This window comes from Chenopodium quinoa, unplaced genomic scaffold (genome assembly GCF_001683475.1).
Source record: "Chenopodium quinoa cultivar QQ74 unplaced genomic scaffold, ASM168347v1, whole genome shotgun sequence".
Taxonomy (NCBI): Eukaryota; Viridiplantae; Streptophyta; class Magnoliopsida; order Caryophyllales; family Amaranthaceae; genus Chenopodium; species Chenopodium quinoa.
Window position 1 is genome coordinate 1,694,491 of NW_018743066.1, and position 72,089 is coordinate 1,766,579.

Genomic DNA, 72,089 nt, shown 5'->3' on the forward strand with positions numbered 1-72,089 from the left:
ATAAGACACCACAATCGGCGTTGAAGATCTCTTGATCTCGGAGTTGCTCTTGGACTCGTCGCTAGTTTTGGCTTGGCTTGCTGATGCTTCTTCACAAGCAACTTGGTGTGTGGAAGTTGGGAAGCAACTAAACAACCTAGAAAATGAAGGCATTTTCAATAATATTTTTGTTGCAATTAAGTAGTGTTTTAATATGATATAGCTTAACAAAGTAATTAGTAAGAAAAGGAGGATATGTTGTTGCAAATGATACCTATGTTTCAATTTTCAAGTTTATATATATAGAGATGTTGAGAAAAGGTAATTTAGGAATACGTGGTGACCAAGTATAAAAGTTTGTGGCATGATGCATGTATATATGTTGAATTGTTGAATTGCGTAGAAATTTCTTGGAAAATATACAATAAACGAATATTTCAAAAATAGTAACATGAAAAGTGTGATGTTATACAACCAATCATATGATTCCACTCGGTCAAGATGACTAGTCTTGATACTCTTGAAGTTGACCTGGATAAGTCAAATTTCAACCTCAAACAAAGTTGGTGAATCATGAAATAGAAGGGCCGGCTGAAATAAAAGTCGTCCAACAATTATCATATGAAATTTTGTTACGAGTATATTTTTTTTGTTTTGGGAGTTATTAGGGATACATTTGGTGTAAAAAAAAGGTTTTTTTTTAGTTATGCCCCTAAATTTGCTCGGTTTCTAAGTTGTGCTCATACTTTTTCTAATGTCTAAGTTGTGCCTTCAACCTAACTAATTTTTTTATTAACAATAACCTTTGACGTTAACAATAATAACTTTTTTTAAATTTATTTTCTGATTTTTTAATTTTTTTTAAAGCGTTAAACCAATTCGAACGGGACACATGTCAAATTAATAACGTCACGACACCATTGTTGATAAAATGACTTAAATTTCGTTAACGAAAATTGTTGTCAAAGGGTATTGTTGATAAAATATCGTGAGGTGGATGACACATCTTATAACTTTGAAAAAGCATGGGTACAACTTAGAAAATCAATAATTGGGGACATAGCTTAGAAAAACCCAAAAAAAATTATACACCAATCTTTTTAGTGGTAGAAAAGGAATCTTATTTTGAACTAGGTCATCCTTCTTTTCCTTTCCCTTGTACACCAAATGTATCCCTACCCTTTCCCATATTATCATGTATCAGATGTATGTTATAGATTGCACAATCGTATCAATCGAGTAATAAAACAATTAATGTATTTTAAGTATAATATACAAAAAAATCAAAATTTGGACGTTCTATCCCATATTTTTGAAAATAGCTACTTGTATTAAGTTTCAGCCGTTTTAATTTTATAATTCAATATTAGAAAAAAGGTTAGTACTCAAAAAGAACGGAAGGTGCACTAATGCAATATATTTTATTTCAAACTATATATTGACATGGATCTAGCTAATATAATCGAAGTGATTATGTTTGTGTAGCATGTAATGGTTCAACTATCAGCAATCCAGTGGGCTACAAATGCCTACAATGCACACATCAGTTAGTACTAGTAATGGGTTGAGCAATGATAGAGTATAAAACATATTCCTGGGCCTCAACCATTAGTCTAAGCTTTTGGTTGAGATGATCCATTAACATGGTATCGGAGCCAGCGTGACACAAAAGTCACGGGTTCGAATCTCATCCGCCCCTCCTTCAAAGTGGAATTGATTCGCACCAGGTATGGGTCGGCCTGTGTTGCATTCATTCAACAAGTATTAAAAAGTATAAAACATATTCCTGCACCTCAACCATTAGTTTAAGCTTTTGGTTGAGTTGGTCCTCTAACAACCCAATACATATTAGGTTTTCTTACAGCCCAGCCCAGCCCAAACTAGCCCATTACTATTTCAACGTATCGCCATGTAGGAGAGCGTTATATTATACTTCGTATTATTATGTAGGCACACATGTGCGCTTAATGTAAAAGCTTTATAATCGATAATGTTGCAACAATTAAAGATGGCACATTATATATAAGAACACGCGATATGGTGTCTATACACTTAATTTGCATGAAAGATATATATCTCTAAACGACTAAACACCTTGAAATTGTCGGAACATCACTCATCATCATAAGCAAGATAATCTTGCTTCCACGGAAAAATTAAGGCACCACAATTGGCACCGAAGATCTCTTGATCTCAGAGTTGCTCTTGGACTCACTAGTTTTCTTTTGGCTTGCTGATGCTTCTTCACAAGCAACTTGATGGGTGGAAGTTGAGAAGCAACTAAACAAGCTAGAAAATGAAGGCATTTTCAAATATATTTTGTACGTTGCAAGTAGTGTTTATATAAACTAGCTTTACAAATTAGCAAGAAAAGAAAAATGATAAGTAAATTGTTGCAAATATGCTTTGATTATCAAGTTTATAAATAGACGTTGAGTAAAGGTAAATTTAGGCATACCAATGATGACAAGTAAAAAAGTTTATGTCATATTGCATGCATGTATGTTAGTTCAAGTATTTGAATTAGGTGGAAATTTTTAGGAGCATTACTCCAAAAATAGTAATATGAAAGTGTGATGCAAAATAACCAATCATGTAATTCCACTCGGTTAAATGTAGTAAAACACTAAAACAATAAGGAAATTTTGAGATAAAATTTCATATTTTGGACGTCTTATTGCATGTTATCTATATTATACTCGGGATTCTTTGACCAACTACTCGTATATTAATCGGGTATAATTTGTGGATTTAACAGTATTTTGTAAAATAAATACATACGATTAAAAACAGTTGTCATATGAATTTTTTTTATATTTCTTCAAAAAGTTAAATATGTGTGTTGAAGACTACACACATGCGAGTCACATTTTTTTTTTATAGAGTATCTATTTAGGACGTTTATCCCAAAATAATTACTTCCTTCGTTTTTTAATACTCCGTACGGACCGTACTACGTATGTGCATTGTGGAAAAAAAACATTATTATACGTAGTATATGAAGTATAAATAATGGTTTTCTTAAAGCCCAGCCCATTACATATTTGTTATTAGGCCCACCATTATAAGTCCAAATAGGGCCAGCCATTTCAAAAGTAGAGTCACATTTTTTTTTTTTGGACATACATTTTGAGTTAACTTCAACACAGATGTTTGACTTGATTTTACCTTTAATCTCATACTCGTACTAATGTAAATCATGAAATTTTCATATCCACATACTAATTGCTAAAACAATCTATAAGATTTACTAACATTAAATTTTTTTATTTTGTATATAAGTACATACCAATAGACGAGTAATTTTTCATATTATTTTTGATTTCATGCCTTTGTAATTGTTTTATACCTAAAATAAGTAGTACTTCATAGTTCATACCATTTGAAGAAAAGAAGGATATAACTACCTTTGAGGCTTTGATATATACACAATATAAAGTAGATACATACTAAATAATTTAAAATTTTGCATCATATATTGGTTAATATTTAAAAAATCAATGCTAATATGCAAACTTCTATGGGATAAGTTTCAACATAAAGAGTACATATATTTACAAACTATATCAAACCTTAGGGTATTGAAGTTATACATTAACAGACATGAAAATTAAAATGATACGTGTAGAGAGACACGATACACGCGTGTTGTTATTTTGTGAAATTGTATATTGTAAGAGTAAGCAATTGAAAGAGTGAAATAAGGAGAATGGGTTTTATAGTGTAAGCATAGTAGGGAGTGAAATTGGTAATAGGGGAGAAATGGTCTAGGTGATCACAGACAAATAATCCTGTTTTAAACTTTGGCTCTTTTTGGCTTTGGTTACCATTCCACCTGACAAAACCCTTCTTCCTCCTCACCTTTCCTTTTCCTTTTCTTTTCAAAGGTTTTGGCCTCTTTCTCTTGCTCCCTCCTTTCAATTATTTTTCTACACTCGTTTTAAACAAACTTTTTTTTGGGAATTTTGATAGAGTATAAAACATATTCCTGGGCCTCAACCATCAGCTTAAGCTTTTGGTTGAGTTGGTCCTTTAACATGGTATCCGAGCCAGCGTGACATAAAGGTCACGGGTTCGAATCTCATCCACCCCTCCTTCAAAGTGGAATTAATTCGCGTCAGGTATGGGTGAGCCTTTGTTGCATCCACATTTCAAGCCCAAAGGGTCTTTCATGTGAGGGGGAGTGATAGAGTATAAAACATATTCCTGAGCCTCAACCATCAGCTTAAACTTTACTCATATATAAATATAATGTTACGTGAAAACAAAATAACAAATCTAATAATATCTCACATGATCATATATATATATTTTTTATATAGATTAATGTAAATTTTTAGAACAATGAAAAATATAACAAACTCTTTAACTGAAATGGAGTGTTATTTATTAGAACATATCTCCTTTGATTTTATTTGAGACCTGTTTTTTTAGAGGACAATTTACAGGTTATTTTGCACGAGTTAGACCTGATGAGATTATTTTGCTTTAGGTTACCTCAATTCTTTGGTGAAACTTTACATAATTGAAAAGTTCACATCAAGTGATTTTGTACGTACGTTTTTTAAAGAGGGTAAATTAAGACACAATAGAACAATGTTTTAATTAATATAAAAAGAGTAAAAATTATAAATATTGTTGGTTAAATAAATCATCTGGAGGAAATTTTAATAAAGTGCAATTATTTTAAATATTTTGATGTGTAACAAATATTAAGAGTACATATTCTACAAGAGAAATTATTTATGTTCTTCAATCTTTCAAAGTTTGAAATAATTGCACTTTATTAAAATTCTTTCAACTAATTTGGTTGATGAAAATTGTATTAAATGATAAAGAAGTGTAAACAATTAAAGTACAATGGAAAATTAACATATATAATTATGTTTTCATCATAATCTAATTATTAACCTCGTTGAATAGTTTTGTTCTTAATTAATACTAACCTAAGCTTGATAAACACATAGAGGCAAAGGCGTACCGCACACATACAAGTTGTTAATGTATCGAAGGGTACCCTTCTTCTAATCGTTATTATTAATGAACAAATAGGCTAAGACGTACACTCACAAGCAACTTGTTAGGTGTATCGAAGGGTATCCATTATCTAATCGTTATTAATGAACAATATAAATTTCCACAAAACATAAAAGCTCAAATTATTAATCGTTATTAATGAACAATATAAATTTCCACAAAACATAAAAGCTCAAATTAGTGTGTAATTAATTGTACAGTTATATATTCATATTCGCTTATAATATTCTCAATAAATTAGATCTCGTTTTGATTAGACTTTAAACCTTTTATTAGTTTAGTTGAGACTCCAAAAATATCTATATAAATTTCCAATTCATTTATTATTATTTTTTTTGGAATTATTGTTTCACATTTCTTTTTGAGGCCAATTGTTTCACATTTCAATATAAATAGTTAAATGTTACTCCTATTTGATAAACTATTATCGGAATTTTTTTTTTTGTTTATGATTTTTTATTTTCAATAAATTAAAAAATTGAAATAAAAAAGCGATGTCAAACAAGCTCTTAGTAGTTAACTCTATCTTTCCATAATTGAATTTAAAAGTCTACATCTATCAAAATAAAAAATAATTAAAAAATATATATATATATAAAAGTCCATATGAAACTAAAAAATATGCTAACCTTAAAAACGGCAAACAAATCACTTTTTCCTTATTCCTCTAGACTCTAGTTTACAAAATCTCTAAAAAAATATGCATAACTAAAAAAATAACATAAAAAATAAAATAAAAAAAAGAAAAAGAAAAGTGAAAAAGACATAATAGAAGGAAATCCAAAAAGAAAAATAAAAAGAGACAAATAAAATCCAAGACGTCCGTATTTGATATTCTCACATCCTCAACAAAAGACGCTCTCTCTCTCTCTCTCCCTCTCTTCTTCTTCTTCCATTCTGTCCTTGCGTGTTGTCCACTTCTCTCTCTACACTCTCTTCCCCTTTCTCTCTCCTCTTGAAATTACCAAACTACCCTCATCTCCCCTTTATCACCTCCTTCTTCCCCCCCTTCTCCACCCCCTAACCATTCTCACTCACTCCTCTCCAATGTCGAAACCACCACCTCATCCTTCATCAGCCCAGGCCCAGGCCCAGCCCATTAACCCAGCTTCCTACTCCCACAGCCCAGCCCACTACGCCGTCGCACTCCACGACCACCCCACTCTAACCCGCCTCCTCTCAACCCTCCCGAAACTCGCCGACCCGACCCGAGTCACCTCGGAATCCGAATCACTCCTCCAAGAAAAACTCTCCGATCAGATCTCTTCCCTCCTCGACCGCCGCGACGATATCCCCTTCCGTGACACTCCCCTCCACCTCGCTGTCCGCTTAAACGACGCCGTCTCCGCTCAACTCCTCGCCTCCGCCGGCGCTGACGTGTCACTTCAAAACTCCTCCGGGTGGAACCCTCTTCAGGATGCCGTGTGTCGCCGGAAACTTGAAATTGCCAGGATTCTTGTTCAGCATCATCATCTTGCTGCTTGGGCTAAGTGGCGCCGTCGTCTCCCGAGGTTACTTGCTGTTCTTAGGAGAATGAGGGATTTTTATTTGGAGATTCAATTTCATTTTGAATCCTCTTTTGTTCCTTTTATTGGCAAAATTGCCCCCTCTGATACTTACCGGTAATTCCATCACTATTCCTCGATTCTACATTTTAGTTGCACCAACTGGGGCGTTATTGCGGGTCGTAAAATTACACACTCTCACATTCTTCCCGTACAGAGTATAATGTATTCCATGTTAAATTTAAATGGTACTCGTATCGACCAAAAATGTCATGAATTGTGTAGTGGAAAGTAATTGGAGTCAATCTACATTTTTACCATGTTATATTTTTTAATCTAATTTAATCGACATTTCTATAAACAATGCAATTATGCAAGACTTAATGAAGTTTGGTGGAAAATAATTTTGAATTTTTGAAAATTTAAGGTTCAATTTCATCTCGTTACAAAAAATGTACTGAATATAAAGTTCAATTTTTTTAATTTTTAATTTTATATAATCAATCAAATTTAGCTTAAGTTTCGTCCTAATTACAGGTTTGCAACATTTAAGTTTTTTAATTACTCAACGTTCAACTGAACCAGCATTAAGTTCCAATTAATTAACTAATTAATTAGATAATTGATTGCATTAATCTTTAAAATTTCATAAAGATTGTACTAATAACGCTAAATTAATGTTGATAATGACAGAATATGGAAGCGCGACGGAAACTTACGCGCCGACACAACACTCGCCGGATTCGACGGAATGAAAATCCAACGAGCTGATCAAAGCTTCCTCTTCCTCGGCGATGGCGACCCTGAAAAGGACATTCCAGAAGGTTCTCTTATCGTTCTCAACCGCGACGACGGCAAAGTTTTCGACGCTTTTGAAAACGCCGGATCACCGATGACGGATGATGACGTGGCGGCGTTTTGTTCTCAAACAAGCGTTTACCGACCGGGAATGGACGTCACTAAGGCGGAGCTAATTCCCCGCACAAATTGGCGTCGGCAAGAGAAGATTGAAAGCGTCGGAGAACGGAAGGCGAAGGTTTTCGACGTACAGAATGTAGTGTTTAGTTTTAGGTCGAGGAAAGTAAGTTCTAGAGATGAACAAGTTCTGCCATTAGAGCTTGATGAAGAAGATGATTTTCTTGTGGCAGAGAATTTTGAGTTGAATTTTGATGATAAGAGGAGGCATAGTAGTTTTGTTAAGGAGGAGAGAGAGTGGGTGTCGGTTGGGAGGAAAAGCGTCGATATCAATTTTGCGCCGTCGTCTAAGGTGGCGGAGAGGCGGCGAGGTTCCAGTGTCAATGAGGCGTCGAGGATACCGGTATTGGAGAGGGGGCGAGGTTCGAGTGTTAATGAAGCGTCGAGGATACCGGTAATGGAGAGGGGGCGAGGTTCGAGTGTAAATGAGGCGTCGAGGATTCCGGTGGTGCCGGAGAGGCGGCGAGCTTCATCAGTGAATGAGGGGTCGAGGATACCGGTAGTGGCGGCATCCTCGGCTGAGGTGAAGACAAAGGAGAAAGAGTATGTGAAGAGTTTGCGGCCGACGGTGTGGCTGACGGATGATTTTCCGTTGAAGACGGAGGAGGTGTTGCCGTTGCTTGATATATTGGCTAATAAGGTTAAGGCTGTGAGGAGGTTGCGGGAGTTGCTCACTACCAAGTTTCCACCAGGGTCATTTCCTGTTAAGGTAAGGGCATTTTTGGCATTTTACAATAATTTTACCTAATTTTTAAACTTTTGTTAGTTTTTATTGTTGGTATTTCTTGCTTGCTTTATCAATTTTCATAAATTAAATTAATTAATGTGGATTTGATTTATTGATGATTGGGAAATATTGGGGTTGTCAAGTTTTGTCAGTGTCATGTCATGTGTTACTGGGAAATGGTATTTTTATTGATTCTACACTTCAATTGCTCAATTGTGACAATTGATTTCAATTTATTTTGCTAGGTTTTCTTGCTTTAACCTTTCTTAAAACCTAAAAGAAATGATAAATCATCTCTGAAATTTGCATTGTTTGATATTTGGGTATATCAAGTGGTGTGTATGATGTGTCGTGTTTTCGAACTAAATAGAGGTGCAAGTTTGTAGCAACCTAACAAACAAGCTCGAGATTGAAGCAAATGTAACTACCTCGGATTGTGATCAATTGGTTTATAGTCTAGTTAAAAATTGTGGGTTTTCACTTTCCAAGTTTCCTCCAGGATTGGGATTCCCTTGTTCGACGGATGGTTGGTAATGCGTGAAGGGAAAATTAAGGTTGTTTTTGTAGGTTATTATTCTTCTACCTTAGGTGTTATAATTTGAAGATACGATTTATAGATAGATAGAACTCTACAGGGAACTTTTAAGTATTTACTGTAATTCTTAACCTAAATTTTCTTAGTTTCATTGCTTACTAGTTTTCCTTGTTTTGTTCATAAAGAGCTTACTAGTATAGATTTATTGATACTTGGGAAATGTCAAATGTGGGGTTGCAAGGTTTCCTCCTTGTTCTGTTACAGTAAAGATGAAGGGCAGTGGGGGTATTTTACCCTGTTCATAGTACCTGATGGCTGATATAGTGATATTGAACTTTGTTCTTTTTTTTGCTACTAGTCTTACTTTGCTTTATTCACCAGATATTTTAATTTTTATTGAAAAATGGGAAGAGTGGGGTGCCAAAATCTTTCCTTTAAAACAAAAGGGCATTTTTGGCATTTCACTTAATTATTATCCAATATACAAGTATATACAGTATACTTTTTAACTTCATTCAATTATCACTGCTAGTCTTGTTTGCTTTGGGAGTATAAGTATCAATGTCCATAATACTTTTATTTTTTTTGTAATCCAAATGAGGTTACAAGGAATCAATGAGTCCATAATACTTCGTATAATACAACCGATTATATAATAGATATTATGACTTTATTAGTATTAAATGATATTTTTCATAAAATGTGAAATTTGGAGGGTATTTTGGACATGTTACATAATTCCTACTTGATAATTTGACTATACTCTTTATTTGCTAGTGTTGGTTTGCTTTATCTATAGAAATAGTATATAGATTTATTGATAATTGGGAAATGTGGGATAGTTTTGAGGCTTTTTAGGGTAAAATTGAAGTTTGGAACTTTTTACAATATTTGGAGTGTTGAGATTAGGGAGAATGAATATTGGTGGGGGTGTGTGTGTGGATGAATTGATATAGAAGGATCAAAACAATGCTTTGTTTGGGCTTTATGTAATCCAAATGGGTCCACTTGATCCGATGTTTTTGTCTTGGAAATGTGACCGTTTGATTTTGAATTTTACCTAAACAAAATAAAAAAATAAAAAATATTAAAGTATAATTAAGGAATTTATTTTGTAGGACCATTGTTTTTTTAATGTCGGACTTGGGTCACCCTTAAGCATGTGGGTCACCCCTTAAGTATGTGGGGCCATCCATTGTTAATTGTACTTAGTGTGTTGTGATTATTGAGATGGAGTGAAATAGTCTACCAAAATTAAGGAATGATGTGGGCATGTGGCATTCTCTATAGTAATTATTTGTACAACCAATGTAGATTATGTCTTTTTATGAGAGATTGGTTTTCAAGGTATTCCAGGTTGTTGGTGTATTGGGGGGTTTGTATGACTTGTGAGAGGAGTTGTCTTCATCATCAAGCTGGATCTAGGGGAATTGAGTGCATCAGACTTTAATGATTTGTGTGATGCTTTTGAAACATTTAAAATAGTACTCTGTATTTTTTAATAATATGCTACTCAGACTCTTCATTTTACTAAAATCTTGCAAACATTGTTAAGAAGCAAAATTTGGCGTTTAGACTCTAGAGACCATAGTTTTCTTTTGTCCCGGTGTTGATGAAGCCTGCCCATCTTGATTTTGGGCAGTGAAATACTATCTTTTAGGGTGTGGCCTGGCCGGAATGCATTTTTGTCTTAGGCGGTTTGGCCTGCTATTGCTAGATTTGGGAGGTAGATTTCCAGCCTTGTACAAATGACTAGAACAGGTTGGCATCTGGGCCATTTTGGGTGTGGCTCGGCCAACTCTTAGCTATAACTATTGTGGATCCAGACCAGTTATTATGGAATCTATCATAACTGGAATTAATCATAAATTCATAACTATATGTCAAAGTGAAAACCCGGTTGTGAACAGCTTATTAATATGAACTGCAATGGTTTCTGACAGTTTAGTTGATCTGATTCAAAACTTGGCTGTGAACAGCTTGAGATGCTATGAATATTGAATAATGGAAATGAATCTAGTTTGTTTCAGTATGTCATTTGTGTATGTAAAGCGATCAAACTACATTCTGCTGTCAATCCTGTCATACTGCAACAAGTGACTCATTTTCGGAAGGATGGGAGTTTTTAGTTTTTAGGTCACGAATCGTGATCATGTACCTAATTTCTCTTTTATTTGCTTTAAATTAAAGACTCGGAACTTTATAGCTCACGGATGTTACGAATCTTAATGTGATGAATTTCTTCTTTTGGTTTCTTTCTTGGTGGTACCAATCTCAACAACCAAGTATGCATCTTTGCTGTATAAATCTAGTGGTCCTGTATTGTTTCTGCCATCTGTATAATTATTGCTACCACTCTGAATTAATGCATGCAATGTTGTCTTGATGATGCAGATTGCAATCCCTGTGGTTCCAACTGTGAGAGTAGTGATTACATTTTCTAAATTCGTCGAGTTGCAACCAACCGAGTCTTTCTACACTCCGTTGTCAAGTCCCAGATTCTTGAGCAACGGAAATAGTGCTTCCGAAGAGGGAGAAAATCGCACCACACCTGCATCTTCAACTTCTTCGTGGCTAAGACGAAGTAACAGCAGTCGATCATCTAACAAGACGCAGCAGTGTCCTGAGGCATTGATTTCAGACCCATTTGCAATTCCCAGCGGATACAGCTGGGAAAGTATTGATAGTAAAAACCGTAAAATGAAAAAATCTAAATCAGTTAGGAAAGCAAAGTAGATAGGCAAGTACAGAATTGTAGTGTAGTTGCTAATTTTGCTTTCCAATTCTTCCTCTTTGTTGTCCAAGTTGCATTACTTGCATACGTTGTAGATATAACAAATATTTATCAGCCATAGGCTGCAGAGAATGAGAGCAATGAAAGAAACACGAATTCTACGGCCCAAGCACGTCTCTTGAATTTACATCCATTTCATCCTTGGACGTTAAAATGTAAGCAATTGCTCACTCTGCTCTTCGGGTGTGCTGAACATCGAAGGCTCAAAGCTACTCTTTCGTTAGATGCTAATCTTAGTTGGCGCAATCAACCATGAAGTACTTTAACCAGAGTAGGTTTTGTATAAATTCCTCTAGCACATCCATGATAAAGACGAGCAGTCTATTATTTGTGAGATTGTCTCATGTAAGACTTTGCACTAAATAAAAATTGTCATATGTTAAACTTCGTACTGAACAGGGTATCCAGCTATCTAAAAGCGTTCAAAGGTTGAAAATTTGTTCCAAAATATTGTACTTTGGGAGTAAAATGCAATATCTTTCCAAAAAAAAAAAAAAAAATACTGCTGAATTTAGCTTTGAATATCTGGAGCTCTAGATTTCCCTTTCAATGAAGTGATTCTCTCTTTGTATCTTTTTCTTTTTGCTATTTCTTTGCAGGATTCATGTTAAATTCTGTTTTTAACATTCTTATTACCTTGGAATATAAAAAAATAAAAATAAAAATATTGGAATATGAATATTAAATCTGATTCTTAAATAGAAATACCAAACCTTAACTACATCCAGGATGTCATATTAATTCAGCAAGCTAAGGAAAGGGTAACTGTTTTAACAGGTGAATAATCAGTCTCAAGGAAAGAGACCTTGTATCCTATGAACTTGTGGTTGCCATATACCAAGTATGATTTAATTATAACTTTAATGATAAATTTAATGCTAATTTTCTTTCGGTCACTATCTTATATCACTTCACATGTTACAACATTGACGATTAAAATTGTAAGTCAGTTTGTTACGTGTATTTAAAAACAAAATAAGTATATAACAGTGCAGATTCAATATTACAAGAAACGACTTATATGAATTAGTTTTGGGTGGCTAATGAGTTGGTTCTTTCCTTTAGTGGGCATTAAGCTATGAAGGATAGTTGCATGCAATAACATACATGTACTTCTAGTATTGTATTGAAATTTCAAAGCAAAAAACTCTATCAATTGTTATTCTAAAGTGAAAGGTAATGTAGCAGTAAGCATTGATATTTGATTTGTTGAAAGGATTACTTTAAAGGGTCGAGTATTTAGTTAGTATTATAATACACTTACCTTCTAAGCTTGAGCTCAATAGCTCACTAGTAGTCCTAGGAGTGTTCATAACCTCAAAAGGGCAGGGCCTTAGGGGCAATTGGGTCGAACGGATCGACCGGAACACATGGTTGAACACTATGATAGCTAGACAGCCCATTTTAAGGCCTATAATGGCCATCTCTACCTCATAAGCACAAAAAGTAGTTAAAATGGATTTATCTTTTTAAAGATGTTAACTAAATTAGCTATTTAAGATCAAGAAGAAAATAGGAATTATCTATAAAACTAGCCAATAATTGTAACAACTTCCAAATGAGGAAGAATGATTGGACAACAAATAAGAAAGAAAGATTAATAAAGGTGTTGTCATACAATAACACTTTGCTTAACAAGAAGGAAAAGGTACATGTAAGAAAAGTAAGTTGGCTTGTCTAATGTCCACTGAAAGCAGCATAAAACAGCCAAACCACATGCATAATCAAACCATTTTTCTAAGAGACATTTTACCATATTTTTGCTTCTTAGTTTCTTGTTGCTAGAGCAAGCACTACTACACCTCAAATCTCTCCTCATAGGTTGGTATGGCATCGAAGGCGCCTACGTGGGCTGATCAATGGGGTGAAGGAGGCTTTGGTGCTATGGACGACGTAAATCCAACTGATAAGATGGAGAACAAGAAGAAGAAGAAGAGTTTCCTAGGAGGATTCGGGGCCAAGGTCGCGGCATTGGTAGGAATCAAGCGGGCAAAGCAACAACTTGATAAGAAGGATTCTATTCCTAAATGACAAAATTGCTTCCTTTTTTTTCATTTCTCAATGTTTTGCTTGTTAATCTCTTTTCCTTTTGTGAGAAATCAGCTTAATTATGAATGAAATTTTTGATGTGTAAAAACTTGGTGTACATAAGATAGTTAGGAGAACAATCTGCATCTCAAAGGTTACTGGAAAACTGCAGGGCTCAAAATACATGAAAATCCATATATGATTACCAACCTTAACGCGAATTGTTCTTAGAATTGCAAATTAGTGTGACTAATATTGATCATTTTTCATAATACAACCCCAAACCCAGCATAAATGGTCAATCACTCAAATACGACCCAAACTAATCCGAACAATGTCCTAATACAGTTACACTTGTACTATGTTATATTTTCAAAACCATTCCCGCTTCTATACTTCTATATACTACCTCCGGATCGTAAATTTCAAAGTTGCATATAATACGATCCGGAGGTAGTATAACATACAAAGTATTAAAGAATGTTGTGATTCCTATTAAATTAGATATCGGAGATGATTCTACTTCTTAAATTAAGGTTATAAACATTTGCAAACTAACTTAACATTCATCCACAGAACACAACTTCGAATAATCAATAAGATTAGTACCACAATAATGGCAAACTTAAAGGCAGTATAAATTCTTTATACTTGAATATCATTAGGTAGGGATTGTTGGACTGATACTATAATTTATGGCAAGTACAAGCAAGGTTAGCTTATGGTTCTTTCCGATCGATTGGGTGAGCCAAACAATTCACAGGTTTACTAAAATGGTTCAAAGGGAAAAACATAAACAAAATTCAAATATGAACCCATCTCTTTTGCAATATAGACTCAAGAAGCATAGCCATGCGCGATGCGCCCATGCTATGGCATTAAAAGAACAGACTTGTAAGTTGTAGCAAAAAGATGAACAGCAGTGACCGTGAAGTAGCGACAAAGCATCAAACTAAAACAACATATAAACCAGCAAGCTGTTCAATCTAAAGAATCTCTAAAATACGTAGTTAATAATATCAACAGTCAAGCCTGACAGTCAGGAACACAAATTGTGCTTCTAAGAAAACAGCAGTATGATAAGCAACCGAGGATTTACATTTCTAGTTTATGTCAAGTTTGATTATTTACGAGCACATCAGTCAGAGCTGTCGCCAATGCACCTCAATCCAAACACATTCTCCCCGCTGTAAGTCATGTAAAGAAACCCATCTTCATCCTTATTGTCCTCATAAATTGTTGACATCAAAGCAGCTGTAGCACAACCAAACAACCAAGTTACAAACCATAAAATGAAAAGGCATGTAAGATTGCTAAAATTGTACGGTATCAATCAACCTTAACCGATTGTTCCAACTTACCAGTGGGAGGTAAAATGTTTTTGACAAATACGAATATGGCTTTCTCAGGACTTAGATTCACTCTCTTCCTCACCACATACACAAACTGTCCGACAGTCAAATCAGCTGGAACGAGGTACCTGCAAGAGATTACAACAGGTATCCCAAACATAAATCACTAGATCAATGATATGATAAGAACATTATTCAGATGTGTTAATCTACGAATAGTTAGACGTAGTTGCAATTTAGCAGACTTTTATAAACTGATAATTACAAGTCAATGTAAAACGAATGAGAGAAGTTTCATTAATATCAAACTGTAAATCGAGACAACAGTGCGCATGTGCCATGAAACCAGTTCAACAGGTGCAATATCACCATAATATCATGCTACTTAGCCTCAAAATTGGAAATTGAAGACAGATAACAAGAAATGGGACTAACTTTTTCTTATCAATGTCAGGGATATCAGTCCTCTCAGCCTTCTCCACAATCACCTGCATAAATTGGAAAAATAGGCGAGGTTAACCAATTGATAAAAAAATCAAAGACGCAATCTGTCATCATCAGAATTAATTAACAAATACAAGTGTCTTACAGGAATTCTATCAGGATATTTCTCCCTGATACGAGAAGCTTCGGCTTGCCTCTTCTCTGAACAAAAAAAGAAACAGCTTCAATGCTTTTGCATCCAACAACTTTAGCAATCAAATAAACATTATTCAGGGAGGAAAAAAAAAAGAAAAGAAAAAAACAGATACATGATGGAAAACAAAGCTATAAGTCAATACACCAAACATGGGAATAATTAGACCTACAACACTAAATCACATTTTTGTAACATGGTTTAAAAGAAGCAACAACCTTCAATACACATTAGAAAAACTTTTTTCTAAAAAATTTCCAAGCAAGGCATCTAACCATGACATATTTCACATTTAGAACAGCATCTTACAAACACATTGCACAAACCAGGAAAAAACAGAGAAATCATTTTATCAAACAAGCAAGATGCTTAATTTGATGAAATTTACCGAAAATCTATCTTCTTTTTGCGACTAGGCTTAGCAATGTAACTTCATCAATACCAATTGAAATATTCAATGTCTTTTAGTTTCCTTCACAATGAATTAAGGATATTCCTTCAAGAAAAGAGCAAAACTTCAATTGCTTAACTTATGCAATACTTATTGTTGATCATATCCAATACTTTAGAAAGCCAATGGTCCAAATTAAACTGAAGCAGGACTACAAGAATTATCACTCCAGTAAGTTACCTGGGTTTCGATGTGAAAATATACAAGGAAGGAGTCTTATTCAATAACACGTTTACTAAAGAAATAATACGTAGTACAAGAATCAGGACATGATCAACCAAAATTCCCCTTTTCCTTATTTCATCAACCAAATCAATATCCTTCACTATATTTTATTATTATGAACACAAGACTTTAAACTTTGCAAGCAAAACCTTTATCAAATTACAAATTATAAGATACAAATTACTGCAATAATTAACTTAATCAAGCATAATTGGTTCGACATTCATATATAGAAACTACCCAGATGCAAAATTCACTTTATTTGATCACCAAAATATTTAGAAACAACCAAAATTGCTTCCAAGATTCATATTTAGAAACAACCCAGATAAATATTTCACAAAATTTGATCATCAAACATACAAATAACATCAAACAAAACCAAAATTTAAGGGGGCAAATATTTAAAACCCCAAATCAAGAAATTGTAACAAACCAAAAGGGTGCTCGAATTTGAATGAACTTTTAGCCATCTCTTCACTCAATAAGCTAGAATTGATATCTGCAAAAAACGATCAAACAATATTAAGGAAAATCAACTATAAAAATAAAATTCCATAAAATCATAAATTGGCAATTGAAATTACCCGGAACAAGAAAAGGGAAGATTTTTGGATTGAAAAACCTCTTTCACCAAGAACTCTTAATAGCACGTCGCAATCTTAAAAGCAATCAAGAAGAAAAAACAAGAGAGAAAAAAGGGTTTTGTGGATATTTATATAGTGTTCTGATTTTTATTTATTTATTTATTTATATGGAGATAATTTTATATTTTAGGGAAAAGGGTTACGGAATTGCGGGGTGATCAAAAGGATTGTTTGTTGGATTGTCGTAGTAATCAAGGTATTCTTAATTCTATTTCTCTCCCTTTGGTTTGGTGTTTGGTAAACATTTGGATTTTAAATCTTTTGTGTTGCCTTGCTGTTATGTATAACCGAGATAAGATTATGTGTCAATCGATATAATCCCTATTAACTCGTATTTAAATTTGAGTCGTTTATATTTAGCTAAAACTAAATGTTTTATTTTTATTATTACAAAATAATTATTAATAAATGAAAAAAATAACACATTATAATTGTTAACAAATGGTTGAACTAACATGATGAAAAAATATGACACATTATTATTTTTTTTTAAAAAAAAAAGAGTTTTCAAAGCAACAAGTTAATACATATGTCTCAGTGTTTGTGTTTTATGTCTAGGTGCTCCGTACACGTTAAATTTGTGTTACATTTTAAACTATGCATGAGATTGCTTAGATATATTAGATCCATCACTACTTGACATGAGGTTTGGGTCATGTTTGAATTGCTATTTGATATTTTTGTTCTTTAATAAATTGTACTCTAATGCTCAATTTTGTGATTAAAATCAATGATTGATTTCAAATTTTGCATAATCTAAATTTAGGATTACCTATCATGAACATTATTTTCATGACCTTCCACAGACCTTGAACTTGAGGTGGTCAAATAATTTTAAAAATAAGTTGAAAGTGTGTTATTGATTCTAGTGTATACCAAAGACAATAAGACATGAAATATTGTTAATTATATAAGATATTGATAACATTCAAGAATTATGTGACTTCCATTCTTATTATGTTATGAACTTTTATATTCACTGATATCCATATGATAAAGGATTTAAACAACGACATACATTTGAGAATTGAGACAACTAGTCACTCACTAGCAAATAGCAATATAACTAAATTGTGCATACTTAGCTTGTTATATATGGCTTGGACGTTGGAGATCTCTAATTACATTGAACAACTTTTTCGATCATTGGAGTGTGTAACAATTACCAAAACAAGCAAGATAAATGACCTCTTGGAGCAGTGATCCGGAGTTTGCCTCGCATCCTTGAGGTACGAGGTTCTCTTCTCATCAGACATAAATCTCATCCCTTTACTCTTCTAGGGTATTGCCAGCTAAACTTCCTGTGATAAAAGCCTTCGATTGGGGCCCAAGTGATCTTATCAATTTAAAGATAAATTGTTATGTTAATTGATGTGGAGGTTAAATCATTCAAAATGCAAGTGTTGTACCTCTTATTAGAGAACTTTGGATGGTTGATATAAATTACTAAGTAGTTCACATTATGACGTATCTAATTATAAAAAAAATTGATAAGTTTACGTGGCAAGTCAAACTACTAGTGGATTGGTATTGCTTAACTATTGAAATAACAAAGATTAAATCTGCTTACGACTAAAGTGCTTGTTATTTGCTTGACGGGCTGACACGTAAGTAGTACTCGTTGGTGTTAGTATAGCAATATGATGAAATATTATTAACACAAACATTTAAAAAAATCAGGTGTGCAATAATTATTGTAAATCCATTATAAATATAGCTTAAAGTGATTAAAAATTACCTCTGAAATGAATAAAAGTTACCCAATATGCGTAAAAGTAACCCAATTCAAATAAAAATTATCTACACTTTATTAGTAAAGAATCACATTTTAAATGACTAAAAATCAATTATTATGATTGAATGTAATTAAATTACCTTTATAAAACTTTTCTTGCTGTTTATTTATATAAAAATTGTATTATGTTTAAAGTTGTCCAAAAACAGGCAAAAAGTTATCCTAAAATTAGCTAAAATTTACCCTTATACTGCTCGATGTACACTAATATTAGTGTAAACCGGATGTATACAAAAGTTTTTGTATTATTAATGAATAAGTGAATCCCTCCGTGTTTTAATAAGTGTTACAATTTAACCAAATATACATGTCGAGATATGATTTTGACCATTAATTTATCTAGTTATGTGTTAGTAATAGGTTTTTTTTGTCAGAAATGAAACTACCTTATAAAAGGTAAAATGTTGTAAGGTACTAATTTTGGCCGAATTTCCACCGTTAATTTAATTTTAAGGCGTTAACCTTCCTCAAAACACCACCGAAACCACCACAGAGGTTGCTTTTCAAGATGGTAAGGTTATTTTTGGGGGTGGTTAGAAGATATTCCAAGTTGGTGAGGGTGGTTTAATTTCGTGATCCAGGATGTTGATTTTTGGGGTTAGAGGTGGTGGTTTTGGGATTGGACGGTGATTTCGGCATGGTGAAGGCAATTCAAGTAGATTGTGTTGGTTTAAGGGTGAAAGCGGTGGTTTTGAGGCTGCTTTGAGGTGGGTCAATGGTGGATTTTCGACGGAGGTAGTATTTTACAACAATTAACATTTTGTTAGGTAGTTTCTTACAACATTTTACCTTTTTATTAGGTAGCATTTTACAACATTTTTTATTAAGTAATTTCTCACAAAATTTGGGCTTTATTAGGCAGTTTTGACAAAAAAAATCCTTAGTAATATTATAAGAAAATTAATATTATAAAATTATACATTATAACGAATTAAAAAATGTATTATTGTATGATAAAATTTGTTTTTTTTTTATATATATATATATATTTGTAAATTAATCAATTCAAAACCATTATGTAAATAGTGAAAAAAGTCAAACGAACTGTAACACTTATTAAAATACGGAGAGACTAATGTGAATGATGAATAGTTTAGTTTAAATCTTGGGATGTGATAATTAACATTAGGGATCAAATCAAATGTCAATTTTACCACTTCCTTTTATTTAGCATCAAAGACATACAAACACTTGATTTTCTAACAATTGCCTCTTACATGAGAATGAGGAATAGCTCAAGTGGTTCGAACTTCCCTCCCGATTTTAGGAAATCCTGAGATCGATTCTCACCCCGCCATTATGGCTCTCTAAACACACAAAAAAAAAAAACAATTGCCTCTTACATTGGATTTAGCTGTTTGTGCACATTATCTTGATCCTGGTTTTAACAAAAAGTTTGACATGCTTAAAAAAACAAAAAATGCAACGAAAGAATATGTGTTAGTTTGTCAGGACAACGAGTAAATGAAATTGAATAGCAACAATTATAGAATAACAACTTAAAATGTTTTTTTTTTTTTTTTTTACGACACGTTATATCCAAAACATAAGTCATATCGATAAGTTATTACTTCAGTCATCCCATAATATAATGTCCATCGAAATTTAGTTTCATCTTAAGTTTGATCTCAATGATACGTCTTGAAGATAGCGTAAACTGAAATAGGCACTACTTCGTACATAATTATAAGATGAAATACATATATGTTGATCTACGATACCAATAGACCTCACTCATAATAAATCAACGTTACAATATACTTTGTATTTTTATTGAATAGTATCAATACAATATTACACGTTACTTCGATATACCAAATACATTAAATATATAGCATGCATTCAATTTCTTAGTAAATGCAAAATTACAAAAATAACATAAATTTGAAAAAAAAATTATAGAGTAATTTTTTTCAAAGATAAAATACACTAGTCAGTACAAACATGGTATACATAAATCTATCTAAACATTGTAATGATTAAGTATAAATCAAATGTTATTATTTATATTACTAACAAAACTAATGCACTCCCAAATTGGCATAAAACAAGTTGTAAAAAAAATGGTGTTGAACAATTTATGCGCATCTAATTTAATTATATGATTTATAGAATTAATTTATAATCAAAGAGGGATCTTCTATAATATAATGCTTTAGTAATTCTTGTAGTTACACTATAATTTAAATGATTAATTCATTATGATGTAATGTCAAATTTAACATTATTGTATACCTATTTTCACAAATCACATACAAGTAGTATACAACTAAATTATTACCAATACTTATAGTTTGGAGTATTTATTAAATATGAAATTATATTACTATTTTTTTCTTTAATAATGATTAATTAACACTTAAGAAATACAAGTTTATCAACCAAACAAACCTAAAAGTTTGTAACCAACTTTCATTACCCTATCTCTTTATTTGTTAAGCCTATTATAATAACATGTGAATGTGAATAATGTGTGTTTAGTTGCTTACTCTGGCATACTATTCTTTTAAAGTAGTTTTATTATTACTTTTTTACTAGACATAGTTTGGTTTTGAAGGAAAAAGAAACGGAGGAAGTATTTTCTTAATTAAAAAACGGTGCAACAATTAAATTAAAAACAGTGCAACAATTATAAAACATAAAAAAGTTAAGATTTATCTTTCATTTTATAAGAATGCTACAACATCACTAATTAATTTGAATTCTATAAGTTATAAATTTATTTTGAATTATTTAAAATTCAATCCAAGGTTTTTTTTTTTACACACAAATACACTCTGTAGACAAATTTAACGATCTATCACATAGTTATGGTTTATGAAACTGATTTTGGCACACCAATATTAAGTTGACACACCCGATATATATATATGTAGAATGTGAAAATGAAGAGGAATATTAGAATTGTATCTCACATTTTTATAAAAAAGTAAAGAAATTGCATTCAATTTATAAGGTTAAGGGGTTGCTTCCCTCATTGCCATATGGTTTATTTTGAGGTGAAACACTTGGACTTATATAGTGGACACTCGTGGTGAATATGGTCAAAATCATCCGTTTACAAAAATCAATAAAACAAATATGCTAAAATCAATTTCCTATGGAGTATTTTTTTTCTTTTAGGTATATAACTAGCCTAAAAGTTAAATTATTAATCTTAAATTAAACATAAATAGTACGGAGTATCGACCAATGCTTGATTTTATTATGCGCATTGCCAAATGAACTCCATTTTGGGAAGGTACAAATGTACAAGGTATACAATCCTCAATTCCTCATTGCTACATAAATCATTTAATCCATTTCCTTAATATTGATTGAAGGTAAGAAAAAATCATGGTTTAATGATATAATTGTTTTCGTATTAACTTAATATATACCTTTAACTATATATTACTCTCTTTATTTACAAATTATCAATACTATATGAATTATTATTTAAAAAAAAATTATCAGTATAAAATTACACAATGAATCTACAATATAATATTATATGTTTTTATATACGGAGTATTAATGAGAATTATAGGTCAAAGTTTTTTTTAATGTTTTAACATGAATATGGAAATGAAGAGTATACAACTACAATTTCTCACATATACCCTAATTGATTTTTTTTTTTTTTTTTTTTTTTTTTTTTTTTTTTTTTGGGTGATGATATACATATGTTATCATGACAAATTTGTCAATACAACCTTTAGGGTTGTTAGTATGGAGCCTAAAACAAAAATATTACTCTAAGGGCCTATTCTCATTGATTGAAATCAGTTGAACTGAACTGAACTGAATTGAGCTGAACTGAACTGAAATGAGCTGAACTGAACATTTTATAAGAGAAGGAAATTATGAGCTGAGGTGAACTGAACTGAACTGAATTTCAACGTAAGAGAACAGGCCCTAAGTATGTATAATCAAGATTAACTAATACGGAGTATTATGCATCGATGCATTATTTACATCTACTTACTCTATAATTTATACTCACATTTAACATTTTCCTATATAAAAAAGTTAGTACCATTAAATAAATTATGTACAATTTTCTATCCCGACTTCCCTATTTAATTGAAAAGCTACGACACATTTACTTGGGATGAATAAACATTAATAACCTACTCTACTTCCCACCTATTTATTTTATTTATTATTTTATTAATAATAATAATAAAACCAAAAGAAACATACTCCAATAAAAGATGACTTACCGGTGGTTGAGAACATGAAAAAGGCAGTGTTGTGTTGCTCTCCCATATCCTGCATACAACAAAATTAATGTGCTCTACGCACCACCAATATTCATTACTACACGGGATATTGGCACGGCTCAATCAAATACACAAGGTTCTCTTGTACGAGAACCCGGTTTTCTGATTGAATCGTACCAATATCCCATGCATGACTTTAAACAAAAAAATACGTGTGAACCAAAACCAACCATAAGGGGGAAGAAGGGAAATGCTCATTTTATTGAAGATGCATAACTAGACAAGAAATTAAATTTTGGGATGTGTAGGGAATCCTAAGGATAAAATTGCGTACATCTGACACAGCCCTAAAAACCCTACTTGAGCGAAACCTTTTTTTTTTTTTTAATGGTTTGTTGTTGTTAAAGAGTTTTGAGAATTTTGGATGTTGATATAGGGGGAGAGAAAAGAGGAAGAATGAAATTTGAAAGTTTTGAGAGTGAATTCATTGAATTAATATGCCAACAACCAAATACATTAAAAAAAAAACAATAAGAGAGGGGAGGAAAAATGAAATGAGTAGGGCAAAAAGGAAATGATATAAAAGCCTCTAAATGTTTGGTATTTATGAGGATGAGTTGGGAAGGATGGGAAGAGGGGGGCAAGAATCAAGATGAATGTCAAAAAAGATGCTATTGTATTTAATTTTGAAATTCAAAATAATTATTTTGGGTTGATATGCAAAATTATTTATTGATTTAATATTTATATTTTTGGTAGGTGAACTAATAAAACACTGATTTAAATGGGGGCAGCTGAGTTTTTATGGTCCATTTTTGAGGTCAGAAATTATTGCTTTTTACTCTATATGATTTGATTTTTTCATTAAGATTTGGTAATATATTGAAATTGATTTGGAATTAGTCACCTTTTTAACTAACCACCCTTTCTATTTTCAAAGGGCTATGGATTATATGATGGGATCTTAGCAAATCGTGTATGATTGAGATGTTTAATTCTTGTAATTTGAGGGGATATCATATCATGGCTGATTCTTAGGTAATAATAGTATTATGATTTGGCAAAGAAATCAAAAAAGAAATAATAACATAACATAACTTATAGTCGAAATGTGGAAAAGTTTATTAAACAAATAGAGTGTTAATTGACGTACAAGGTTGACAATTACAATAATAAGAACACTTCTTATGTCAACATATTCAACTAATTCAAGTCGAAGTAAAAACAAGTGATGCAATTATGGTGTATTAGCGCATGTGATACACACAAAAGTCGTTTTTAAGATTTAGATGGCTAATAAAAAGTGAACCACCAACCTTTTAATTCAGAGAAATGTCTATTATCAGTGGCCAAGTAAATCTTGTATTTTAGAACTAATTTGAGTTTATCAAATATACTTTTAGCTAGATCTATTTAAAATGATTTGAACTTATCAAGACCTTGTTGAACTCATTCTCATCAAGTTATATTTGAGCGTTATCTTACTTATAAACTAGAATGTATTCGTGTTAAATTGCTAATGCATGTCATGTGAATACGTGATACATCAAACTTGCAAAGAAAAATGAAACATGATACGTCTTCTTATGAACTAGTATCTGTGTTAAATTGTTCATCAAAGTTGCTAATGCACTGGGTTTATTTATTTATTAAATATAACGGACTAGATGAAAGGCAAGACAACCATAACATAAATAAGGAGGTGAATTGAGTTTAAATTCCGTTAAGTACAATCTTCTGATGTAAGAGCAGTTTGAAATGAGTATATACTATCATGAGTTTGACAAAAATCCTAATAAGATGAATTCAATGAATAACTAGTACTCACTGATCTAGAAGTAAATTTGGTAAGGACTATAAAAGCTATGTCCAACATATTGAGCTCAAGTTTTACTTGTGGACCCAAATTTGATTGATAGATGTTTCTCTATGCAAATTGAAAATGGGTTGATCCTTTATTTCTTTCTTTGGGCACTTATTACTAATCTAGTGAAAGAGAAGACAGGTGATTTTTTGTCCCTAAAATGTATCTAGGACAAAAATGCTTGGAATGAGGGTAACGTATTAAGGAGCAACGTAATGGAATAACATGTGTAAAAAGTGAAGACGTAATGGTTGTTGGCTTATTAAATACTCTAGTTGTATATAAACTTAATTACAAAGTAGATGTGATGGGAGATATTAGAAAAGAGGATGTGTGAGATTCTAAGTTTGAATAACGTCATAAAAAAAAAGTGTGACAGTTAAATTGGGACATACATATTTGAATATTGTAACGATTAAATTGAGACAGAGGGAGTGCATAGCACTTCGGACCACCACCTAAACTCATTGTCATTCTCTTTATCTTGTTTGCATTATGCTCAATCTAAACATGTTTTAAGGAGTGAGGAGAGAGTTAATTTGTATGCTAATGTAATCTCTTTGAGAGCTAAAGTCACCCCCAAAGAGAAGGTAAAGGTAAGAAAGTATCTTTACTTTAACTTCACTAGAATAGAAAGTCATTAAAATTGGCATCAAATTGACTTAATATGACCACTCGTTACTACTTGAAGCTTCAAAGTTGAGGAGAGTGTTGGAATTAAGAGAAATGAAGCTTGAACTATCTTCAACAATGATCGAGTTTGAGAGATTATTTTATAGATGCTTTGATTGGAAATGGAAACTTATGAAAAGAACACATACATATTGGAGATGAAATTGTATTATCAAAGATAGCTGTTTGAGGTTTCCCTTGCAATGCTAATCACTAACATATTGCCATAAACAGAATCTATTCCCGTCTATCGAACAGCGAGTGCTAAATTCACTCCTGGAGGATGCATGTTTGAACAGGTTGGTCCTAATAGAAGTATCACCATCTCAACTGGAACAGGAAGTTGGTGTTGAGCTGATCTTTATTGCATGGAATAGAGAATTGCCTTTTTCCTTTGATGTGTAAAAAAAAGGTACAAAAGATACAAACAGTTTACAAATCTTTCTATAGTACAGTTTGACCTCCAACATACTTACCAAAATCGGCGGAGCAGAGGAGGTCATACAACAAGGTGGAGAAAGAATGAATCAACCTGAGATAACATCTGATACAACACACCTACTTACACAAGACTACCATCCGAAGCTCTCGTTGATATAATACATGTACAAAGAAAAAATTCTAACATGCTAACTGATCCGAACTGCACGAAAACAAAAGGGCAATTAATGGTAGAGAAACTCTCAATATTGGTTCTCTAACCAGTTGAATAATAGCTTAGAAAGTCCTTATTGCCTCCCCAAAATGCTGCTTGTCGCTTCCTCACTCATTCAAAATGGAGCACCACCAATATAAGTTTTCCTTTAACCCATCCACCAGTATTTTTATCTCACATGCAGGACGTGTTTACACAAAATTGCTCTATATGTGTCATATACATAGGCAAAGTAAAAAAGAATGATACCACTGCTGTATTCTATTGAGCTTGTGCGTGAGTTTTTCAAAAAGTGGCTTTCCATAGTTCATCCTCACTTTCCCCACAACGCTGGTGAACCTCATGAATCCTTTCATCAGAACGGCAAATGCCACTGCAGATCCAGTCGAATGAAGCACCACAAACATTTCCTGCCTGAGCTTTCCATTCACAATCTGTAGTGATACAACAAGCACAAAAAATAAAGTTGAGGTCGGTATCTTCTTTATCTATCAGAAGGAGACCAAGATTACAAGTACACTTCTACTGGTCTAGAAATAAAATTTGTATGGGATAGTAATGAAGATTGTATATGAGAATATGACTACTCACGGAATGGTTCATTAATATAGTTGTCTTAGAAGTGCATCTCCATAGACAAACATTTGTTATTCTATTCTCAAAAAAAAAAAAAAAAAAAAAATTGTAAAAATTAAAATTATGGGAAAAAATCCTACCTGGGGGAGTACCACAACATAGGTTCTTGTCATCAACATGTGTTACATCCAGACCAATAAGCCATGCTCCTAAAGAAACATCTTCATTCGCATATTTGTGCAGCAGATGTCTGGCAAATCATAAACATCACCAAAACAAATCACATTACTAATTAGGAAAAGAAACATTGTTCTGTTGAGTTGTCCATTTTTTAAGTAATTATGGTCCAAACACATTTAGAGTTAGCATATCATATAGCTAGCAGTTGTGGACTTAGCGGGTAGCCAAATCATTCAAAATATAAAATGACAACTCACAAAGATGCTTAAAGTTGTGGATTTACTTGTTAATGGCTATATAGGTTGCCAAGTCATTTGAAATAGCATATAGCTGTCCTGTAGCATGTCGGAAATACTTATTTCCCTCTCCACCAAATTTCCAATGCTCTGGTTCTTGATATCTCACTCCCCTGTTCATGATAAGCAGCCGTTAGGAGCTATAAATTAATGGTCCCTTATAGTATATCAAAAATGACGGACAACTCAAATTACTTTTTAGCAAGGATTGGACCAGACTTCATGCAACCTACATATACTCTAGGCTTCAAGCGATGGCTGGATAAAATCTTCCCTAATGTGCCTGCATCAACAAAATCTAGGTAAAAAACACAACCTCAAAGTATAGACGCATAAACCTGTTGCTATGAGAACTAAATTATCATTAGAACAAACTGTCTTGCTTTATTGAAAATAAGAATATGGTTGTATCAAAAAAGGCTTTCCTTTGAGAGGTCAAGACTCAAGAGGATGAGATGAATTCCACTACCTAGCTAAAACAATCGAATATATAGCTATACATTACGAAGTACTCTGTATAAAACATGGCGACCATGAAGCGATAAAAAACTAAGATTCAAAGCACAATTTTCACATTTTCCCAGTAAGAATAATCCATATACAGCCGACATCCCTCATCAAAATTTGTTTAGACTACAGTAGCTGCCTTCAGCCGACATTATCCTTGTGTTTGAACATTGTAACTCTAAACAATTAATCATTATGGCCACAAAATGTTTAGCTAGAGATAAAAAGGTTACCTTGAACTCCACTTTATTTACTTTTCAGAATACATTAAAGAAGAGGCCATTGGGTCTTTCAGTCAGTACTACACAAAGTACATTAATTCTTTGTGTAAAAAAAATTATGGGAAATGCTTGGACAAGAATGGCTGAAACTTCTATTATGTTCCTGTATAAAATCTATTCTATTCATGAACATCTTCAACTGCACAAACTACTATGAGAGCCAGACAAAAAGAGTTAAAATTTATAAATGGTTGCAAAACCCTCCCTCTTCTAGCAGTAGCACATCATGCTAGATGCTACATCATGCATTGATTTTAGATACTAGTTAAAAAAAATTGGCTTGAAAATGTGGGCACTTGAAAAAGCCTATGGAAGGGATTTAAAGAATGAAAGTACTTGATAAACTCTTTACCTGGATTAACATGAACATCGTCATCTACTTTTACATAAAAGTCAGCATCCCACAGGCCAACAGCAGTGGAAAAGTATGTCCTTGTCTTGGCTGAGAGTTCCAAATAGCCCTCTACATGTTCCTGCTTATAGTACACATTTACAGTTTAAAAGAGAAAAAAATAGTGGTTTTCATGTATCATAGTTAAGATCAAAAAGGATACAGAGCTCACCAATCTCAAAAAGTCTCCATGTTTGTTATCCTCTGCTTCGATTGCCTTATCAAGAATTCCACCAGATGTTGAACTGATGACAAAAGATGTTTCACACAGTTACATTTTTTGTACAATTGTTCTTATACAAAAGAATCTCTCATAGATTAATCATTTGAGAAAAACAGAAGGAAAAACCAGCCAAGGTCAACATCAGATTACGAAAACATAACATTATAAAGGCTTGAGGTGACCTTGAGTCAATGAAGGATAGCGTGTTTATAACCCGTTAAATTGACAGTAAAAGGCAAAGCGTATGGTTCCAACCACCCAAGTGGCCTCCCAGGGTCTTGTGGGGTCCATGGGAAGCACCTCGTCTTCTTTCCTTTTTGGGCCCAGAAAAGGTGAAAATTTTCCAAAACTGAAGACTATAATCCATGCATTTAGGAAGAAAAAAAATTACAATTGAAGTGGATTGGGGGGTGTCTAATGGCGTCATAAAAGTTGGTTTAGAACCATACTAAGCCTACCAAAAGGTCTAAAAAGTCTCAAAATGAGTTTGATTCAATTATGTGGCCATTTCAAAGATCTATTTTCAGCACCACCCCATAAAAAAAAATTAAAAAAAGCCACTTCACCACCAGCTGGTGTTCCTGCAAGTGCAAAAATCTGTACCCATTTACAAACAAAGCCAACGGCTAAAGAACCACTTCCTATACATTGATCAAACTTCATGGGAATAAAAGTCCACGGTGGGGGAAGTGAAGAAAATATATGAAGGTACAGCATAACATTTATTCTTTAAACTGCATAACCTTCAAGATTACCTGTGGCCAATAACAAATCGTATAACAATGCCCTTTTCTTCTTCCAACTTCTTTCTTTTGTCACCTTGATATCACAAAATAGATCCATAGGTAAGCACATTTATAGAAGAAAAGAAGAAATATTACAAAATGAATGCCCAACCACAAGTTTATTGTAAGCACCTTGTGGCATCCAAGTTGCACGAACTGAATCTCTTCGTTTCCGGCTATTAAAAGCAGTGTTAATTCCTATGACCATCAAATATTTTCGTTTAGAAGTGAAGTCAGCAATTCTCAAGCTCTCTGTTACAGGAGATCCATTCATTATTGACTCCTGTGCTGCTCTTGCAGCAGCTAATTCTTCCTCAAGTTTTGAAATTGTTTTATCCAATGAACTGTATCAGAATAAGTCATCCAGTTCATTACACAGGAGTTATGAGCAAAAATAAAGGTGCATGTTATGAGCAAAAATAAAGATGCATAAGTGAAAAGATTATTCAAGCATTAGAGAGCTTACTGTATGCTGTTGCCTTTCACCAAGGATTCCCTAGGGACGTGATTAGATTCATGCCGAAAAACCTTCATATTGTGATAGGAAATGTTGGGTTAGATGTAATGGTAATTTACATATTAAGAAGGATAAGCTTGGAATAAAGAGGCAAGTATTACTTAAAACTTGACAAGTGAAAATTGTAAATATGAGCATGAGTCACTCAGTAGTTTGATGAGGAGAATAGTTTATGATGCCATACTAATATATTAGGTGTTTGTTTAGATATTGTGCAGCTAAGATGATTGCATACGAATTTAACCACCTTCACAGCATATCTGGATAATGCTTTAGAGATATGCGCTTTATATAACATCAAAGGCAAGTCATCATTGCACTGATAATTGAAATAAGCTAAACTATTACTAAATAAATCAGTCCAAGTCTAAGCCACACTGAAAGAGCTCAATAATTTACAAGAGCCAAGGTATGACTGAACTTTTCTACAAAACAGGAGAGCCAAAGCTCTGCGAATTAGTCAGTGGAACAGGGAAAAGGTCTAGTTTTCTAGTGGCAGAGCTAGAAGAATGGGTGAGTTCTATCAGCATGAAGATTTCAAAAGCAAATTTCATTCATATATTTGAATTGGGGCTGGAAGATAGTATCCTAAGAGGATAGACACCTGTTTCTGCTCTTGTTTTGTCCGTATGCCTTCACCTCTACTCCTTGTATTTACAGTATCGTTTTCTTCAGGCATCATCCATATCCTGGGACATGACCAATGTTGTTAGGAAACATACATCACGAGAAGAGTTATAATCGCCACAACAGTTCTACAAGAATGTACAAGAAACTACTAAAAGTTCAATGCCAGAATCTGTAAAGGCAACTATTTAGCTTATTGTTGAATCTTATTTTTATACTCATAAATTCATAAATCATAATTATATCGTAACAGATGCATATAATTTAACCACATGAAACTAAACCTTTCTTAGCCCTTAAATCACGCATAACCATTCAACTAAATTCACATGTAGGTTTATCACAAACCTCTTTCACAATTGTAGGTTAAGGCAGTGTGCATTTAACAAACCAATTTTACATGAATCTCTTGGTATCATTCACCAAAGCATTGTACTTGTGCAATCGCAGTTAGAACTAGTATAACTACAAGTACTAACAATGAAGGAACTTGCTTGGACTATTGACAACAAAAATGAAGTGCTAACTGAAAAGGTTCACCCTTTTGCTTTTACAAATCCAAGCAGCCTATAAGTGAGTAGCTTAGTGACAGTACCAACATGGTGAGAGCTTTAACAGTGAAAGGACAGTTGGAATCACAGTAATTGACATGCATCAAGAAAGATAGAAACGATTTGGAATCTACTCAAACTTTGGCCCATGATTTTACTCGAGAGAAGGATGCTTGTGGCCACTCGAAACATGAGAATGTAATGCTCAATGTGAAACTCAGATACAAAGCAACTAAATTTTAGTTAAATTGTCATTGTAGCCCTGTATTTTGGTTGATTATATATAGTCACAAAAGAAAAAAATATACATACTAGTATATCTTTTTTAAATGACCCTGTATTAACGGATATTCTACAGCATGACAATGATGATAAATTTTTGGTTAATTTTTCTATTGAATACCCCATTAAGGTAAAGTAAGGGTTAATTATACATTCAGGCACAATATTGCACAAATGAAAACACAAAATTGTTTTAGAACATTGATATAGGGCCATATGGATTAAGATTTCATGTAATAACATGAATTTTCAGTACTCGTATGTTGCTCTATATGTTATCTTGTGCTATAATAAAATCAATCGACCTTAGATGATCTTACAAAAGCATACTTAGCAGACAAAATAACCAAAATCAATCATTAATGTGATATTGTAGAATAAGCATAAATACAGTGTCATTAGAAAGCATAGCCTTTTTTCCCTGTTTAGTGGTTACCCTATATACTCAGCCAAACACATAAGAATTTATCATTTATTATTATGGAGATAATCAAAACATAGAATGAGATATTTATCATTCTCAGGGCTATATTGCCCTATTGATGGGCTTTCTGTGGTTCCAAACATTTTATGACTATCGCGGACAACCCCACATCCACTTCAATTTTGGAAAAATTCCAAAATTGGTCTGAGACTCTGAAAGTGTAGATTATAGCCTTTGATTTTGGACAATTTTCAGCTTTCCCAGATCTGGAAAATACAAGAGAATGAGGTGCTTCCCATACATCCCACGAGACCCCAAGAGGCCATTTGGGTGGTTGAAATCATCCACTATGCCTCTTAACTATCAATTTGCCGGTTACAAGCACATCTCTCTACATTAACTCATGGACACCAAGGACCTTTTATGTTAATGTATATGGTTCCAAACAACATAATATGACCACAGGAAACATCCTTACCATCACTTGATTTTTCTCGACACCATATCCCAAAATCTCCAATAATGGTCTTAATTTGAATATTAATGCTTTCAGATCTGGCATACATATTCAGGCCATTACAACCGCTTCTCAACAGAAACTTGACTTCCAATAATGCCCAGATATTCAAAGTTTGAACACAGAATCAACATGAGTATGAAGACTGCTAATGGTACTCCACGCATGAAGCATCCCAAGAAAAACTTAAAGTAACGCATATGCGATGCAAGTTGGCACCTATACTGCCTTAAGGACTGAGTGACTGACATCACAGCGGACCAATCCAATAGTTATCATAATAAGTCAACAATAAACTTGCAACTGCAGCATTAGAACAGGATTTTCTTAACCAGGTTTTCCTCATGCACTTCTAGTTGATTCAACTTTCCCTATTATAGTACCAGTGATATCACATTAAGATAGTACTGTTAATCCTCTGCACACAGCAATTGAGAAAGAGATCATAAAGAAAAGGCATCTCAACCTTAATTCACATTAATCATACAATCTCCATCTCCTACGACTCTACGAGTTCAGCCACCCAACCAGCAAACCACTCTCAAGCAAAAAAAATCATAGCGCCTCCTTACACAACCTCGGAGAACCCATGATATCCACCAATGAGTCAATAGCCATAGCAAACCTATCCCAATTGGCAATCCTCCAGGGTGCTGCAGCAGTAGACATCATTCAACTACTCCTTCAGCTTGCAATTGCAAAGGGTGATAAATTTCACTCTCACAGCTCCTTGACCGGTTCGCCAATGATCTCCCTCCATGGAATGCGGCATTGACACTCTCTCTAATCATTGCTCAATAATCACCAGTTTGTAGATAGAGGGAGCATTAATTGATCCTAGGTTTTTGGTTTCCCGCAAATTGCAAATTTCCCCAAAATCCTACTTTTTAACTAAGAAAGTGCTAATCTACCTACTACTAGATCAGAAACTCTTCTGCTCTAAAATAACAAACACAATAAACAACATTATTACAATTTCTACTGCAATGATCTCTGCTCAATCCACAACACATTTCCACATAATATTCCAAATTTCCAACTCATCAAATTATAAAAATTAATTCTTGATCACTTAAAACCCCATTTAAAATCAAATCTCAATACCCTTTCCCAAATTAAGATAATCATAAAATTTACAGCATTAATTAAATGCACAATAAATTAAACACAGAAAAAATAATCACAAATATAGGAACAAAAATTAGAAAAAAGGAAAAAAGTTACCTTTCTGTGAAGAACATTCCAGCACAAAAGCTACCAATACATAGCAAGATTACAAAATTCCGAGGTAAAAAATTCCTTGAAGATGATTCATTTCCACCAAATCCAGCTCTATTTTTCACCGACATTTTTGTTCTGGGTTTTCTCTCAATAAGCTCATTTACAAAGAACAAAGAAAAAAGATTGCAACTTTATTTTAGTGAAACTATGACACTGCAAGTAAGTAATTTGGTACTTATTTCTCAAGTCAAAAACCAAATTGATGATCTGGTTTGGTGATGTTTTTTAAAATTTCTCTTTCCAATTCACACGAGATAATATTACATTATAAGAAAACGAGTTATATTTGAGTATTTAATTAACACTTGTATTTTCTACTTGTGGATTTTCTTGTTTTTTCCAACAAGACAATTATTGGGAGATTAAGATCCAAAATCAAGAATTAATGGATACCCTACCAACAACACCAACCACATGACGTCGTAACAGTATTATATCCTTCAAATACCAAATGGGTTGGTCACTTGGGTTGGGTTGGTGTATTGAACTAATTTCCTGAGTTTGGAGTATTTTGTACAACCAAAGTTCATAGCTTAAGGTTTCGAGATCTATACCTAAGTACAGTCCTTAACTTTAGTTTGTCAAGTTTGGCTCGAGTTTGGTTAATTGGGGTTCTTTAATTAGGCATAATTAAGTGTAAGTGGGTCTTATTCGCAAATATAACTAAAAGCAAGATTAGCGCAGTCTCATCTTAAGACTTTACTCCGTAATTCATTGCCACATCAGCTTTTTAGATTAAATTTTTTTTTTTCTAATTTATAATTATGTAAGACTCCTTAAGACTCGATAAAACTTATCTCTTCAATCGCTCAGACTCATTTTTTTACATATAAATTATATTATTAAAGTTTGGGAAATTCTCATTGATAGCCTCGTACTTTTGCTTATTTCCACTGATAGCCACTTTTTATATGAATTATCTTTGGTAGCCTCAAACTTTTTAAATTTTACTTCTGTAGCCATATTTACTATAAAACGTTAATTAGAACGTTAATTTTAATTGGAGTCAAATACTTAACCCATGCATTTATGATCTCTCACTAACTCCACCCACTTGTAACCGAGTCAGTCATAAAACACCAAACCCTTCTCTTTTTTTAGAACAACAAACCCTTTCTCATTTCTTCATCTCATTCTAACATTGCTGGGTATAATTTTGCTTGAGGAAGTCACAATTACAGTAGATAGCACGAAGGAATCATCAATTGCGAACGAAAGATCGATTTAAGGGTAGCTTCATTCCAGGTATGTGTTAGAGAAATTCACAATTACAGTCGATGCTCTGTTATTGTGTGATTGCGTGTAAGTGAGTAATTTGGGTGAAAGTTAGGTTTTTGTTAGTAAAATATGCAAATTAATGGTTTATTTTTGTAAATTGTGTGGTTTAATGTCGATAATTATGTAGATTCAAGATTTATTTTTGTTAATTTTGTGGGTTTTTTTTGTTAAATGGGTTAATTATGCAATTTTGCATGTATGTGTTAGGCCTCAAAGTTAGGCGTTGAATTTCATATGCTGGCGAATTTCGTATGTTATTGTTTCATGTTACCTCAAAGTTAGGCATAAATAATGGGTTAGGCCTCAAAGTTTTGCATGTATGCTATTGAATTTTGTATTATTATTGCTTGATGTGGGTAAGTGGTTAGGACTTGTGTTGATTGTTCTGAAATTGGTTGATGTGGGTACGAGCTTACTATGGACATATGAAAGGGTTTCAAATGATTATTCTGAAATTTACCTCTATGTTTTTTTTCTGAAATTGTACCTTTTCTTTGTCTTATAATAATGCAGAATGAATTACCCAGTGGTGCTTAAATTTCAATATAATCGTAGTGATATTGATGTTGTGGTAGATGATGTTGATAAGGTGAACTTGATTGACTTAATAATTGAGTATTGGGAATTAGCTAGGCAAAATGACACACCCACACCCAGAAATCCTAGGTTTGAATATTGCTATAAGATGATGATGTATGAACTTAGGTTAGATGGTCAGTTAATGGAGATGTTTGAAAGGCTGGTTGGTAAGTATGTGATTCATATTTGGGTTGAGGAGGGTGAGGGTAAAACAGATGTAGTACAGGCGGCTTATGAGTTGATGGTTGGGAGGATAAATAAACAACTTAAGGAGCAGTGGAAGGAGGAAGCACTTAAAGCTTTAAATGAACCTGAACCCATTAAAAAACAAGTCACACCAGTCAATGTTGAACCATCTACCACTTATATTCTTGATGCACAAGCTGATGATAATGGACCTAAAAAATTGGTTCCTAGGAGAAGGGTTGAAGAGGTAGATGAGAGAATGGAGATAGGTAATGAAATTCATCATATGGTACTCTCTCCAAGTAGACAGGTTGCAGAAGATGTGCTACATAATCAAGCTGAAAGAGGGAGAGGGAGAGGGAGAGGGAGAGGGAGAGGCAGAGGGAGAGGAGGGAGAGGCAGAGGGAGGTTTAGCAGAAGCTATGGGAGGGAGAGGAGGGTCAGGAGAAGGGAGGGGAGTGAGAGGAGGGAGAGGCAAAGGGAGAGGTAAGCAAACTGGTTACACCTTTGAGCAATGGTTGAGTAGTTCAAATCCTAGACTAGACATTGTAACTGAACCACCCCAAAATGACCAATCCCAGCATGTTGTTGAACCAATAGTGGTCCTAAGGAGGAGTCCTAGGAAACAATCACAAAAGCAACCTACCCTAGAAATTCAAACCATTCAAACTCCAGTCAACCCAACCCCACAAATTCCAACTCCAATCAACCCAACCCTAGAAATTTCTGATCATGGAAAGACTTCTGATCAAGTTGGTTCATCTAGGTCTTCTAAGGTTTTTCCTACAATTAAAAGGAAGGTGCCTTTGACAACTGCTAGGAGGAAAGGTCTGCAAGTTTCTGTTAGTGAGGGAAGTAATAGTTTGAGTCAAGGGGTTAAGAGCAGAAGGACAGATGCACTCACTGTTAATTTAGGTGATGATGATCAGAATTTAGTGAGTGATGATGATGATGAGGAAGACAATTATGAACCTGTTGGGGGTGATGAAAATGAGGACAGTGAGGATGAGAGCCTTGATGAAGAAGACCAAGAAGAGGAAGTTAGTGGGGCTATTATTCATGATAATTTTGATCCTTTTGAGGCTGAGGTATTTGATGATGGCGATGATGATGATAATTACTTCATGAGGTTGTACAGAAATGGGGAGTTATACAAAGATGAGGAATTTGGGGAAATTATTCTTAAGTCTTGGCAATTGTTTACTGACAAGCAGCATTTGAGGGATGTGGTAAGGGATTATTGCATCCAATGTGGTTTTTCTGTGGTAGTTGATAGGGCAACAAACTTGAGGTACACTGTACTTTGCTCTGCTGAAGGATGTGAATGGAGGTTGCATGCATCCAAGCTACCTGATGGGATTACATGGGCTTAAGTCCATAAAAAATCCCGAGCATACTTGCAGTGGGTTGGATGTAAATAACCCTATGGTTAGTGCTTCATGGGCATCAAGAGTCTTGATTGAAGACATCCGGGCTAATAATGATATTTCTGCCAAATCTTTAAATGCCATTCTATTTCAAAGATTTGGTGTTCAGATGGCTATAAGCACACTATACAGGGTTAAGCATAAGGCATTGGCTGAAATTCATGGTTCTCATGATGAGTCTTATGCTTTTTTACCCAAGTATTGTGAGATGATCAAGTCAACCAATCCTGGGTCATTTGTATTTTGTGCTTGGGTTCAGTTACAGGAGCATGAAAAACCATTGGTTTTTAAGAGCATTTTCATTAGTTTTAAAGGAGTTCTCGATGGTTTAAAGGCCTGTAGAAGCTTGATAGGGGTAGATGGTGCACACCTTAAGGGAAATTATGGGGGTGTGTTGTTGTCTGCAGTAGCTTTAGATGCCAACAATGAGTTGTACCCTTTTGCATGGGCGATTGTATCTGGAGAAGATACCGACAATTGGTGCTTCTTTGTGTGGAATCTGAAGAACATGTTGAAGGATCTTGGAAGAGGGAACAGCTGGTGCATAATCTCAGATCGACAGAAGGTCAGCCCCATAATTCATTATATACTTTTGGCTTTTGTTACAATTCATTCATGTACTAACCATTGTGGTATCTGATTATGCAGGGGATTAATTTGGCATTAACTGAGTTATGGAATGAAGCTGACAAAAGGTACTGTTGTAAGCACCTTGTGGCAAACTGGAAGAAAGCATTCCCAGGGCCATTATTGTTTTCTCTTTTCTGGAAATCATGTGGTGCATTCTCACCATTTACCTTCAAGAAAGCCATGGAACAACTTGACAAAGTTAATCAAGCTGGGAGAAAATGGCTATCAAACTTAGGAGATCAGACAAGGTGGACTAAACACAAGTTTAACACTGAGCTAAAGTGTGATGTCAACAAAACAAATTTTGTTGAAAGTTTTAATGCGACTCTGGGACTGGACAGATGTAGGCCCGTGTTGACCTTACTTGAAGGTATAACATGCCACTTTCATTAACTTTGTCGCTTTTCAGTTTATGCACACATCCATGAAATGATAGTATGTGTAAATTTGTTTGTAGGGATTAGAAGAAACACTATGGTTAGGATCGCTTCAAGAAGACAACAATGTGAAACTTGGGAGAGGTAAGACATCTGTCCTAACATTGCAAGAAGAATCCAGAAGCTTAGTCATGCAAGTAGGGACTGCATCCCATACATGGCAGGGGAAGGAGAGTATGAAATCCTAACTGGCAAGTCTGTTCTCCCAGTTAGCTTAAACAAACACACTTGCTTGTGTGGAGCTTGGCAGCTAACTGGTATACCATGTAAACATGGTATTAGAGCAATAATTCATGCAAGGTTGGATCCACACTCATTTGTGCATGAGTGGTATTCTGTGAGCAAATACAAGGAAGCTTACAGCTCTGGTATCAAGTCTATCCCAGACGTTGAGCATTGGCCAGAGATTAATATGCCAGAGATCAAGCCACCAATTGTGAAAAGGGCAATAGGGAGACCTTGCAGAAATAGGAAGAGAGCTGATGATGAAGAAAGGAAGGGTAAAAGGGCTAAGACCGTAAAATGCAGTAAGTGTCAGGCATATGGACACAATACTTTGACCTGCAAAGGAGGTCTGACATCAAAACAAAAGGCAACCACTAGTCAGAAGGGAAAGAAGAAACAACCTGCATCCCAACAGTTCAATGCATCCTCCTCCCAGCCAGTAAAAGGAAAGAAGAAACAACCTGCATCCTAGCCTTGAATCTGGAGAAGATGTTTGATTATTAAGCTGAAGTAGATTTTTTTTTTTAACTTAACAATGAAGTGTTAACATGTTCAAGCCTTGTCATTTGAAGACATAGTATTAGTTAAGTGTGGGTGAATATGATCTTGACTTTTGGAAATTATATTCATGAAATTTATGTTAACAGTTATGGCAGGGTATTAATTTTGGTACTACTCATTTGAATATTTTTTTTCCACATTATCCTTGAAACATACATAATTTTCTACTCAATTGGAAAATGATTAACAAAAGGTTTTCATTTTATTCATATTTTAAAGCAGCATACAACCTAGTTCGCTTCTCTATTTCACTACAATACATTAGTTCATCAGCACAATAAATAAGGAAGTACATAAAAAGTCATTACAACAACCCACTTCACACATATCTTCAACCCTTCATTCATGGCAGCACAAACAACAGAGCAAATCCCTTCCCTCCAAATTACAACATCTGAAGATTCCACCCATGAAAAAAATCCACACAGGTTGCACTTGTAGTATGGTCTTTCGGGGTTGCTCCTTGTGTCAGAGATCCTAACATCAGCATTCTTCATTGGATAACAGCTGCATCTTCTCATTTTTACCCACTCTTCAGCCATAACCATAAAAGGGGGAAGGAAAAGAAAAGATGAGAGGAGGGAGGCATAAAGATTGAAGGTATGGGGTGTTTATTTATGGTGGGAGGTCTGGTTGCATTTTGGTGGGAAACTTTGGAGCCAAAAATAAGTAAAATATAACCCTAGTTAGTGTATAAACCATGATTCATTAAAATTAACGTTCTAATTAACGTTTTATAGTAAATGTGGTTACAAAAGTAAAATTTAAAAAGTTTGAGGCTACCAAAGATAATCCATATGAAAAGTGGCTACCAGTGGAAATAAGCAAAAGTACAAGGCTACCAATAAGAATTTCCCTTAAAGTTTTTCAAAAATTAAAAAAAAAATATTAATTGAGTGCTAAATTGAGTCTTAATTTTCAAGACTCCACTTCAAATTTTATTAAGATCAAACTTCTTAAATGGTATAAAATAATAAAGTCTTGTCTTAAGACTAGAGCTGTCAAAAGTTGACCCGACCCAAAATACCGACTCAAACCCGATTATTAATTGATCCATCTAAACCCGAAAAAATGGTGACCCAAAACCGACCTGACCAGAAACCAACCCTAAACCCGAGTATGTGATACCCGAACCCGCACATCGACTGACCTGGAGATGACCCGACCCGAATGTAATATGTAAATAATTGACCTGAACCGAACCCGACTCGAACTGAAATTGACCCAGCCCCGTTTTAACCCATCAAAACCTGAATTTAACCCGACTTGAATTCAACCCGACCCGTTCCTAACCCGGCCCGAATTTAACCCAACCAGTGAACCAAAAATAAAAATTGCCGAAATGTTTACCATGGTCCCTAATACCCTCCGGAAGTCCAATTGGCTGGGTGGAACCATCCAATTTGACTTTAAACAGCCAATTTACCGCTTTACAACTTGCACCGATTTCATTAATTCAAGCCTACCACAAACATTTATGACAACATATAATGATCATATATGGTTCCTAATGGCATTATATGGCCCCGAGATTTATCCCCTTAAATCTCAACGATTTTCCATACCGGCCTCAAAACCTCCAAAATTTCTCAAAAAGCGTGAATATTAGCCTTAAATTTTGGAAGTTTTTGACTTTTTTTCACATATAAATAAAAATTTCCGAAATGTTTACCATGATCCCTAATACGATCCGGGAGTCCAATCGGGTAGGTGGAACCATTCAATTTGCCTTTAATTGGCGAATTTATCGTTTACAACTTGCACCGATGTCATCAACTCAAGCCTACCACAAACATTTATGACAACATATAATGATCATTTATGGTTTAAACAGTATTATATGACCCCGAGATGTATTTCCTAAATTCTCAAAGCTTTTTCGACACCAAACCTAAAAAAAATTCTCAAAACGCTTGGATATTAACCTTCAATTTTGGAAATTTTTAACTTTTTTTCACCCGAAAATAAAAATTGCCGAAATGTTTACCATGGTCCCTAATACCCTCTGGTAGTCCAATTGGGTGGGTGGAACCACCAATTTGTCTCTAAACGGCCAATTACTGGTTTACAACTTGCACTGATTTCATTAACTCAAGCCTACCACGAACATTTATGACAACAAATAAAGATCATAAATGGTTCCAAACGGCATTATATGACCCCGAGATATATTCCCTAAAATCTCAAGTCTTTTCGCACCGGGTCTCGAAACCTCCAAAATTTCTCAAAAAACGTGGATATTAGCCTTCAATTTTGGAATTTTTTGGCTTTTTTTTTTTGCCAGTAAATAAAAATTTCCGAAATATTTACCATGGTCCCTAATACCCTTCGGGATTCCAATTGGATGGGTGGAACCATCCAATTTGTCTTTAAACGGCGAATTTAAAGGTTTATAACTTGCACCGATTTCATTAACTCAAGCCTACCACGAACATTTCTGACAACATATAATGATCATATATGATTCCAAACAATATTATATGACCCCGAGATGTATCCCCTAGAATCTAAAGCCTTTTCGACACCGGGCCTTGAAACCTTCGAAATTTCTAAAAAAAAGCATTAATATAGCCTTCAATTTCGGAATTTTTTTTGCTTTTTTTCGCCCGGAAATAAAAATTGTTGAAATGTTTACCATGATTCCTAATACCATCCGGTAGTCCAATAAGATGGGTGGAATCATCCAATTTGCATTTAAACGGACAATTTACCGATTTACAATTTGCAATGATTTTATCAACTCAAGCCTACCACAAACATTTATGACAACATATAATGGTCATTTATGGTTTGAAACGTCATTATATGACCCCGAGATATATCAAATATCATTTCTTTTCGACACTTGGGCCCCGAAACCTTCGAAATTTCTTAAGAAGCGTGGATATTAGCCTTCAATTTTGGAATATTTTGGACTTTTTTTCGCCCGGAAATAAAAATTGCTGAAATGCTTACCATGGTCCCTGATACCCTTTGGGGCCCAATTGGGTGGGGGAAACCATCCAATTTGCCTTTAAACGACCAATTTACCGGTTTACAACTTGCACCGATTTCATTAACTCAAGCCTACAACGAACATTTATGACAACAAATAATGATCACATATGGTTCCAAACGACATTTTATGACCCTGAGATGTATTCCCTAGAATTTCGAGACTTTTAGACACCGACCCCTGTAGACTCCAAAATTTCTCAAAAAGTGTGGATAATAGCCTTTAATTTTGGAATTTTTAGACTTTTTTTCGCCCGAAATTGATAATTGCCGAAATGTTTACCATGATCCTTAATACCCTTCAGGAGTCCAATTGGGTGGGTGGAACCATCCGATTTGTCTTTAAACGACCTATTTACCTGTTTATAATTTGCACCGATTTTATTAACCCAAGCCTACCACGAACATTTATGACAACAAATAATGATCATAGATGGTTCTAATCGGCATTAAATATCCCCAAGATGTATCCCCTAAAATTTCAAGACCTTTTGACACCAAGCCCCGAATCCTCCAAAATTTCTCAAAAAACGTGGAATTTTGAAATTTTTGACTTTATTTTCGCCCGCAAATAAAAATTTCCAAAATGTTTACCATGGTCCCTAATACTGTATGGGTGACCCATTGGGTGGGTGGAACCATCAAATTTGCCTTTAAACGACTAATTTATCGGTTTACAATTTGCACCGATTTCATTAACTCAAGCCTACCACGAACATTTATGACAACAAATAATGATTATATATGGTTCAAAACAGCATTATATGACCCAGAGATGTATCCCATAGAATTTCAAGATTATTCGACACCGAGCCCCGAAACCTCCAAAATTTCTCAAAAAACGTGGACTTGAGTCAAAAAATTCCAGGTGGGTGGAAGCATCCGATTTGTCTTCAATTTTGGAATTTTTTGACTTTTTTCGCTTGGAAATAAAAATTGCCGAATTTTTTTTACCATGGTCCCTAATACCCTCCTGGAGTCCAATTGGGTTGATGGAACCATCCAATTTGCCTTTAAACGTCCAATTTAATTACCGCTTTACAAATTGCACGGATTTCATTAACTCAAGCCTACTACGAACATTTATGACAACATATAATGATCATATATGGTTCCAAACGACATTATTTGACCCCGAAAGTATCCCCTAAAATATTAGTACTTTTCTACAACGGGCCCCGAAACCTCCAAAATTTCTCAAAAAACGTGATTTTGAAATTTTTTGATTTTTTTTTTCCTGAAAATAAAAATTGCTGAAATGTTTACCATGGTCCCTAATACCCTCCGGGAGTCCAGTTGAGTGGGTGAAACCATCCAATTTGCCTTTAAACGACCAATTTACCGGTTTACAACTTGCACCAATTTCATTAATTCAAGCCTACCACGAACATTTATGACAACAAATAATGATCATATATGGTTCCAAACGGCATATATGACCCCGAGATGTATCTTATAGTTATTCAAGACTTTTCGACACCGGGCCATGAAACCTTCAAAATTTCTCAAAAAGTGTGGATATTAGCCTTCAATTTTGGATTTTTTTTTTACTTTTTTTCGCCTAGAAATAAAAATTGCCGAAATGTTTACCATGGTCCCTAATATCCTCCGGGAGTCCAATTGGATGTGTTGAACCATTCAATTTGCTTTTAAACGGCCAATTTACCGATTTACAACTTGCACCAATTTACCGGTTTACAATGCCCAATTTAATTAACTTGCACCGAACTCGACTTGAACCGAAATTGACCCAAACCCGTCAAAATCCGAATTTAACTTGACTTGTTACTAACCTAACCTTAATTCAACCCGACCCGAATTTAACCAAACGTGTTACAAACCCGACCCAAAATCAACCTGACTTGTTATTGACCTGACCCAAATTCTACCCAACTTGTTATTGACCCAACCCGAATTTTTCCATACCTATTACTTACCCAACCCATAAATTCAACCCGATCTGTTACTAACCCGACTCTAAATTAACACGACTTGTTATTGATCCGACCTAAATTCAACCGAAATTGTTTCTGGCCCGATTTCAAATCACCTTAAATGCAATTTAGACCACCTTATTATTGTTGATCAAAGCATTTTGTCTAGCTAGGGAGACCAAGTCGGTCCAGGCCAGCAACAGAAAGGAGCATCATCCTCAAATTTAAGAGTTAAAAATAGTATATATTTGTTGTATGGTCAAAGGAGATAATTATCTTTCTAAATTATAGATTATATTGTCATATATTTTATAGTAAAAGGAAATAATTATCTTGATAAAATGATAATTATCTATTTATATTTAGTTAAACCCGAATATGACCCGACTTGAAAATGACCCGACCTGATTGTAACCTGCAAATTATTGACTTGAACATAACCCGACTTGAATCCGAGAATGACCCGACTTGGAAATGACCCAACCTGGTTATAACCCGCAAATTATTGACTTGAACCCGAGAATGACCTGACTTGAAAATGACCCGACCTGATTATAATCCGCAAATTATTGACTTGAACCGAACCCTACTCAACCTGAGAATGACCCGACCTGATTCTAACCCGCGAATTATTGACTTGAACCGAACCCGACTTGAATCCAAGAATTACCCGAACTTGTTTTAACCCGTACCCGACCTATTGTTCACCCGACTCGAATGTAACCCAACCTGTTATTAACCCGACATGAACCCGACCCCAAACCCGATAAGAAGTATGACCCGACGTGACCCGACTCAAGCATGACCCAACCCAAACCCGACCCGCATAGGTTATGGAATTAATCTGAATTGACCCGACCCGAGTTGACCCGACTCACTTTTACCCGATCCAAACCCGACTCGTTTACCCGAATTAACAGCTCTACTTAAAACCAAAAAAATTTAAAATGATGATGTCATCTAGAATTTTAAAACCTAGGGTTAATCTAGCTCTAAACACAAGGTATTAATAATCAAATTCTCCCCTAAGCTAGTTTGTAGGTTTGAAAGTTGTATTTTACAACTTCTTTACACGAGCTTCCAAGATTTTAAATTAATTTTAAAAGTCTTGTGATTTATTCTCTTCAACTTATCTAGATTAAACTTATTGTGACTAAATTTATGAGTGTTTTTAACACTTCAAAAACGCAGATTATAACATTTAATTTTTGACAACTTTTGATTTTTTCAAGCGTGAAAAGAAAAGATGATAATGTATTTCTTATGTATCCCATGGAATCTTGTGAGACCATTTAGTTGATTGAAATCATTCACGAAAGTGCCTCGTGAGGCTTATTTTGTGCCCAAAATTATCTAATTCAAGTCTTGCCTCGCCTTTTACATACTTTATCTATTTTTATTTATTTTTACTTTTATAATTACAACATTTCGAATTTAATATTTATCATTCCATATAATCATTTCGTAAAGTTAAATTATAAAAACGGTTGTAAATTTAACAAATATAAAATCATGACGCAAATGGCTATATTATATTTTATTCTTGACACTTACGAGTATGTTCTTTTTTTTTTTTTTTTTTTTTGAGGAAATACTTACGAGTATGATAGTATGCGGTTATATAGTAATTTGTGGTTGGTACACCCGGGTGCACCGCATGGTGCACCCAAAAGAACATTTAGTATATTTAAAAGAACATGGGTGAAAAATGAACATGTTTTTATTTTCTTGCAACTGTAAATCCATCACTCTCTTCTCCTGCAATTTCTCACTCCTCTTTCCCTTCCTATCACTCTCTTTCTTGCCGCCAATTTTTACTCTCCTTTACACCATCGTTTTCATTTAAGAATTTCAATGAATTTGGGTAAAAATCATTTCGAAAGTACTCATTTTCTCTCTCCATAACTTTTCTCTCTATCTTTTTCTATTTTTCAAAAAAAATTCAAAATAGCAAAATTGTTCATCTTCAAAGTGAAACCCAAGAAAAAAATTGAACTTATTTCAACAATTCAACCTTCAAACTTAAACAAATGGTGGATTCAAGTAAAATGTAAGTATAAATTTTGTACATGCAAATTGTTTTTCGTCAATAATTTTAAAGTCAAAGTGTACTGTTTAATTTTGTGAATTTGGGGTTTTTTAAAAAAAAAAATAATTAAAGCTATAAAGTACAAGTTGTTCAAAAAAGAACAATTAGAGGAGAAAGAAGAATAGTAATGAATTGAAGCCAACTGGAAGATAACCAAGCAAGGTTAATTTTTCAAACACTAGCTTGTTCTTTTTCAAACACTAACATGTTCTTTTTATTCCATGTTCTTTAAAATATGCCTAATGTTCTTTTCGGAGGTCATGTTCTTTGTCAAACACAAACATGTCCTTTTGTTGAACATTATTATGCATGTTCATTTTCAAATACTAGCATGTTCTTTTTCAAACACTGGCTTGTTCTTTTTTAAACACTAACATGTTCTTTTTATTCCATGTTCTTTAAAATATGTCTAATGTTCTTTTCGGAGGCCATGTTCTTTGTCAAACACAAATATGTTCTTGTGTTGAACACTATTATGCATGTTCTTTTTCAAATACTAGCATGTTCTTTTTCAAACACTCGTATGTTCTTTTTTTTTCCTCATGTTCTTTAAAATAAGCCTAATATTCTTTCCGGGTGCACCCAGGTGCACTATACTATTTTCAGTTATATAGCCATAAGGCCGCTTGTGTAGAGAGTTGCATGCTCTTGATAAAGATTCTGATCCATTGACCATTGTATAGACACTTTCACGCTTTGGGTTTCAAAAGTGATTAAAAGGCCCCTTTTATAGATGAGCTATGCTAAATGATCCAATACTCGTTTCCTATTTTGGGTTTTTAACCCATAAATCCATAAAACGCTTGCAAACTTTGCGATTTTGGTTTCATTTGGTTTGGTTTAGATTATAGTATACACCTTTAGATGCGTTTCAAATAATCTTCTATGCAAGTAGCATATTATACCATCTTTGAGGAAATAAATTATACGTCTAACGATGAGATAGATTAAACGTCTAAGATGCTACATATGAAGTATAAGATTATTATCATATGTTCTATGTTTAATACAAATATGATATATCCCATGCATTAGCATGTGTATATTCAAATAATTTTGAAATGAAAAAGGTAATTAATGCTCTTATTAGGAACTTTCATAACTTAAAACTTATTAAATTATTCTGTACTGAGTAGTAGTTTATGAGATCGAAAATTGTGAAAATATATGGTTAATGAAGTTTGAATTCAATTAGTGAAAAAAAAATCAAGTTCTCAATTTGTTGATAGAGATGCTTGTCGGTGCGTACACATTTTACACATGTTCAATTTGGACAAGATAAGAATGAGGGAGAATAGTTTAGGCGATATTTTCTTTATGTATGAAGTATACTTTATTTGTTCAAAGGTTCTTGTACTACATATAATTTTCACATATACGAAAATATAGAATTGAACCCTAATATATATACATATACATACTATGCATTAGCATGAGTACATTCAAATTATTTTGAAATGAAAAAGGTAATTAATGCTTCGATCTATTAGGAACTTTCATAGCTTAAAGCTTATAGAATTATTCTGTAATAGTTTATGAGATCGAAAATTGTGAAAATATACGGCTAAAAAAGTTTGGATTCAATTAGTGAAAAAACGAATTAAATAAATTCTCAGGGCCTGTTCTTTTTCGTTGAAATTCAGTTCAGTTCAGCTCTTAATTTATGTCTAATGATATTGCTAATGATATAAAGCCAAATTTCATTCTTTTAAGCTCTTATTACAACGACGACGACAACAACAACAACAACAATAATAATTGAAATAATAATACTAATAATAATAATCAATAAATAATAATAATAATCATCATTAAATAATAATAATAACAATAATAATAACAATAATAATAATAATACTAATAATAATACTAGTAATAATAATCAATAAATAATAATAATAATAATAATAATAATGATCATCAATAATTAATAAAAATAATAATAACAATAATAATATTGATACAATTCATTGTTCAAATGGTTCTATTTTTTTGATACATATTTCTAATGTTAATCTCATTGAGAAAATTAGAGTACTACACAACTTAAACTAATTTTCATAGTCAGTTAGTTCATCGTCTTCTTCTTGTCCACCAAACTCCTCCATTACCTCGGCATTCCTCTGAATTGACTCCCATATCTGATTAGTTATCCGTAGTTAAAAATCACTAATTAATAAGTTTAGTTCAGTTCAGCTCAGTTCAGTTCAGTCAATCGGAACAGGCCCTCAATTTGTTGATTGAGATGTTTGTCGGTGCTTATACACATTTTGCACATGATCAATTTGGACAAGATAAGAATGAGGGAGAATAGCTTAGGCAATATTTTCTTTATGTACGAAGTATACTTTATTTGTTCAAAGGTTCCTTTAGTACATATTGTGTAATTTTCACATATACGAAGTATATATTCTTGGATATAGAATTGAACCCTAATCTTCCGTCATAGTTCTTGTCTACACCAACTAGTCACATAGAGCATCGGTTCTTCTTGAACTTTAGAATATGCATCATGCATGGTATGGACTATGTTACTATTTCTGTACTACAGTCCAACAAAATCAAAAGAAAACTTCAAGGCTTTATCACATTAACCAAAACCCTACAATTGTTTTTGATAACCAACATCCAATAGCTTTTTCATCTTATTTTGAATTTGAATCGAAATTCTCTTTTTGAGTGGAATGAAAACATCTGTCACCCATTAAACTCGATATCCTGAATTCTATACTCCTAAATTCATAATTAATTGAAATAATTGGTAGCTTACCCAAATTGGGCTAGCATCATTAATTCAAGATACCTTAAATAGTTTATCTTAGCCAAGGGTCGTTAGAAACTATATTTAGCTAAAGCAAACAAAAGTATGACATATTGACATGTAGATAGTTAGATACCATGATCTAGACTAGAATCGATATTGACATGAACCAATCTACTCGAAAATTAATAACAGAAGATTATGCAATGAATATTTATTCAAACGTTTTAAAAATGTAATTATTTGATATCAAACTTTTATGTTATATATGCTACTTCCATTATCTATTATGTGTAACTTTTGAATATTATAAGTATTTACGGTAGAGATAGTACGTCATTTGGCCATTAGTCCATTGCCAAGTGTTCCATTCACGAGAAGTTCGAAAAATGTAAAATGCACCTGTAATCCTGTATGGCCCTCTAAAGGCTTAAAGGCCTTTAACCAACTGTGTAGTGGGACAACAACGATATAGGCTACTCATAGAACAAAAGATGCATAAAACAAGAACATATTAAAAAAATTACAGTAGAAACAACAACAAACTAGTCACATTAAAATCTCTCATATTATATAATTAAACATTGAACTTCCTCCCTAACAAAATTTCAGAGGACTGCCAAACACAATTTAACAAAATTAGGCAGTTCCTCTGATAAAACTCACCAACTAAGAAAAATAACTAATTAACCATACTTAATCAAGCTAATCAACCATACTTAAGGACTAAAAAATTGAAAACAACTTACATGGGACCCCTTATGCCACAAAATAGATGACATCCATTGTTCATGATGAACCCATGTTGATGTTGATTTCATTATACCCAATTATACAAAATTGATGATGTCTTACTTGGATAATGCACTAATTAATCTTTAATTATATCCTAATTTAATCTCTTTTTTTTAACCTATGATTCCTTGATGCCATTGCATGGTATATATCCATGCACACACCACATAATAATAATAATAACTAATAATAATAAAATTAATATTACTAACCCATAAAAATTAAAGTAAAAACATACTAACCCATGAAAATTTTCACTCTAAAAAACCAGTTTTAGTTAAAATAGCATTTCTTACTTTACTAAGGTCTCTTCCTTTAAGAGTCCTTCCAATTCCTTCATAAACAGAGAAAGATGAAATCTGACTTCTTGCTAACTTCTTTGCTAAATACTCATGTGGTGGAACCATGTCATCATCATCATCCACATCATCATCATCACCATCATTACCATACACATACCCATCACCATCATCATTCACATGACCATCATCATAACCATAACCATAACCATAACCATAACCATGACCATGACCATTGCCATTGCAATTACCATAATACCCTTGATGATTAACAGCATTATAATCAACCCATGATGATGCAGAACCACCATTCTTCTTCTTTTTTGATGTCACACCATAAATTTTTGACCAATCAGGAATCTCCAATGGTGCTGATGACATCTTCTCACATGATGATGTTGATGATGATGATGATGATGATGATTTGGGTATCATTCTTGCAGTAGCAGTAAATTTTTTTGTAGCAGAAGATGAATTTTTCAATGATTTTCTTAGTTTTGGACTTGAATTTTCTCTGCTTTCTAGAACATTCCCTACTTCTCCTTCTTCAAAGTCTTCATCTTTAACAAATTTTCTGCCTATTCTCCCTGCCATTTTTTTTTTCCTGGAATTTTAATCTGTGAAAATATAAATAGAAATTAATTAAATTAAACAAATTTGAAGGAAATTTTATATAAATGGTGAAATGGGTATGAGGAAAAACTGAAAAAGGAGCAGCAGAAAGTAAAGTTTAATGGGAAATGAGAGTTCATACACTCTGTATATAGGAAAGAAAATGACTTTTTTTTTTTTTTTTTTTTTTTGGGAGGTTAAGGGTTACAACTTACAAGTACAACTTCTATGTTGCAAGTATTTTTCTTGTGATGATTTATAAAGTGGGTTTATTAAAGATAAAATAGGTGGGAGCTCACTCACTTTATTGCATATAATAAACAAATTGCTCACTTTATTGCATAAAATAAACACTACGGAGGTATATACGGAGATACTGATTAATTTAATTTTAAAATAACAACTTAATTTGAAGATTTTAGTGAACTATTATAAAGTGGTCACATGTATCTATAAGGAGAGTACTTTATATTTGTTAGATGATCACATTATCCATAAGTATATACTACGGAGTACACCATATTAGTTGCAAAAAAGCGTGTGTTGGTGTAAATTATATCTTTTCTTTTTTAGCAATGTAACATATCTTAAGCGAACTACCATGACCACAATCACATAAAACATTATATTCATCATACTTAATTTATTTAAATTAAAAAAAATCATTTATATAATATACTAAGTATTTACATATTTATTATATTTTTTTTGTGGTCATTTTTGGTTGACGCAAGGAAAAATGAATTGGGTTTGTTGTACAAAATTAAGTAAGTCCATAAATCACATTAACTATATGAGCTAAATTGATTGAAATCTAGGTAGTCATAATTGGTTGTTTTGGTGAAAAGGAATAAAACCAGGAATCTTCCGTTGGCTTTTAGCTGGCAAATGCTTCCAAACAAAAACCTAGGGAAGTTAATGCAAAGTGAACTTCCAAATAAAGGAACAATGAAATTGGGCTACCTAGGTATTTAGGTAACTGTTAAAACAAGATTTTTCCCCTATTAAAACAACAGTATTATTAATGTTAAGTCATAATATATCTGAAAATTAGTTGTTCAGTAATTTATTTACCTGTATTTATATTTTTGAAGTTCATTATGGAATATGGAGTACAAATTTCTCATAGTTCAAATTAACATGTTTTGAATTTGATCAATGTTTATTTTTTTTTTACAATATCTGTTATTTATTAGAATAAAAAGAAAAATATGTAATTCAAGGGTCATATGATATATATAACAAATTAAATACCATTTAATCAAAGAAAATTCACGAAATTATTCACGAAATTTTGTTAATATGAATATCGAATACACACGTTATCGAAGAAAATTCACGAGTATTTGTTTATATAGTGTTTAATTTGTATGAATATCGAATGCAGACGTTAATTTTTGTAAAAATATGTACTAATTAAAATATACACCTCATTTATACTCGAACACAACTTCAAATCAGGAGTTTATCTAACGCTTAAATAAGATTTAAAGAAAACATGTAATTTGAGGGTCAGATCGTATCTACGAGTATATATAGCAAATAAGACACCGTATAATCAAAGAAAATTCATAAATATAGAATACACACGTTATCGAAGAAAATTCACGAATACTTGTTCATATAGTGTTTAATTAGTATGAATATGAAATGCATTAAATTTTTAAAAAAAACATACGAAGTACAAATTAAAATACAACTAATTTATACTCGAACACAACTACAAAATCTTATAAGACCTGAAACTCACCACTTTAATTTCCAATTAATTTTGAGTAAAAATGTGAAATTCCGAGGATGATATACGTGGCATTCAAGTAAATGAATAGCTCCAAAAAAAATCACGGATTCCAAGAGAAGTAGAAGCTGCCTGATCAATCCTGATTCCTGCAAAGAAGAAGATAGAGTTTTCAGAGCAAAAGTCAGAGCAAAAAGACAAAAACTTTAACCAAATTATTTGAATTAATTTTAAAATTTCAACACTAAAATAATTAAATTTAAAGAAAGGGAGGTTAAATTAGATCCAATGAAACCCAAAAAAAGCAAAAAAATTGATGGGAATTAAGAAGAGAATCTCAGTTTCTAGTACATTTTTTACCTGATAAAAATACTGTAGTGGAATTTAAATTATGGCCAGCTCAAAAGAGTAAGAGTGCAGTAGCAGAGGAGAGAGAAAATGTGCAAAAGAAAATTAAAGAGAAGTGAGAGTGGTCTCATCTCATCTCAACTTCATAGCTAGCTCTGCAAATTCTAAATTTTGAGCTTCAATAAGTGAGATTATTATTCAATGCTTTTTGCTTATTTTAGGGTGTCCCTATCCATCACCATTATTTAATTATTATTATTATAATCTTCATTTTTTTTTAAATCGAGAATAAACCTTTTTTAGGGTCTTTTCTTATTGACTGAACTGAACTGAATTGAATTGAACTGAACTGAATTGAAATGCATATTTTATAAGAGAAGAAAATTAGGAGTTGAACTGAACTGAACTGGAAATAAACGTATGAGAACATACCCTTTCCTGAATAATGATAAAATACAAATTAATTTGCTATATAAGACGGTTTACAAACTATTTCCACAACACTGTAGGATCAGTTTCTAAGTTTGGAATTTGGCCATATACAACTACTAATACCACTAGAGGGTCTACGTATAGAACTGCTAATATCATTAGAGGTTCTACTTTGAAGCTATCTCGTTCACTTTAGCTTCACTTCTGCTAGATTATCTAATAACACTAATAATCCAAATTAAATTGAACCGCTAATAATATAGAACCACTAATGGTATAAAAGGTATTACGTAAAGAACCGCTAATAATAATAAAGGTTCTATAGGTACTAGTAGAGGTTCTATATTAACTAACATTTATACTTGCAAATACCATGTGAACAGTATTATGGGAAATAGTTTTTAAACCAATGTAAATTAGGAATTAGTTTATATTATTACATTATTTTGGGATTTTAGGAAATCACTCCCTTATATGTGTATAATTGAGATGATTGAATTAGCCTTTAGTCTTTTAAGCTGTTAAGGTTTGCTCTTTAAAATTTGTTTTGCTGAGTGTAAATAAGTTGATCTGATTTGCTGACACCCTGTATTGTTAAACTTTGTTGAGATCTGATTTGCTCTGCTTACTAGTTTAAAAGAACAGCTGAACAGGATCTAGCTAACTAATCCAAGTAAAGTGAGACGAATACAGTATATATCACTGTATAAGTAACGAGTTTGAATACGAATGTACTGGTTGGGTTAGTTTCAGCTTCATTAAATTTAAGCTAGTTGACTTGTACTCAAATGTCTTGAATTGAATTAATCAAAATCAGACTCAAAATGAATCTCTTAGTTGTACACGTACATCAAACATAATTTTTAATAGAGTAAACAAAAAAAGGACTGAGAAATTAAAATAGATACTGACCTCAATAAGCAGGACATATTTTGATCTCATTTTAAAAGTGATGGAAAGAATCAATAAAGATGCACGTACTCATGTACCTTTCAAGTTCCAAGGAGGTCAAGACAAATGGAGGATGGAGAAGGAACATATAGACATATGGAGGCTCAAATCTTGTTGACACATCTTGTTTAATTTTTACAAATTATTTCTTCTTATTTTTTAGTACTAACAATTACATGACTGCTATTTGTGGTTTACACATAAAAGTAAATATAATCATATAATTATGAAAATCGTTTCAAGGTGTTTATTTTAAATGTCAACTTGTTGAAGAATAGGTCTCATAAGTATCATCATATATCATATATAAGTGTTTTACATTAGTTGAATAATTACTTTATAAGGCTAAGGGATTACTTTTCCTATTGTCATATGGTTTTGTAATGATACCTTATTTGGACTCGTAAAATGGACCTCTCTCTGTTACTTATAAGTATACTTATTTCTATAAGATCTTCACCTTATTTTCAGGTTAGTATAACACACCCTTAATCAAGGTTAAATAATTCTACTTTAACATAGCATCCAGATTCAACGTGATTAATTAAAAATATGGTTTGGATATAGAAAGATCCACATGGTCGAATTAGATATTTTCTACTTATATTATATTTTATGCTACATCATTGTAAATAATACAGAGTACGAAGTACTCCCTCCGTTTTTAAATACTTGTTCCACTTTTCTTTTCCGACCGTTTTTAAATACTTGTTCCATTTTCTTTTTTAGAAATCTTTAAAATATTTACTCCGTAATTCATTTCTCATATTTAGTGGACCCAACATAATACTTTCTCTCCTCCTATTCTTCCACTACTTTTGCTTTTTGCAAATTTTTATTTTCTCAACTACCCTACTACCTTCATATTTTATTACTTCTCCAATTTCTCCTAAAACTCCGCGCATTGATTAATGAAACAGGTATTTAAAAACGGAGGGTATATAAAATAGATGTAACATTAATTTTTATATAAAAAAAGGGTAAGTAGATGAAGAGTAGGCAAAGGCGTTATGATTGGGTAGAAAGGAAAAGAGGGATTGGCGTGATGAGGCGTTCGCTGGATTAAGTGGAGTACTAAATAAACCTTATCCATTTCTCTCTCCTCTCCTGCGCAGTAGTCACAGCTGATGCGGTGTCAGCAGTTAATGCCTATTTCTATCTCCCACCTTTTTTATTCTTTTTTCTTCCAGATTTTCCATGCTTTTACTATAAATATATACCAACTCAAGTGTATTGCCAGGGGCGGAGCCATGTAGGAACAAGGGGGACGGTTGTCCCCCCATTTTTCCAAAAAAAAAATTAATTTATGTTAGCTTAAATAAATGCTGTAAATAAGAATAAATACCTTACATGTATACCTTATATAACAAAGACAACATTTGGTCTGGTGGTTGATGGGCTTGAGTAAAGCTTGTATTTCTCTTTGATCCTAGGTTCGATTCTTTACCCGATCAATTTTTTTGTTTCTTTTTGCTATTTTTGGATTTTATTTTTATTTCATTTTATAGTTTATACAAAGTGCTCCTATTTAACTTCTTTTTCTTGTTTTTGGATTTTGCCATTTTTTTTTTACTGGTTTTTAAATTTCATTATATAGTATGTAATTTATATGTACAAAGTATTATAAATCTTCAAACCTCTAATTACTCTCATTTAACTGTTTAATCAAGTATCGCCTTGTTGATAGTGATTACTAATGTGTTATTAAACTATTTGTAATGAACACATGTCTCCGTATTTTTTTATCTCTCTAATTATGTGTGCCTAAATTCTATTTTTTTTATAGCTTGTTTGGAACTAAGTTTCCAATTTTATTTTTAGTCAAAGAAAGTTTATTTATTTATTATTATTTTTTTTTTTAAAATGTAACCCAAATCCCTTTACATCTACTATCAATTTGTGTAAATGCTTATCATTTGATAAATCATATTTATCGATTATTAAGGATTACATACCTTAAAATTAGGGTTTACCAGCATAAAAAAAAAAATTTGGTTAATAAATTTCTTAATATGCAATTAATTTTTTAACAACTCCTCTTTCACCATATAAGAATAATTGTCATATCTCATAAGCGATTTCAAATATATATTAAACAATTTATGTGATCAATTTCTTTTTTCTTATAATTATTGTCGATTATTAAACATCTAAAAATTGTCCCCCCAGATTACAAATCCTGGCTCCGCCACTGTGTATTGCCATCCGATTTCAACTACCTGTGGGCGTCGACTAACACCACCCTTTTAATCGCACCGATTAAGGACTTGTTCTCTTAGACTTACTTGATTGAATTAGTGTTTAGAAGAGTCAAAGTGATACTCAACCTGAAAACGATTTAGATTCGACTTGAGTGTATACAATAATTTAGCATAACTGCATAACTCAACTTTATAAATTAAACTGACCATACTTAACAAACCTGATCCGATCATTTGAATTGACACTTTTTTTCAATTTAACACAGCTTTAATTATTTTGAACTTATTAATGTGTATTTAAACTTATTTTTGTAAGATAAATAGAAATAAGGTGAATTAAATCGACCATACATTAAAATATGTTTCAAAGTTCTTTTGTCGATCAACTTATAATTATAATACAAGTATGAAAGGTACTCTAAAACCTTTAGGAATGTCGTAGGTATTATTACATGCTAAGGTTGTTATACCCACAATGAAATTTTCATTACATTGTCATACATAAAGAGTCTGTTCACTTCACCTTAATTTCAGTTCAGTTCACTTCGACTTTTAATTTCTTTCTCTCATAAAGTAGTTATTTTAGCTCTATTCAATTCAGTTCAGTTTAATTCAGCTCCAATCAGTTCAGCTCACCTCAGCTCATTAAATATGAACAGGCGACCCTAATTCAATAATTCATGGCAAATAAGCTTATCCTAAGCTTTTTTATTTTTTTTATTTTTTTAGTTTGATCTTATATTACATTATCCTTTCACTTTGAAAATAAAAACTCATGCAACCGAAAGTGCAAATTTCCTAATAAAAATTAAAGTCTTGAAGATGGTGAGCTTAAAACAACTGCATGCATACACCATAGTTGCAATAAATAAACTAGCCTAGTAAAATTCAAAGCATTTCGAAAGGCTAAAGAAATATTTCTGCATTTGAATAATTGTCTGTATTAAATTCTGTTGCAAGATGGGTTATATTAAGGCTATTTAATTTTATGAATATGATAGATGTACTAAATTAAGGGATATATATGAATGAGGAGTTAAAAACACTAAAAAAAATGCGCAATTGTATCATTCATGAAGTTTTAAGTATAAAATTTGTTAAAAAAAATTAGCGAGGTGAACTAACTAGTTAGACAACTAATAAGTGAGGATAAAATATGCTTTTAACAACTAAATTAAAAAAGGCTATTTAGAAAAATCAAGGACAATGTCAATTAATATATTTCGCCCTTCTATCTGTGTACTCCTAAGACAATAACCAATAAAATGCCACTTATAAATATAACTTATGAAGGTAAAGTAGCTATAATAATTAGAATTAATCGATGGAATTATCTCTTTGTGTATTATATTTTTTATTTATTTATTGAATAGGGCACCAAAATAAATATAACAACAAAAAATCTAGTTGGGATGCACCCAAGAAAAGTAAAAAGAAGTAGAGAATATGAATTGGTATTTTAGTTCAAATTCATTCACCAATGCAATTCCACTTCCCTGCTTTTGGAAAATTATGGCTTTATGCCAGCACAAACATACAAGAAATAAAATAAAAACAAGAGTAAACTTTTTTTTTTTTTTTTGAAACAACCAAGAGTATTTATTTATTTACTTGAGCACTTCACAATATTAATAATACGTCCGATTTTTTTAGTTACAACTTTAGAAAATTATTTAAGAGATATAAAATATTCTAAAATTACAACTAAAAAAGTCAGAGGTTTCCATAGTTAGAAATTTGGTCTTTTTATTTAGCTGATTTTGGTGGGGTCCATGTCAATTAGGTGTCGACACAGTAGTATAAATGTATAGTAGTACTAGCAGTAGAAGTAGTAGGGATAAGGGCTGATGGGTCACAGTCACACTCACACACCATTTGGATTTTGGGTCATCTGGAAATATCAAATTATTTGTGGGTCAACTTCTTTTGTTTTTTTCCTTAGTTTTACAATTATTGTTACGAGTAGTATTTTATTTGTGTACTAAAATTAAATAAATTAATGCACTACAAGTATTATTCATACTAGTATTAATCATATATAGTATTAATCATATATACTTTTGTCCATTTGGAAAGAGTTAAACAAGTAAGAGGTTTGATCAAATAATTGCAACTAGCTTTTTTATTGTTGAGAAAATTGTACTAGCTTATTGTATTTGCCATGCATCATGCATGTTTTATCTAGATTTTTTTTTATTTGGGATTAAAGCTTGTTAAGTTAGATATATTGTTGGTTAGACTTACTATGTATCCTTTCATTTCCGACTATTGTAACATGATATGAGCAGTGGCAGATGTAGAGTAATTAATGTGGAGGGGTAATAAATATAAAAACAAAAACAAATGCTCATGTAAAGGCTTGAACCTAAGACTTTTTGCATAAAATAAATGCATTATCACTGTGACAAAGATAAATTAATGATATTTATTACAATAAAATTGTATTTAATCTATAAATTTATACCTTTACATAAGTAAATAAAAAATATTATTATTTTCGGGGGGACCACTGCCACCCAGGACCCTTAATAGGTCCGCCCCTGGATATGAGACCATATATTCAATCCTATATTCCTATCTACACGACTACACATACGGAGTACATGATTTTTATTTAGTCTACATTTACGTTTTTATCCAAAGTCTTCATTCCAAACCATTACCCATTGACTTCACCAATGAGTGATTTTAGGTCACATCTTGATGCATGAATCTCTAATCAAGTTCGTGGATCATAGAGACGAGTGTAGGGATGGAGGGAGTACAACACGTAGTATTATAGTAAATGCAAAAGTTGGGGCCGAAAATGAGAAACGAGCAAGTATTTAGTGGGCAATATGTTTCCATGCTTTGTCCCCAACTTGCAGTCTTGCACAAAATATGTATTCATGATAATCATGACCAACAAAAGAGCTAGTACGTCGGCATTGAAATTGACTATATATATAGTTTGTGATTATTTACTACCATAACTCATAACTTTAAAATTATACAAAGTGGAAGTTTTAGGGCCTATTTTGATTTACTAAAAACAACTGAACTGATACTGATTAGCATATACATGGCTAAAAACTTTTGCTTTAAGTATGCTATCATGACTTTCAATAACATTCACATTAGGGTTTATCTAGCACCATACTTGCTTATCTCAATAGAATTGTCTTGTCCTACTTGCATTATTTTGCATTTGTGCTTGTGTGTACGTCAGTACATATCAAAGTTGAGAAGGTATATAAGTATATTCCATTGAATTTAATACTTGTAACATCTTTTCTCTTGCAAAAATAGATTGCCTTTTAGGAGAACACAAATAGTATATCAAGTTGTAGATGATGAGTTGAGTATTGTACTAAAGAAGTAATAAAGACCATTAGGAAAAATAAAAAACCATAAGAGTTCAAGAACTATATTAATTAGTACGTACTAATTAAGTATATACAATAGGGTTTCCCTTCACGATAAGAGTATTCTAATGTTCATTTCTTTCTTACTTTTATATAGAAGAATTAAAACACTAGAGTTTCAATTAGATACAAAGATCTTTAATATGAAGTAAAATTTTGTTGATTTATTAAAGGTGCTAATATTACTTAAGATGGATATAAACCTAGAAAAGGTGATATAATTGCCATAAGATTCTTATACCTAAATTAATCAGTTTTTCATGGATCAAGTCACACCCAGATCGGTCATATATTACTCATATATAATTTTCCCGTATCTAATTAAAACTGAATTTATCACCAATCATTGAAAAGTTATTGAGACATATTTTCACCTTCAAATAAAAAAATATGTCCATTTAAAGCTCGTCCAATCTTTTTCATTCTTGAGATTCAACCCATAAATATTAAATAACACAAAGACACAAAGCAAATGAAACAAGATTAAAATATTTATACGGTAGCATTTTGATCTAGCTAGTGACTTAATTAGGACATGCACACTATACGTAACTATGGTTTAATGTGTTGATTCCGAAAGCATTAAGATCAGATTCCATGCATTTCAGGAGCAACATTATCAACGATTTCACTAGTACCAATGCATTATTTGCTTATGTGAATAATATATTTATTTAATCATTCACTTACATAGTTACATCTTATTATAAAATGCATTTAGCCAAGTTCAATTGTAATCAATTAATGTCAATGTAGAGCAATCATCAAAGGGAACAATATTAGTACCAATTAACATCTATGTAAGTCCTTTAGGAGAAATAAGTAGACAAAAGAGCACAAAGTCTTGACTTTACTTTCAATAATTTAATTTTTGTGCTTCTTTATTTTAATCTTTAACATATAGGTGGGGGCTAGAACAAGTCTAAACTCGACATAATGTGTGCATTATATTACTTGGAATTAAGATTTCACACAAATTTATCTCTTTTCAAAATACCTAGCTAGAAAAACCCTTTATTTATATATATCGATATTTTAAAAATGTTACACTTATTTTAGGCACTGTATTGAGTGACCCGAGCCTATCATTGTATACATTGTGGGACATTATTAATGACCAATTGGAAATATTCTCCACTACAAATTGTGTAATGTATCTCTCTTATCCTTGTCAAAAACCCACCTGAACTAGTCATTAATAAACATTATGCCATTATCCTAAAGTTTGTTCTTGGTGGTCACTAATCTACTAAAAGGACCAAAGCATATTCTATGGCTCTTATAGACCGATATCAGCTTGAACATACACATCATAAGAACCCTCACTTATCATATCATATACTCCGTACTATGCAAATACAAAAACAGTTCGTCGAGGTTATTCATTGTACAATTTGATACACGGAAAGGCATAAAATGCTTATATATGTGCTCACAAGGTACAAACGTATGAGTAAAGAAATAGTCTTAACTGTACCATGCATAAGATACAATCGGTTGTACATATATGTTAGAAAACAACATATTTATAAGTATAATGGTTTACCTTTGGATTATTCCCGGTCATCATTTTAACCTTAAAGCTACTAATTGAAACCGTTCATTAATCTAATATAAAGGGGGTCCTCTCTATTTAATTATAATTAGCTTGAATTTATAACTAGTGGAATTGGTCAAATGAACTTGATTGCGAAAGAACTACTTTATTGAATTCTACCTATGGATTTAATTTAGTGTAAATTGATTATATTAAAGGAGGTAACAATTACAAGTTCGTACATGTAATTACCTACTTAGAAAAAAAATATAGTAGCTTAATTGAATGATACATATCATACAATTAAGGGGGAGTAATTGTGATAGAACATAAAATGAGAGGTTGTCAAGTATTTTTTCAATGTGACATGCATAGTATATTGTCTTCTATCTTTAATTCTTTATAGTGAAACTATGGTTAACTTGTATGTGGACTGTCTTTCCTCCTACCGCGCATCTTTAATGTAAACCCTATATAACTTATTCCCGCCAATAACAAATCAATAACTCTAAAGTCTTTGCGTGTATAGGATATAATATGACTTTCATATACTTATATGATAAATAATTGATAAACAACTTACATTATTTCAATGAAAATCAGTCAATATCAGCTTAGGCATATAATGATGCCAACAATAGTCAACACAAGAGAGTTCATGCGTGGTGGTGACTTGTTTAATAGTCATAATGTATCAATTTCACGGTTGAAATGATTGATTTGTACAAATTGTAATATTTGATGATGAAAACAGCATAACCTAGACCAAACAAATTATAACCTATTCTCATGTTATAATTCCTCACCTATTAAAACTATAATTTTTCTTTTCAATTCTTGTGCATCATGTAAAAGATATATATACGTACCCAGTAGTATATATGGTATAGTTTTACAGATTTAATGAAACCTTTTTAAGTTTAAAGGAACTAACCCAAGCTTTCATCAAAATTATTTTAGATCAGTAAAAAATTAGTTTTCACTTATAAATCTATTGAGCAAAATAAATGTTAATTGGTTAATAAAAACTTTAAAAAAAAGTTTGCTCATTAAACAAATTTTGATCAAAAACAAAAATAAGTTCGAAGGCTCAAATCTGTTTGTATGAGTTTGCACAAATATTAAAGTTTCTTTCAATTTAACAAGTTTAATATTTTAAAGAGTAAAAAAACTAGAGGATCAAGTGCAAGCTCAATGGTTGTGTACTTGTGTGGGGATCCCAAACTTTCGGGCCATTGTAACCATAATTTACTAACATACAGAGTAGTATACAATAAAATAAACTTTCATAAAACTGGTCACTTGATTCCAAAACAAAGTCCAAAAGAAGAAAAGATGGAAGATGAAATGATAAAAACCATAAGATGTCTTTATGCTTTTGTTTCTTCTCATGTTTGGAGGGCAGGTAACATTGTAGCCTACCTTGTGGCAAGATGGGATACTCGTAATTGCATGAAATTTGTTTGCATGAGTCCGTTCCACACAATCTTGTAATTTTAGTGAATTCTGATTTATAATAAAGTATCTATCTTATATTTCCTTAAAAAAAAAGTGCGAGCTCAATGGTTTTATGGTTTTGGGGAAGGTGGGGATCCCAAACTTTTGGGGCCATTGTAACCATAATAAAAGTCATACATATGGAGTAGTATACAATAAAATAAACTTTCATAAGGTCACTTGATTCCAAAACAAAGTCCAAAAGAAGAAAAGATGAAAGATGAAATGATAAAATGTTTTTTTTTTTTTTTTTTTTTAGCAAAAGAATGAATCATTTTATTGATATTTTGAAGCAGTATAAATAGCTTTAATCATATACTGTTCCTTTATGGTATGCTAAAGTGTATGCCTAGAATTCTGCTACTTAACATTATTATGACTATATTGGCACCTTATATGAAATAATATGGAGAACTAGAAGCTTTTGAGTGAACAAAAACTTATCAGCAAAATATGGTTGAACCTATACAATCTGTAGAATGTCCTAAACCCCTTTTGTCTAAGCCAGAGTGAGATCCTCAGTTTTTCCATGCTGCGTGATAAAGTTCCATATACTCTAGTGCAGGCCGATTCCAAGACCAGTCTTGTTCCATCACACGCTTGCGCAATGTGTTGAACCATTCCTTTGCATCATACCAAGCTGATATAGCCCTGAAAATTTCATCAAAAAGTAAGCATCCTTTAACTATATATCGTACAGCAGAAGACCTTGGTAGTCCATTGGCCTCACAAATCTCATGTTATGGGATCAAATTTTAATTTGGTTGGGGACTTGAGAGGGGGAAATGGGCAGGAGGCTAGCAATGTTGTATTGTATATTACCAAAATAATATCATAAAGAAAGAATGACATGGTGCAGGTGCCAAGGCACAAGATATGTTGACACAGAAAATTCCGAGGCAAGGAAGGCAACGAATTCAGGGTCTGTAAGTTATGTCACTAGGACCTCCTTATGTCACTAGAACATGTAAATACGTAATTATGAACTTGTGGTTTCAGATGATGCTTGGACACTACATGACTTTATTAGACTAAAAGCTTACAAAATGCAAGAATAACCTCACCAATTTTAGACTTTATTAGTTTGTTCTAATTGTTGCTACTTGAGAAAGTATGGAAAATTACTCACCTATCAAGAGCATAATCTACCCCGGCAGGATCAGCTCCTTCAAAATTGAATCCATTAGGTTCCAAACCTTGTGCTCTTGCTCTCTCTACGTCATGATCAACGTCAAATACAGTATCGTGAAGTCCTGTAAAAACATGAGTAGACATTGACAGTTTTAACATATTGACTATTGAGGTATAGTTGTAAGCTTGCAAATACATAGCATGATACAAAGGCTGGATATCTCACACAGTAACAAAATGATTTATGAATGAAAATTTTGAAACCAACATAAAACCAAGACATGACTTCAGCTTTCCACTGATATCAAATTGAACAGGGAATCAAAAACCAGAAACATAAGGGAGGCAAATAACTTGAAGAATTATCTCACCATAGAACCAATGTAGAAAACACAAGAAGATTACATAACTTAATAACATAGTTAATAAACTATTTATGTTGATGACGAGTATGAAATACGAGAAGATTTGTACCTCCAGTTTTGCGAACAACTGGTATTGAACCATATCGCATAGCAACAAGCTGGGTTAGGCCACATGGCTCAAATATTGAGGGGACAAGAATCAAATCTGCACCTGCATATATCTACGGAGAAGTTTAATGTGACTAGTAAGTCTACATGCACATTATATTCAGTTACTAGAAGACAATTCAAAAGAGCAAGCAATTGAGTTATATGATCAAATACCAAGTGTGAAAGAGGTTCGTCGTAATTCAAACAAAGGCCAGCACGGTCATGATGCATATTATGCAATCGATTTGCAACATCAACAAATTCTTGCTGTATGCGTGGGTCGGGAGCAGAGCCCAGCAACACAACCTAAAACCATAGAACACTGAAATTGACTGACTGCGACAAACCAAGCAACAATTATTAAGAAAAGAACCAAGATAAATAGGAGGAAGACCTGTCCGCCACGTTCTATAGTGCGCCAAATGGCATGCTTGATGAGATGGATTCCTTTCTGATGAGTTAAACGAGTAATTATTCCCACTAATGGGAAATCACCTTTTTTTATGCTAAACCTTTGTTGTAAAGCTTCCTTAGCTGCTTTTTTACCTTCTGCAACATTTTCTGATGTGTAATTTACCTGATGTTATATACATCATGCATATATGTCAGATTAAGAAGCTGAGTTTTGATGGACAAGGGGAAATATAGTAAGATCTGAGTCATATAAATTGCTGTCTCAAGCTTTAGAATCAGTAGAACAAAATCCTAATCAAAGATGCTTCATAAATAAGAAATTCTATCAGTGCCCAATTATTCACCTTCATTTCTCAGTAAGTTCGAGAAAATAATTGATAAGACGACTAACAAAAGCACACTTAAGCTTTTTGGGGAAAAAAAATCCAGATTAAATGAAGAGGAATTACTTACTGGAATGAACTTATCATTGAAAGGATCCCATATATCTGGATCAATCCCATTTAATATGCCGTGAAATTTGTACAAATGAGGAGCAATTGCAGGATTTCCAGCAACCTCCTTTGCATAGGTATTTGAAACCTGATAAATGATAATATATATAAATTAAAACCACCATCACTTGCGTAGGCATAGCTAAACCAAAAGAGTAATGCAAATATCCACAGTATGACCCCCCCTCCCCCCAAATTCTTTGACCTCAGAGATCGTAGCTGCCACAGCCACACAACAAGATGTTAAACAGGCAAGTATAGACTCACAGTTGTAGCCTTGTCTGCATATTCCATTGCTCTTCCAATGAAGTATGCCCCAAACTCGAGATTATGTATAGTGAAAACAACACGAGCATTAGTAAGACCATACTGCCCATAATGCTCTTTATACAGCCATGCCACTGGAGCACTTGACCAATCATGGCAATGAATTATATCCTGCACCAGGTGAACAAATTACAAAATTGCATCTATGAAGAAACGGAATATGTTTAGATATCATAGTGCACTAAAAGAGAACTTAACTTGTGACAAAATACATTACTGAGGAAGGCTACAGATAAAAGGACAAAAAAAACTCATGGCAGTAAAACTGACAGAGATCAAAGAATCAGCAATAGCAATTCAATAAAGTCAAAGCTCTGAACTTACAGGATGAAATCCACTTTGGAGGAGATATTCGAGTGCAGCATGGCAAAAGAAACCAAATCTTTCGCCATCATTTTTACCAATATAGACAGAATTAGTCTGGAGCAATCTGTCCAAAGCAAGGAAAAGAGCCATGGCAAATGATCAAATCATATACAATAGTATTTACAGAGACTACAACAGGCTGCCAAACACTAAAGACTAAGCACAATGGTATAAATGACATTCTTAGAAAAGAGCCAGATTTTTAGCATAGAGAGAGTACTGCCCTAGATTCATTCAATAATGTGATTATTTGCTAAGCTGGATAAGGACCATAAAAAAGAAGATGGCTGTTTTACATCATGAACTATGAGACGATTTGTAACACTCGATCACTTAAATATATGTACCATAGATGAAGAGAAGATCTTGAAGTCCTGAGTCTACACTTCACCTTTAAAAGGCTGAAAAGTGAAGAGATTTTAAAAGGAGAGTCACACACGGAGAAGAAAAAAAAAACATACAAATCCCAAGAGCCAAGGCTCTATAGCGTGGATACAAATATGTAGCAAAAAGGAGATAAAGTGAAGTCTCAGTATTAAAGATGTGGCATAAATACTGGTCTTAGTTCATCAGATTATCAGAAGCTCAGGCAGTATCTAGTAGCTTTTACATGCTTACTGCTTTTCAATTTCCAAACTTTATCTGTACAGATTACAGAACGTTTTTCTAAAAGTATTTTCAAAAACTCTTCGTATTGACTCTAGCAAATTAGGTTCAAACTGATCATATCCTGACCAGTGACCACAGGCCTCACATACAACAGTTGCTGTTTATTTTTGTTTCCTATCACTAGCTAGCAATTGCTGAAATTTTAGTAGTGGCATAAACACAAGAGCACAAAAGGTTTGCCAATTACCCATTGAGAGGCTCCAAAAAGTGGACAGACAAGCCTTCAACCTTCCCAAACCAAACTTTTATCTCAGTACCACCCCATGAATAGCTCTTTGCGTGATGGAAGTCCTTCACCTGTTGCAATATAATGATGAAAATGCATATACTTTATTAAAAAAAATTAATTAAATAAATAAATAAATAATACTGAGAATGTAAAATAAAAGTTGGTATATCTGGCTTTTAACATATTTTGCTTTTGAAAATTAGTTATTATTCCCTTCCACAGTTCCACTTGCCCTCTCCCTCCAACAAAAGACCTGTTTAAGACCTAATGCCCTCCCTCTCCCTTTCTCCCTCACTTGCCCTTCTCCAGTAGTTCCCCTTCCACTGCCCATCCCTTCCCCCTCTTCCAGCAAGTACTGTAGCCCCTGCAATTGGTTGGCTATTGTAAGGGGAATATAGGGCGAACCATGAAAATTGAAGGAGGGTTGTAAGGAGTGAGGATATGGTGATAGGAACTGGGAAGTCATGAATATTGAATGGGAGAGAGGGAAGAAGAAAGGCTAGCAAGACGATGGCGAGGCCCTACGGTAGCGGTGGCTGGACTGCTGGAGTTAGTACTGGGGGCTGTGACGACGGCAGGGGTGGAGATAGAGTTGTATTTTGTGACGCCCCATGCATAGTTATGATTTATGACTAATCCGTTACCAGAGAGAAAAATCATAAGCTTTAGGACATTTTGTAGCAATATAACTTATAAGACAGTTAATTACCAAGCTCAGCAAACAAAAGGTAGTTAAAACCAAAATTTCTACAATTTGTGAAGGAGATGTTTGAAGTTTTAGTGAGCTTATAAAGCCATTCTAATTAAGACAGTAAGAATAAACATAAAGAAACATTGGAAAGTGGCTTACATGATTAAGGTTCAAGCACTGATACTTTGGAAGAATTACATCAACATGATGGTTTAAATCTTGAACAGCACGAGACAAGCTAGTCACAACATCTCCAAGGCCACCCACCTGCATCAATTTCAGATTATAAGTTTGTATGTTTGTGTAATGGACTGAGCTTACTGCTAACTTAAGTCACACAAATAACAGGAAAATAGAGATGAAAAGATTGCTTCTTGAGTGAGCTATATAATCTGATTTTTTGTAAGTTGAGTAAATGTGAAGAATTAATAAAGATTAAAGCTTTACTATTGATTGATAATTGTGGAATGGTTACAAATGATAGAGGTAATAGCTTGAGGCTATTACTCTCAAATAGTGAGTTTAGCTCACAACTCTCTAACAATGGCTTGAGGCCATAAATCTGGTTCATGTGTTTGAGTACTTGCTTATATTGACCCCGATCTTATTTCAGATAATTGTATAATGCAGATGTAATTTAAGAGTCTATAGCACAATAGATACTTCAATATAATAAAAAAATACTTTCCTTCAAGAAGTTTGGTTTGTTTGTTTGAGTAATTGCTCATATAGACCTGATTTTATCTCAGATTATAGCAAAATGCTAGTGAAACCACAATCTCTAATTCTCTACGGGAATATAATCTTATGTATCACTATTATTGTAGCCCGAAGACAGATTATCGCGGGGGGGGGGGGGGTTGTGTGCAAAAACCCACTAACTTCTTACATACACTGGCATGCACAGGTTGAAATTGCATCAAAAAAGAATCAACTTAGTGAAGATTTTACCTTAGCAATAGGAGCCATTTCGACAGCTATATGAACAATATGCATTGGAGGCTCTTTGGCTATCCCACCAAAGACAGGTACATGGTAATCCATACCAAATTTGTTGTCAAAAATTCCACCATCTTCCCACTCAGAGAAAACAAAATCCATCATGTACGCATCCAATGGCACCTTGACTACAAAGAGAACTTTGCATTAGGAGATATCGAGTGCTATAATATCAATGGCAAAAGCAACTCCTGTTTCATGCTTGAACTCGGCCTTTAAATAATAAATATAGGTAAATGAATGAATGAGCGCTTTACTCCCCTAGTAACATCAACAATGGATGTACTAGTCAACAACCTTTCCCAAGGAAAATTGCAAACAAGCAAACTAATTCATAGCAAAATAAATAAAATAAAATAAAAAAAACCATTTTAAGTAGACAGAGTTCAATCATGAGAACAAAGAGTACAACTAAAATACAAAGATCAGGACAGCATCAGTGTTCACATGTACAAGAAATGTCAGTCACCCATCCAATACAAAATAAACAGCATGTAATTTCAATTATATATGACACAATGTGCATCAGCAAAACAAAAAAAAAAAAGAAGTTTTCTGAAATGAGAGGCGTTTTCTTGTCTCAGAAAAATAATAGAAAAAGACGCATATAACGTGGCTAGAAATTTTCTCAACGGCGAAATCCTTCAAGGATTCACTAGACACGTGAAGAAACAAAGAGGTCAAAGTACACAGCCAACATCATGAAAATGTATCCATGAATAAAAATTAATCGTACAATAGCAGTTGATTTAGCTTACCAGTTGTCTTGACATGAGTACCATTCTCGGCAGGGTACATTTTCTGAGGGGGCAATGGACCTCTACGATGGGTCCATTGATTAAAGGAACCTCTAAACCAAACTTCTGGCTTCCCATTCAGAACAGTATTAGAGGGATTGTAATACACAGTAACATCTTGTCCTGCTTTTACATCCACAGGATCAGTGTAAACAATATGCCTCTGAGACAGCAAGAATGTCTTCAAAGTTTTTTCTTTGGTTTCAGCCTTCATGCGAGCTGTTTTTTCAGCCTGTGCATAGAACAACATTGTTTTTATAGAATATACATGTTACTGATGTCAGTCAACAAGGCCAGGTAACATGCAGTACAAAGCAATTACAGGTAAGGGGATGAGAGAGACAAAGAGAGAGAGAGAGAGCTTCTAGGAAGGTGCCATAAAACAAGTCCACTGTTAGTTGTAAAATGACTGTTTCAGGCAACATCAGTCTACTAATATGGTAATACCTGTAATTTCTTTTCTTACTAGCAATACAACCACCCTCCAAAAAAAAGGGGGGGGGGGGAGATGAAGAGAAAAAGGCACAGGTAATCAAGACAGGTATCTAAAGCCTAGAACTCTAGACACATGTAAAAAAGTAACCGATACGTGTATGGTGTATCTATACACATCCAAATCAAAAACTTCAATAACACCAACCAGGGAAACCCGGCTTCATCTGACCAGAGGACTCCAAACATCATTTGTTCAACTCTTCATTGTACCCTCACATATTTTTAAAATCGGCAATAGCTGCTAAGTCCATTACTTCTATACTACATGCTGTGATCATAAAAGACTTAGGTGAGCACTCTCCAGTCTCCAGCAAATGTTTAGATTTTGAGCAGATAGAGGTGTATTGCCTATTTCTCCAGGTATCACGATGAATTACAAATAACACTGATAAGCTCCTACTATGGTGAAGACTACTTGAGGGGACATAGACGGGGACACGGGGTGGTAGATTTATGGCCTTTCCCAAGAAAACTGTCCATTCAAAGAAAAAAAAATTCTAGCATTTAATGCTTTTACTGCAGCACGATGATAGCTAGTAGATGGTTTCTTTAAAAGGCCAGGAAATATATGTTGTCAATTACAGCATTATTTGCAGTACCAATATAACAACTCTAAAGTAAAAAGCTAGAATTATGATGAAACTTAATGACAAAGTAATCACCTTGGCACGTAAGGCCTCCTGTTTTGCTCTCCTGTCCTCCTGAAGTCTCTGGTATATCCGCAGTTCTTCCTCAACCCAGTATAGTTCGTTAGGCACGGACTTGGGAACAACAGCATGGAAATCCTGGCGCTTATTGTTATCATATATGGAAGCCTTCTGTGGTGGCCCATCAGCAAAAACCCAGTCCAAGACAACTGCTTGATCAGGAACCGTAACTATACAAAGATGCACACAAATGCATCAGTATAGTAAATTATAAACATTTTGAAAGCATTTACTTTTATAGCACAGTTTTATTGATCTTTTTGGTTCATTCCTTCTAGTCCATATGCAGTATCAATGCAAGGGGAAACAACTCTTTCCTTTTAGTCACTATTTCCTTCTAGTCAGTTTGTTATGCATATAAAATATGGGCACAGGAACTGACAGACAAAACAAAGTGATTTCTCAGATGTTAACGGTCACCAGCTCACCACCTTAGTTTACTTTTCCCAGTTTCCAACTACAAACAAGGAGTATAAGCCTCGCTAGTCTGAAAGTGACGTCACCACCATATAGAGTAATGATTGTAACTTGTAGGACAATAAGAACTACCATAGCACTTCTTCAATTGACCAAAAATAATTTCCCTCATGCTCACTCAGGGAAATAAGCAGAAAAATACAAATGGACTATAGTTTGTGTCTCATATTTAATAAAAGTATATATGTTGCTACTTGAATAAGAAGGTACTATAATAGAAAACAAAATTCTATAGGTCAGACCTATAATAGAAAACAAAATCTCTGTTTCATACTCCTTCAATCTTACAACTTCCAGGCATAGAAAGATTCTAAATCAAGAGTACCAAACTTCCTGTAATCAGATTGAAAACCAGATAAAGACTAATAGAGGTATAATCTGGCAAAAGCAGAACAAATTCCAATTTCCAGATATTAACAACAATGCCTAAGCCTTGATTTAAAGGATGAAAGTAGCAGCATGACCCAAGATTTCTCCTGTGGTCGTCCACAAAGATCCTCTTCCTAGCACTTCTATCTAGTGCTATATGAGTTTATGCAATAACACATCCTTAAATATAATGCAATGGGGATTTGCAACTGACCAGAGCTCCACATTGTTCATCTATACTAGAGCTACTGGCAATATTAGCAGCAGACTTTTTCACGTTAAGATTACAGACATGCAGCAGTCACTTCGTTAGTTTCAGGTAGCCCTAATTGTTGGGTTCAAGTGGATCTGCGAGTGTGACTTGAGATGTCCCTCATTGGAAGTAGAAATGGTGAGCTATCTAATAAGCCATGTGAGTTACTCCTATTTTCAATTGCTTCTAGGATGGAACCTCAATTGGGTATTGTTGAAGGGATTTTCTCAACATTTGGTATCAAATGGTTTGGCTGGACATGTACACTTTTCAGATGCTATTTTGATTTGGGCTTGTGCATCCCTTTTGTTGTTGACGATCTTCATTGTGTTGTTTCTTAATTTTAGTTATTTGCACGGTTAGATACAAGTGTGTGTGTTAGTTTGTCACACATTGTAAGCAGGAGGGGATGAGCTACTCTTATTGCCAATAGATTTACAGTTGGAAACTCACTTGGTTTTGATCATAGGCTTTTGTCACCTGCTTTGATTCATTTAAACAGTGATCCCAAGCTAGCACAGTACAATTAAGATTTTCAAAAAGTCAAATCACAATACTCCCTCCATGTTATAATAAGTGTTACATTTTGACCGGCACATATTTATAATAAAAGGTAAGTGGGGTAGTTAGAATATTAAAAAATTGTTAAAGAAATATAGTGGATTTAATAGTTTATTAAAAAGTATGAATGTGAAAGGAAAGAAATAATTAAAAAGTACT

General features: G+C 33.3%; 6 protein-coding genes across 6 annotated transcripts in view; 2 read left to right on the forward strand and 4 right to left on the reverse strand.

Annotated features, from left to right (window-relative positions):
• Positions 1-5,434: 5,434 nt before the first annotated feature.
• LOC110731325 (ankyrin repeat domain-containing protein 13C-like) lies at positions 5,435-11,939 on the forward strand. Its single transcript, XM_021911176.1, has 3 exons — positions 5,435-6,638; positions 7,215-8,205; positions 11,153-11,939. The coding sequence occupies exons 1-3, from the start codon at positions 6,064-6,066 to the stop codon at positions 11,492-11,494; spliced, it is 1,908 nt and encodes a 635-aa protein (XP_021766868.1). The 5' UTR covers positions 5,435-6,063; the 3' UTR covers positions 11,495-11,939.
• Positions 11,940-14,503: 2,564 nt separating this feature from the next.
• On the reverse strand, positions 14,504-17,167 carry LOC110731326 (autophagy-related protein 8C-like). Its single transcript, XM_021911177.1, has 6 exons — positions 16,833-17,167; positions 16,682-16,747; positions 15,522-15,577; positions 15,368-15,420; positions 14,942-15,060; positions 14,504-14,834 (listed from the first exon to the last, which is right to left on the reverse strand). Exons 2-6 carry the CDS (start codon positions 16,716-16,718, stop codon positions 14,719-14,721), a joined length of 381 nt encoding a protein of 126 aa, XP_021766869.1. The 5' UTR covers positions 16,719-16,747; positions 16,833-17,167; the 3' UTR covers positions 14,504-14,718.
• An 8,632-nt stretch (positions 17,168-25,799) lies between these two features.
• On the reverse strand, positions 25,800-33,876 carry LOC110731327 (probable beta-1,3-galactosyltransferase 2). Its single transcript, XM_021911178.1, has 11 exons — positions 33,465-33,876; positions 30,444-30,528; positions 29,789-29,850; positions 29,455-29,666; positions 29,293-29,356; positions 28,487-28,559; positions 28,276-28,396; positions 27,331-27,418; positions 27,123-27,248; positions 26,800-26,909; positions 25,800-26,517 (listed from the first exon to the last, which is right to left on the reverse strand). Exons 1-11 carry the CDS (start codon positions 33,587-33,589, stop codon positions 26,369-26,371), a joined length of 1,215 nt encoding a protein of 404 aa, XP_021766870.1. The 5' UTR covers positions 33,590-33,876; the 3' UTR covers positions 25,800-26,368.
• Positions 33,877-36,956: 3,080 nt separating this feature from the next.
• On the forward strand, positions 36,957-38,970 carry LOC110731328. The gene is made up of 3 exons (XM_021911179.1): positions 36,957-37,556; positions 37,640-37,991; positions 38,079-38,970. The coding sequence occupies exons 1-3, from the start codon at positions 36,990-36,992 to the stop codon at positions 38,144-38,146; spliced, it is 987 nt and encodes a 328-aa protein (XP_021766871.1). The 5' UTR covers positions 36,957-36,989; the 3' UTR covers positions 38,147-38,970.
• A 10,194-nt stretch (positions 38,971-49,164) lies between these two features.
• On the reverse strand, positions 49,165-52,603 carry LOC110731329. Its single transcript, XM_021911180.1, has 3 exons — positions 52,427-52,603; positions 52,079-52,215; positions 49,165-50,333 (listed from the first exon to the last, which is right to left on the reverse strand). Exon 3 carries the CDS (start codon positions 50,308-50,310, stop codon positions 49,672-49,674), a length of 639 nt encoding a protein of 212 aa, XP_021766872.1. The 5' UTR covers positions 50,311-50,333; positions 52,079-52,215; positions 52,427-52,603; the 3' UTR covers positions 49,165-49,671.
• Positions 52,604-62,673: 10,070 nt separating this feature from the next.
• Positions 62,674-72,089, reverse strand: part of LOC110731330 (starch synthase 3, chloroplastic/amyloplastic-like) — a 13,155-nt gene continuing 3,739 nt past the window's right edge. The window contains exons 4-16 of the mRNA XM_021911181.1: positions 70,226-70,440; positions 69,030-69,300; positions 68,224-68,399; positions 67,432-67,539; positions 66,540-66,649; positions 65,642-65,747; positions 65,258-65,428; positions 64,950-65,078; positions 64,477-64,659; positions 64,257-64,388; positions 64,042-64,153; positions 63,566-63,689; positions 62,674-63,087 (exon numbers count right to left, since the gene is read on the reverse strand). Coding sequence (XP_021766873.1) covers positions 62,955-63,087; positions 63,566-63,689; positions 64,042-64,153; positions 64,257-64,388; positions 64,477-64,659; positions 64,950-65,078; positions 65,258-65,428; positions 65,642-65,747; positions 66,540-66,649; positions 67,432-67,539; positions 68,224-68,399; positions 69,030-69,300; positions 70,226-70,440 — 1,970 coding nt within the window. The 3' untranslated portion in view covers positions 62,674-62,954. The remainder of the gene's footprint in view (positions 63,088-63,565; positions 63,690-64,041; positions 64,154-64,256; positions 64,389-64,476; positions 64,660-64,949; positions 65,079-65,257; positions 65,429-65,641; positions 65,748-66,539; positions 66,650-67,431; positions 67,540-68,223; positions 68,400-69,029; positions 69,301-70,225; positions 70,441-72,089) is intronic.

What these genes read in the sequence shown, in the direction of transcription:
- LOC110731329 (XM_021911180.1), bottom strand. Translation starts at nt 50,310, where the DNA reads ATGGCAGGGAGAATAGGCAGAAAATTTGTTAAAGATGAAGACTTTGAA.
- LOC110731327 (XM_021911178.1), bottom strand. Translation starts at nt 33,589, where the DNA reads ATGTCGGTGAAAAATAGAGCTGGATTTGGTGGAAATGAATCATCTTCA. An exon ending in GTGAAAGGCAACAGCATACA is followed by an intron (nt 29,667 to 29,788) that starts GTAAGCTCTCTA and finishes ATTCTGATACAG; the next exon opens with TTCATTGGATAAAACAATTT. An exon ending in ATGGAGACTTTTTGAGATTG is followed by an intron (nt 28,397 to 28,486) that starts GTGAGCTCTGTA and finishes TACTATAAGCAG; the next exon opens with GAACATGTAGAGGGCTATTT.
- LOC110731325 (XM_021911176.1), top strand. Translation starts at nt 6,064, where the DNA reads ATGTCGAAACCACCACCTCATCCTTCATCAGCCCAGGCCCAGGCCCAG. An exon ending in GCCCCCTCTGATACTTACCG is followed by an intron (nt 6,639 to 7,214) that starts GTAATTCCATCA and finishes TGATAATGACAG; the next exon opens with AATATGGAAGCGCGACGGAA. An exon ending in CAGGGTCATTTCCTGTTAAG is followed by an intron (nt 8,206 to 11,152) that starts GTAAGGGCATTT and finishes TTGATGATGCAG; the next exon opens with ATTGCAATCCCTGTGGTTCC.
- LOC110731326 (XM_021911177.1), bottom strand. Translation starts at nt 16,718, where the DNA reads ATGGCTAAAAGTTCATTCAAATTCGAGCACCCTTTTG. An exon ending in AATATCCTGATAGAATTCCT is followed by an intron (nt 15,421 to 15,521) that starts GTAAGACACTTG and finishes CAATTTATGCAG; the next exon opens with GTGATTGTGGAGAAGGCTGA. An exon ending in CCTGACATTGATAAGAAAAA is followed by an intron (nt 15,061 to 15,367) that starts GTTAGTCCCATT and finishes AATCTCTTGCAG; the next exon opens with GTACCTCGTTCCAGCTGATT.
- LOC110731328 (XM_021911179.1), top strand. Translation starts at nt 36,990, where the DNA reads ATGGTTAGTGCTTCATGGGCATCAAGAGTCTTGATTGAAGACATCCGG. An exon ending in TAATCTCAGATCGACAGAAG is followed by an intron (nt 37,557 to 37,639) that starts GTCAGCCCCATA and finishes CTGATTATGCAG; the next exon opens with GGGATTAATTTGGCATTAAC. An exon ending in CGTGTTGACCTTACTTGAAG is followed by an intron (nt 37,992 to 38,078) that starts GTATAACATGCC and finishes ATTTGTTTGTAG; the next exon opens with GGATTAGAAGAAACACTATG.